Source organism: Neopelma chrysocephalum, unplaced genomic scaffold, assembly GCF_003984885.1.
Source record: "Neopelma chrysocephalum unplaced genomic scaffold, ASM398488v2 Primary Assembly neopelma1_42, whole genome shotgun sequence".
Lineage (NCBI taxonomy): Eukaryota > Metazoa > Chordata > Aves > Passeriformes > Pipridae > Neopelma > Neopelma chrysocephalum.
In genome coordinates this window covers 12,343,641-12,411,736 of record NW_020897700.1, presented here as the reverse complement: position 1 = coordinate 12,411,736, position 68,096 = coordinate 12,343,641, and the positions used below count along the sequence as shown (strand labels likewise).

Here is a 68,096-nt window from a genome sequence, read left to right as displayed (position 1 = left end):
TGCCTCTTTTATGATTTATGGTGTGAGTGGATACTTTGGTACTTTGTCTGCTGTTATAGCACCTCCTCAGAAAGGCTCGTTCCAGCCTTCTTTAGGTCTGCTGTGGTGATTTTTGAGTACTGTAACATTTTAGGATATAAATGGCCTAGTATCATAGATATAAAAGTCACCTTGAATACAATGAAAACGAAGGCAGTGGTGGGGTGTTGGTTGGTTTGTTTGGGGAGATTTTCTTTGGGGTTTGTTTGGGTTGTTTTGGGATTTTTTTAAGGTGTTGCTGGCCAGCCAGAGTTGTATATGTCTATACTTTTCCTGTCTTAAAAAAAAGCCATGGCTGCATAGCTGTGTAAAAATAAAACATTGTATAGTAACTGTAACACTTGATATTGTTCCTAGCTCTATAAAGCACACAAAACATTTTCCTTTGATTAGTGAATTAGTAACATTTGATGACTTTCATTAATCTTTACACATCTTTCAATGCTTTCTATACTATTTCATTTTGTAATGATGTGCGAAAGAAGAAATAAACAGATTGCTAAGGAAAACCAAACACTGGCACAGTAAGAGCCTCACTACTAAAATAGTGATTACATAAAATTAGTTATTTTCAAGCCTCTGAAATACAGCAAAAGGAATTCCAGCCACCCCTTGTTTAGGTGTTTGTGGTATGGTTGAACTGATATATAACAGATGCACACTGTTTAGAGGGCCTAGTTTTTTCCCTACTGTTGACTGCACTCTCCTAAGCCTATTATCACCTCAAGAGAACTGTTCCAGTGTTCCCTCTTTAAAACAAGTGGTTTTGTTCCTGCGGGGGAACCATTACAGCTGAACACCTATGCAGGAATGGCAGGTGTTCCCTGAGAAAAGCAACAGGACCAGGACTTGTTTGTCTGATCAGACAAACCACATCACTGCAGCTTCTCAGTGAACTGTTGTGTCTTCTCATTATCACATACTGTTGCTTGTGTCCTTTATTCCACTCCAACCTTATCTGCTATGTAAGTCTCTTTCTGTATTTTGTTCCAGGTTTTAAAGTGCTACAGGTTATTTAACATATACTGTCCCAGTGTTGTGGTTTAGGAATGGTACTCCCCAACTCAGTGTCCCCACCGACCAAAACCACACTGCTGCTCTCTCTCGCTCTCCGCCCCCATTTTCCCCTTCCCCTTTCTGCTGTGGTGGGATGCAGTTGAGTGGGAGGCACAAAAGGCAAAGATCACAGATCGAGATAAGAACAATTTATTGGAAACAGCAATGAGATAAGAAAACCAACAATAACAGCAGCAATATTAATAACAAGAGTGTGCAACAGACAGTGATTCACACACAAAATGCTCACTGAGCCTGACCTGACCACAGCTGGCACCACCCCACCACTCTCTGGCTTGGTACTGGTGCCGCACTACCCCAACCACTCTCTCCACCACGTTTTCTTGACCATAAGGAACCCCTTCTCCTCAGAAGAAAGAGTTCCTTTCCCCTGCCCCTGACAAGGACACGAGGGGTATAGAATAACTGCTGTGTTCTAATCATGCCCCCTCCCCACTGATGCAAAAAAATTACCCCTGTCCTGGCTGGAACCAGGACAGACAGCAGTATTGCTTCAGCAGATGATTTCATAGACCTTAGTCAAGGTGAAGATGGAATGTGAGAGTATCTTGAATCTTGTACAAATCACAGACCTGTAAATGAGAAAATTTAATTTGACAGTCTATTTAAAATGGCATAGATATCAGACAGGGTTTTCAAGCTTTAGGTAATAAAGCTTTCAGACTTGAACTGACTGACCTCAGCAGCACACTTCAGCACGTAGCTAGCTAGCTTTAAAATATCCACTGAGGTTGTGTTGATTACTCATTTAGCTCTTCATTTGTAGTGTCTAAGTTATCAGTAAATTGAGTAGCTCAGGTCCTGAGTTGTTACCAGGGCTGTAGTGTTGAGGTCAGTACAGGCTGCAGGACCCAGGAAGTATGTGAGTCAGAACACGCCAGTCTCTGTTGCTGTAACTGCTCTTGCTGACAACCCAGCCAGTTTGGTAACTCTAGTCTTAAAGTCTTGGACAGCAGCATATATCTCATTAACTGAATATAGGATCTAAAGTTAAATGGTGTTCTCAGCAGTTCATGTTATGCAGTTGCAACATCCCATCCCACAATGATTGTTGTATGTGTATTTTTTGTGGGAACGAAAGGGAAGAATATGTTTAAAAATATCTATAAAACGTTCAAAACATAATTAGTTCTAGTTTTTAACATAAATGGTAAAATCAAGTAAGGAATATCTGAACTCAAGATTTCTATTTAAAAATGGGCTCAATGCTTTCATGTTAAAAATTGAAGTTGTATTTGGAGTGATTTAAGAAATAACATCCATGTAAAGTAAGGCCATTATTCATGCAAAAATGATGTTTTTAAATCTGAGTGTTAAGTCACACAATTTGCTGAAGGATCATTCTTTTTTTGTTGCTCCAGTATTAGTCACTACGCAAAATAAAAAGTTGGCTCTTACTGACAAATAGACCCCAAATAAAGCATATAAAGTATCATACATGTTTTCTATTTCAGTGTAGTTTATTGGTAAATGTAGACAAACTTGTCTACTATAATAAAAACAGTTTAGTCCTTAAGGTTACGTTTTTTTTCATAAAAGATTGACATTTTCTGCTTTTTCCAGATAACAGTAGCTAGTGTTGTCTTATCAGGGAAAAGGTTAGCTGCAGTTCTCTAAGTTGTGGAGAAGATAAGAACAACTTTGAGTAATGGAGCAATGGTGCAACAAGGCCTTTGTGTTTGAGAAAAGATTAAAGACTAAAGAACTTCCCAATAGCCTGTTACAATCAGCCCTTTTCTTCCCCACATAAAAAATTCTCAATCACTTAGAAACATGAAGATGTTAATCTATACAGGTTTTTTCAGATAAAGATGTTAATCTATGCAGGTTATTATAAAAAGCTTAAGTTCTTAAACTTTAAAATTAAAGCTGTCTGCAATATAGAGAATACTTCAAAATGATGTGGGATTTTTTGTAAGAGAAATTAAATTTAATATTTACTTTTTGTTCTTCATGTGGGCTCTTATTTGTGACTCTGAGCCTTTTTTGCAGATATAATCCCTCTAATTTAATTTTTTCAAATATCTAAGAGAAGGTACCCAAGAATATTGTCTTAAAATCTCTATAAAAATTGTTGAGTTGCATTTCTTGCACCTATAAATGAGTATTTACCCCCTGTCTAAGACAGATTTTCCTGATGTCAATGATGAATACATTATTGCACATAATGGTGGATAGGCCCAGTTAATTCCAGCTCTCTTGCTATTATTATTAGCAGGTATGTCCCATAATCCTTATCATAAGTTCAGTTAGAACTGCTTTTGTAGCTGAAAGAAGTTTTAGTCCCCTTTCATTTCCTTTCCTTATACTTGGCCTGCTAATGTTTTCCTTGTTTACAAATTGAAGCTATGTTTTTCTGCTTCAGAAACCGCTGCTTGAATTTAATGTCTGGACTACATATCTGGAGGAAGAGAAAAGAGCGAGCTCATTACTTCTGCTACCAGTACTAAAGCTGATTCTCCTTTCTAGTTTTATCTTCATATTATTTTTTTTTGTTGAAAATGAAAAGCATCAACTCTGCTCTTATTTTAGGATAAACAGAATTTACTGAGTTTACTCTGCGATTATGTGGGGAAAAAAAAAAAGAATCCAAAAGCAGGAGTTTTCAGAAATGCTAGAAATACTGTTTATGGCCATGTTATTGTAATACGGCTTTTAACATACCTGTTACTTTAAGTTCTTGCATTATCTTTTTTGAATAGCATTGCACTTAAGCTGATCTATTTTTCTCTCCTTCAGTAAAGAAGAAATTGTTAATGGTGTTTATTACTGTATCAGGTGAATATGTGAGTATTTTTCTTGCCAGTATTTTCTTTTATGCCTTGCATTTCAGAAAGAGACAGCTATTATTATGATGGGTTTTGTGTACCAGTGAATCTAGGAGAAATGAAGGGAATAAATAAACAGAATTAGGCAAGTACCATGGCAAAAGTGCTGTTCTTGTTACCTCATTCTATTCTATTGGTAGAGATTCTACATCACTTAGGATAATTTTTTGAAAATGTAGACCACTGGGGACATTGTGCAGGCTCTTGCAGAATGTGAACCATGAGAGAGGTCATGGACTAGAAAAGGTAAATCTGGGAAATATCCCAGGGAAGCTGTTGATAAGTATACTAGTGAAATTGTGACTATATTTATATAATTTGCATGATTGGAGAGAAACAATAGGGACAAAATACATAGACAGTAAACTTCAAGTATGAAAACAATGCTTGCAGAACATAAACAGGTCAGCAGGAAACTAGCACGAGTTTTTCCAATGTTATTTGAAGAGATAAGTGTTAGTTTGAGATTCTGTATAAATCACATTCTCATCTTCTGTTTTCTGTTTGAGACCTGAATTCTTTTTCATAGCAAAATGTAACATCTCTGCAATTTTCCAAAGGGGCTATTTTGCCTCCTAGACACATCTGTACATCCAGTATCTCATTTTTGCATCAACTCAGAATTCATCACTGCAAAGTTAGAGTTGTCATGTATCTTGTTTAATGTTTATCAGCATTGAACTTCTTCAGCAATTCTTTTTTCACTCAGTATTTTCAGTAAATATTTTTTCAGCATTTCTCATCTTAACAGTCTGAATATTGTCAGCCAAAATTGTCATATCACAAGAAAACCACGTCTTCTAGAACATTTATGAACAGATTTGCGTTTGATGCTTCTACATTTCTAGCAGTAGCTGCTCAGCTAAGTCTGTGAAAAGGGTAGCACAAATTAAATTTTTGTCCTAACAGCCTTCTTGCAAGTTTTCTTCAGCTTTTTGTTACCTGACCCTTAACAAAATGTCACTCTAGAAATTTCAGAGGATTGCCTGAAAGAAAAATTGCCAAAATTCAGGAATGTCAGGATCTTCGGAACCTTTTCCAAATTATAGACTTGTATATCCATATGCTTCTCTTTCTTTACTTGTTCCTGATTTATCCAGGGAAACCAATTTTATCTTTTCACATCCTTTTTACCTTTCTTAGGTTAAACATTGGGTTATTTTTGGCATTTTATGTCTGTATGAAATGTGATCTCTAATGGACAATACTGGAAGCATAATATTAAACAAAAGTTCTCACCTAAAAATCCCTTTACAATGAAGACATTGAAGAAAGATTCTGTTTCTTCTTTTGAGTTCTTTGAGTATATCTAATATTTATACTACTTGAAGAAAATTACACATTTGTCACCGAAAAGTGCAGAAAGACAATATAGATAAACTTGATAGATTCTTGGGAATGAGCATACCTATCTAATTGCAGAAGCTGCAAGTTTAAGCTGAGTGCAGCATCTTTCAAAGGGAATTGAATTTCATACTGTCAGCAGTGTAACATAACTGATTATCTGGTACTTAATACCAACTTTAACTTAGAGGTAATAATTTTACATTTAGACTCCTATTAAAAAGATAAACACCTTTAAACTGACCACTCAGCTCACTTAACCATGGTGTCTGTTTTTTATGAAAGACTTTAGGCATTTTTTAACTCTTACTTTTGGGTTTCTGAGGCCCTGTCTGGTACTAAGCCTTAACAACTTGTCTGCCTGAGACCTTAGGGCCACACAGAAGTCTCTGATGAAATTCAGGAACATTCAAAGCTCCTTATATAGCTAAAATTGCATCAGATGACCCGTGAGAAACAGGTACCACTGCAAATTCAAGTTAATGTTAAGATTCCTGTCAGCATAAGCAATCATTTCAGCCCTTTCTTGCAAAGCAACCAAATAAAGTATTACTCAAACATCTGTCAGCAGAGACTTGAGGGTCTAACCCTCAGCTAAGCTAGAAACCTATAATGAAGGACAGCTGGTTCAAACTGCTTCTACTTAGACAAGGCTTCAACACTTCTTTGATATATTAGGAAGTCACATTAGTGACATTTGTCATATAATTTTCTAGAAACAACCTGTCCGACCTAATTTATGCAGTCTAACTCTTCTTCCTTAGACTTTGTTGTTTATCTTCATATTATAAAAATTATCTGCATTCAAATGTATTGTGTCCTCCTTTAAAACTGCTCAAATTTGCTGTGCAAGTTTCCATTTGTAAAGAAATTAAGTTTTTAATAATTCTGAGATAAGCAGAAGCCTTCTGATCTCTTTTCCATATCCCTGTCCTGTGCCAAGCCACCAGAACCCAATTCCTTCCTTTACTAAAATGGTAAATATTCTACTATTTATCCATAATATTCCCTGTGGCTTCTTCCTCTGCTTTAATATGTGTGCTTTCTATTTCAACCTCCTATCAGAGGGATGGGCTTGATTCCCTTAGATTCTCCTTCTTTTTAGGTATTCTGATGCTTTCAGAAGTTTTTCAAAGCTCAGGTTCATCTGAAAGCTGAGAACTAAGAAAAACTAAGATTTCACATTGCATTTTCAAATGGGGTAAAAGAGGGAAGATGAAGGGCTGTTTTTAACAAAATGGTGGATAATCATTGTCACCACAATAGAAAGTTTACCTAATCTTGAAATAATTTACTAGATAGTTCATTTACTTGGAATAAGGGTAAAAAAGGCCACTAACAATTGTTTATGATGCATTCCATCACATAATTGCTACCATTCTACTAGTAATAACCTGAAATTTAGAGTTGTCTTGGGAAACAAAAAGTCTGAATCCACAGGAAACAGGATCTTTGTCTCTTCATTTTTTTTAGTTCTGTTGAATGGTGCTACTGTTAAGAAGCTATAGAATAAGTACCTAATTGTCAAAACTTTTGCTGAACCTGCAGGCTTTTTGTACTACTGTTCATTTTGCTATTCAAGCTTGAATTTTCTGTATTTCTTACATTGCAAAAAACCTGTGTTTTCTCTTGTAGCCTTTCTGATTCTTCCTTTCAAGCACTGTCTAGAAACTGTTGATGACAATTTAAATTGCCAATTGCTTAAGGAGTGAATATCTCTTGTGGTATCACAGGGAAGGATATTTTTTGAAAAGTGAATATATACAACCAGAGTCCTTAATTTCTCAACCTTGTAGATGGAAATCCTGATGAAGCTAGAATTAGGGTTAGCTGTCTTAGACAAAACTGTCACTTTTCTCAAGAAAGTGCAGAAAGATTTTGTAGATGAAAAGAGGTTCGTTGGAGTGAAAAATTTTTATAAAGCCGAGCAATTACTGACCATTTGAAGGATCTTTTTTAATACACACTGTAGGAAATTAATAAGACAGTTTTATTACTAGCAGGGGTTTCCATGGTTGTCTCGTGCCGAGATACCTGGAGGTCATTTTATTTGGGGAGCTGGGGACCCATTTTGTGGCCGAGGACTGGTGGGCTGCTTACTGTTCTGCTTACAGTTACCTATTTCTGCTTCCAGGATTGCTTACAGTTACTTACTGTTACTTACAGGTGTGGTGTATGTAAGGCAGTAAGACCAATCTGGGCTAACTGTCAGGGGACCATGTGGCCGGGTGCAGGGAAACAATTTGATAGGTTGGTTAAAACAACCAATGGACTGCAAGAAGAAGACTATATCACCTTTTGAGGAAGAAAAGAGCAAGGCTTGGCATGGGAGGAGTGAGGGAGTGGTTATGTAGATCAAAGGGTCTTAAAAGGGCTCGTCCCTCCCATTCAGGGTGAGCTTGGACCTGGTCACGAGTCCGGTGCACCCAGCGTGCTGTTAATAAAGTTCTTTGTTTCACTTTATTTGGCTATCTCCGAAATTTTAATAGGAGATATTTCTCACACACACTACAATGTTTCTTCCATGTTTGAAGGTAAGTTGGCTATAGCAGGGCCATGTTCTTGGTTCTGAGGAAAAAGTGACCCTAAGAATTGTTGACCGACTGAATGTAGATAAATGATTTTTTTTTCAAAGTCTCTAACCCTACATTCAGTTTCTCATATCTCCAGGGATAGTTTTATGCTACCTTGACCCATCTTATCATGTGTGAATATGACTTCCCAAAGAAACCTGAGGTAAACTGTAAGATACAGCTGATTTTGAGATGGTTGTTTTTCTTGTTGCTTTGTTTGCTTGTGGGTTTGTTTGTTTGGGTTTTTTTAACAAACTCTAAAAGTGTTTGTGAAACTTCTAAGGATTTTATGCAGACTTTTGGATTGACTGTATTTTAAATTAGAGTTTTTGTATGGTGTATTAGGGAGGGTTTGGACCATACCGAATCTTGAAACCATGACACCGTTAAAAGCTTAACAAAAACCAATATTTGTTAGCAAGAGGTGGCCAACAAAATGAACAAACCCAAAAGGGAGGAAGGAGGAGAGAAATAAGCCCCCAGCACGACCTCCCCAGTTACCCAGCTGTTGCCCATAAAGTTATCTTACCGACCTAGCATGCCTATAATTACCAATAGAAGTAGCTGCATCCTTGGAGAGACAGTAAGTTCACAAACTGGCAGGCGTCCCTGCCAAAGGTAACGTTGTCCTTGGTGTGAAGCTAGCTCCCCTCCAAGAAACAGCTATCTGCTTTTATACAATTAATTGAGTGACCACAACCTCCCAGGTGTGGCCAGCACCGCCCAGCCAGAGGCCCTCAGTCCCATCTCTCGGTTATGTAAGTGCATCTCTTCTGCGCATGCATGTTCTGCTGTTGATGAAATAGCTTGAACAAGGACAGCCCTTACTTTAACAGTGATCTCTTCTTATATTGAGTTGTTCAAAACTTGGTAGCATTTACTGACTTGCTTCCTAGTGGCATAAGAGCTAGTCTCCCTTATATTCAGAAAAGAAAATAGTTCGTCATTGTCATGTGTCTGGCAAACTTTTTTGGAGTGGTTGTTCCTGTAGATAGTTCATTCATATCTTTGCTGATGCAAAATAACTAAGTTAAATAACATATAAGTTTTGTCATCTTCCTCAGACATGTTGATAAAAATATATTTTAAGCAATAGAAAAAGATGTCACTTTTCAACATAAAACACTTTTCTCACTAAAAACTTTCTAACTCTGCTAGTTGCTGAGGGGCGTGTAAATCCATTTCTAAATATAGAACTGATTGAAGACCCATAACTGATTACCATAAACATGTTAATGTAATTTTTTCACTTATTCTAATGTACAATTTAAAAACACCCCCCCCCAAACCAACCAACCAAATCCCAAACAAAAATCCACAAAATCTTTTTTTCTGTTTTTCTCCCATTTTTCTCTTCAGAAAAACAACCAGACTGCCAACAGCCAATCAAACTACTGCTGCACAGTATTTCAATGTGGTTCTTCCTTCTAATGGTTAGTCCATCTAAGAAAGATGGGTTACTTTGTGAAGGAGACATTATCACATTGTGTTATATACCTGTCACTGAATCATAGGAATTACAGATGTCAAGCATACTGCAGGTCTCAGTTTTGCTGACTAGTTTTCAGGACTGAGAAGGAAGACAGAAATCCAGGAATATTGCTGCCTGTTCATATTTGCATATGCACCACATTTTCTAGAGCTAGAAAACCTGAACTGATATAAAAATTTGAAATGCAGTAAGATGATTAAATTATTTGAACTCTAGACTTGGAATTTGATATGTTAAATCAACATAGAACCAATGGTAATTGAGAGAAGTACATGGGCAGATAAAATATAAATAGTATTTCATATAATTTAAAGGGAAAATAGGTCCAAATGAGTGTTTAAGTACTTAAAAAAAAAAAGGAAAATTTGAAGAATCATTGTTTTTGCTAAGGCAAATATCACTGGACACCTATTGAGGCAAAATCACAATGATCAGAAAATAATCACTAAAATTGGGCTATTTTGATTTGATACGTTACCTAATAATGGATTTTTTACTGGTTCCAAATATTAAACTCACAGCCCTTATAATTGAAATCTGCATTACCCATCTGTTGTTCTGAGATAAATACAAAAAGTAATATATGTCTCTAAATACACTAAGTCATGGAATGATTTGGGTTGGAAGGGACCTTAAAGATCATCAAATCCAGCCCACCTGGATAGGCAGGGACACCCTTAACTAGATCAGGTTGCTCAAAGCCCCATCCGGCCTGACCTGGACACTTCCAGGGATGGGGTATCCACTGCTTCTCTGGGAAACCTGTTCCAGAGCTTTACCACATTCACAGCAAAGAATTTCTTCCTAATATCTAAACTAAACCTACTCTCAGTTTAAAGCCATTCCCCCTTGTCATATCATACCACATCCTTGTAAAAAGTCCCTCTCCAGGTCTCTTTCAGCCTCCCTTAGATACTGGAAGGCTGCTGTAAGGTCTCCTTGGAGGCTTCTCTTCTCCAGGCTCAACAAATCCAACTCTCATTAACCTGTCTCTATAGGAGAGGTGCTCCAGCCCTGTAGTCAGCTTTATGGCCTCCCATGGACTTGCCGCAACAGGTCCACATCCTTCTTACATTGAGATCTCAGAGCAGGACTCAGTACTCAAGGGGGGGAGTCACATAGAGGGGCAGAATCACCTCCCTCGACTTGCTGGCCAGGCTGCTTTTGATGCAGCCCAGGGTACACTTGGCTTTCAGGGCTGCCAGTGCACATTGCTGGCTCATGTTGAGCTTCTTGTCAGCCAGAGAAAGCCATCTGTAATCACAGAATATGCCAAGTTGAAAGGGACCTACAAGCATCCCTCTTAGCCAACTTAGTCCAACTCTTAGCCCTGCACAGGACCATCCCCAAGAGTCACACCATGGTCCTGAGAGTATTGTCCAAACACTTCTTGAACTCTGTCAGGCTTGGTGCTGTGACCACTTCTCTGGGGAGCCTGTTCCAGTACTCAATGACCCTCTGGGTGAAGAACCTTTTTTCTAATATCCAAGCTAAAACTCCCCTGACACAACTTCAGGCCATTCCCTTGGGTCCTGTCACTGGTCACCACAGAGAAGAGATCAGTGCCTGCCCCTCTTCTTCCCCTCATGAGGAAATTGTAGACCACGATGAGGTCTTCCCTCAGTTTCTTTTCTCCAGGCTGAACAGACCAAGTGCCCTCAGCCACTCTTCATATGGCTTTCCCTCAAGGCCCTTCACCATCTTCATTGCCCTCCTTTGGATGCTCTCTAGTAGCTTAATGTCTTTCCTGTATTGTGGTGCCCAAAACTGCACACAATATTCAAGGTGAGGTTGCACCAGTGCAGAGCAGAGTGGGACAATCCCCTCCCTTGCCTAGCTGGCGATGCTTTGCCTGATGCCCCCCAGGACATGATTGGCAAGGAAGGCCTTGGCTGGTGCAGTTTATAAGCATTAGTCAGGCAGTCTAATCCAGCACTGTCTCTTTAGAACATTTAAGTTAATTTTCCTCCTAATTAAGTAAACCTGAAGTATATCAGTGAACCTTTACCTTCCTGGAATTGAAACATAAAACATAATGTGAGTTGACTGAATTGCTTGCTAATTGAAGCAATCAGTCAAGATAATGAGGGAGGATTTTCTAGTTAGTGGTGGCGGTTGGGGGATAGAAGAGACATTCAGAAACTCATCAGAAGTAGAAACATGATTAGGGGTACAGACTCAGGAGGATTTGTGTTAGGGTTCCAGTGAAGAAGTTGTGGACTCTTCACTCAGGAATGAAATTTGAAAAGGTCGTTGTTTATGTCTGTTGTACTGAGCTGTTTTATACTCTTACTAAACAAGTTTTTCTGATATATGGCAACCATAGAATTACTATTTACTTAAATTAGAAAAGTAACTGCAAGTTCTAATTTAAATTGAATTGTCACTTCAGGGTGGAATTTTTAGTAGCTTGCTGTAGTTCTTACAAGTATGTGATCTGGATGGTGTTCAGCACTCATTAATCACTTTTGCATACCCATTTACAGCTGGATTTTCAGATCTGGTTTTAAAGTTCATTTAACATGCCTTCCAGAAAGTAAATATGTCAGTAAGTTTTGGTTTGTTTTACATACTCGTTCTTCTGGTGGTTTAACTTAGTACCAGTCTATACTGCATTCAAACTTTATTCAGAGTTGGTCAAGACTAGTTTCATTTCAGATTATGGAAAGTAATTCAGGAACACCTGGAGCTGAGATTTATATCCTTACCTAAATTTTGAAAGCACTGTGTTTTTATAGCTCTTCAGAGGAAAGACAGGAACTGCATTAACACTTGTTAGAGCAACAGTTAATGCAATGCTGACTAGAACTTAAAACTCTCAAATATTAATATTAAAATGTCAAAAAAATAAGGGGAGGGAGAATAAGTTTAAATATTTGTTCTTTAATGAAGGAAATTGCTTTTTCTCCTTTAAGAAAAAAACAGTCAGGTTATTTGAGAGACATTATAGTAATGTGAACAAGGCTTGCTTCTTTATGTTCTGCTGATCTGGTATTGAAAGTAAAGACTCAAGTCCTCCTGGAAGTTATTTCACTAGAATAAGTATGTGCAGATTTTAAATCCTCACAGTTTGTGTACACCAGTCATGAACTTGGAAACTGGTTTATTTCTCAATTGAAATATCACATTGAAAGTTACCTTGTGCTTAGCTTTTTCTTGTGGCAGATTCAGACCCAGTATGTTGGAAACCTAGATTTCAAGTTGCAAGGATTTGAAAACACCTAATTTTGAGTGGTTTTGTGTAGTAATGTTTTATAATTTAGAAAATTTGTCTGCATAAAGCTGTACTCATATTTAAATCCTCCGCCAGATATGGTGAAAATTACACTCTGTGTGGCCTCGGATCCCATAATCTACATGGTACAATTCCCTTGCTTAAAGTAGATAGTAGAAGGCCACTAATTATAGAAATTCTGGCAGGTTTCAGCACTCCAGGCTGCTTTTCCAAATTGTAAAATAGTGAAATGATTCCATCTTTTACTTTCTTTAGAAAAGTTCAATCGGCTGGAATTGTCGTTCGTCGCTGACAGCACTCCATTCAGTATCATTTTACTGGAGTTAGGGTGATAAATCATATTCTGCAATTTCTCTGAAGAGTATATAACCATTCCAGCACTACATCTGTTAAGGATATAGTGCTAGTCTTTCCATGCAGCAGAAAGTTGAAGATTTAATCATAACAGCACCATTTAGAGGTGTCCATTCATGTATTTGAATCTTTTGACTAAGAAAGATTGGTTACTTCATGAATAAGAAAGAAATATGTCTTGGGATAATCTCTTCTATCCAAGCTCTTTTCTCTATAAAATGGGATTTTGAGATATACTTGTTTAAAATACCTTCAGGAACTTGAAAGCAACAAGCGTTTCCAGTATTTCTGCAGCTGTGTGAAATGTTTTGCACATAACAATGAAGGTGATCAATTATGATTACACAAAAGGGGCAAGCAAATTCTATTAAGACTGTCAGCAAAAGTAAGTTTTGTAACTTTCTTGAGAAGGATAAAGCTTTTTCTATTAAAAGCACCACAAAATAAATGACAGTTACATATTTGATTTTTTAATTTTTTTTTTCTATGACACTGTGATGCATTATTTTTGTTTGCCTCCCTAAATATGTTCTGGAGAAAACCAAATTTTTTCAAGTAATAGAGTGAACTAATGAAAGTTGACTAATCTGTCTCTAAACAGACTGTACTATCTTCTTCTCTACTGCCTAAATCCCCATGACTCATTTATGCATTGTCTTGTCTCCTCTCCCTGTATCCTTTTCTGCCCTTAGCCTAGTTTGTGCTATTAGTAGGTCTTACTCCTTTGCCACCAATGTGGCCCTACTTGGCACGCTTTGATTTGGGTTAGACCCAATCTGGCCATGTAGGCTGAATACCTGTGAGTAGTTTGAATGTTTTAGTTCCCCGAACTCAGCAGTTGGCAAACTGTTGTTTTTGTTAAATTTGATGAATTAACGTCCGAAGGTATCTGTAAATGTGCCAAATATGTGACAAAAAATGAAATCTAATTCCTCTTGTGAGGCTACCATGCTGTTAGTGGGAAATTAGTTTGATAGTATACTTTATCATCTTATCATGGTTTGTAATTTCACGCTGTGACTGTAGTTTGGAAAAAATGACAAGCATTGATGTAATTTGCAACATTGCAGACTGTTGGAAAATGTTTTCAGAGAGAAATATTTTCTGCTATTTCTCAAAATTCTATGCTTATAGATGCCTTGCTCTTCTTGACATGTGTTTATTATTCATATATTTTTCAAGAACTAAAATGTTTTCACTGATTAAATCATCATATGTTCTCTTCCTTATGATGATTATTTCTAAGAAAACATACATCTACATTTTTTTAGTAACATTAGCTGTGGTTTATCTGATATATTTTATCTGAATATGAACAAATATGTTGCCTTATAAATTAGAGTAACAGGAGTGTTCAAAGGAGTTATTAAACTAAGTTTGAAAAAAGTTGGCATCAACTTAAGTTAGGATGCCTAAGCACAAAACTGTCTCTTAAAAGCCACCAGAATTCAAAAGAAACATTAAAATTCATATAGTCTAGAGCTCCACAAACTTGAACATATCTTTGTGTCCAGTCCTAAATAGTACTGAGAAACATTTCAAATAGTCAGCATCCAAACCCAACCAGCTTATTTACGCATATTTCCTTGAGACTTGGTCTGTTAGACATCCTTGGAGTCCACTTACTGCAGTGATCTGCTTGTAAGATAGGTGGCAGGATTGGATGAGCGGAAGGCTGTGGATGTAGTCTACCTGGACTTCGGCAAAGTCTGTCTCCCATGGTATTCTTCTGGAAAACCTGTCAGCCGAGAGCTTGGACAGGTGCACTCATCGCTGGGTTAAAAACTGGATGGATGACTAGGCTCAGAGAGTGGTGGTGCATGGAACTAAATCCAGTTGTTGGATGGTCACTAGTGATGTTCCCCAGGGCTCAGTATTGGGCCCAGTCCTGTCTAATATCTATCGATGATCTGGACGAGGGGATCAAGTACACCCTCAGGAAGTTCACAGATGACACTAGAGGGTGGAAGTGTTGATCTTCTGGAAGGTAGGAAGACTCTACAGAAGGATCTGGGCAGGCTGAATCGATGGGCCAAGGCCAGTTGTCTATGGTTCAACAAGGCCAAGTGCTGGGTCCTGCCTTTGGGTCACAACAACCCCCTGCAGCGATACAGGCTGCAGGAAGAGTAGCTGGAAGGGCGGAAAAGGACCCGGGAGTACTGGTTGACAGTGGCTGAAGATGAGCCAGCAGTGCCCAGGTGGCCAAGAAGCCAATGGCATCCTGGCCTGTATCAGCAACAGTGTGGCCAGTAGGTCTAGTAAAGTGATTGTCCCCCTGTACTCGGCACTGATGCTGCTGCACCTTGAGTTCTGTGTTTTGGGCCCCTCACTATAAGAAAGACACTGATGTCCAGAGAAGGGCAACAAAGCTGGTGAAGGATCTAGAGAGTAAATCATATGAGGAGCATCTGAGGAAGCTGGGGTTGTTTCACCTGGAGAAAAGGAGTCTCAGGGGAGACCTTATTGCTCTCTACAACTACCTGAAAGGAGGTTGTAACAAGGTGTGAGTTGGCTTCTTCTCCCAGACAACTAGCAACAGGATGAAAGAAAATGGCCTCAAGTTGCGCTAGGGGAGGCTCAGTTTGGACATCAGAAGGAATTTCTTAAAGGAAGGGGTTGTTAAACACTGGAATGGACTGCCCAGGGATGTGGTGGAGTCACCTTCCCTGGAAGTGTTCAAGAAACAATTGGATGTGGCACTTAGTGTTAAGGTCTAATTGACAAGGTGGTGATCGGTCAATGGTTGGACTCAATGATCTTCGAGGTCTTTTCCAATCTACATGATTCTGTGATTCTGTGACTTGCCTTTTGCGTTATGGCTTAGGACATGTAGTATTTTCCTCAGCAGTAGGAATGCAAATATATGCCTCCCTTTCAGGGACTGTCTTAACCACCAATCTGTAGTTCACATAAGGAGTGAAGGTTTTGTTTTGTTTTGTTTGTTTTTTTCCCGCTTCACAACTTTATGGTTCTTATTGCATCATATGTACAGCTACAAGATAAGCAGTCTTGGCAAAAGCAAATGGAATGTAAACTGTGTCTCTGTGAGCTCCCTGATACCTAGACCAGAATTTCATGGATTTTTTGTCATTGATCCAGACAATTTCCTCTGGATTACTTTATAAACATCATCACCATGGGTGTTTTAAAAGAGGAAAGTGTCTTCCTTCCAATAATATGTAGGTACTTGTAATTTGGAGGGTGTTTTCATCTGTGATCAAAAATAGAGAGAGGTATTTTACTGCAGGTAAAACATCTAAACCACAAAGAAGGTTTTATATAATTGGCTTTTTCCAGGGAGCAGCTTAAAGGAAGGAAGGAATAGCTGGGGTCAGGGAGGAAATGCATGGAAACATCTTAAACTGGCTTTGCTGTCTGAAGACAAGACAATGTATCATGTAACTGCACTTTAATACAGATGTTTGGATTCCTTTGTATTCCTTTGAGGGAGGAGCTGGTCAAGTGCTTAAATAGTTCTGCAGCACCTCTAAACTTTTTAGATGTGAAATTACAATCTATTGGATTGTTGAGTCCTTCACAGTCCCTGTCAAAATTATGTAGACTCAGCAGTACAAAGAAAATTAATTGTTATAATGTATTTTAATACTTTTCCATATAGTCCCAAATATATAGCTGCATATTGTCCTACCCAGCAATTAAGGCATATAAGGTTATATATGGAAAAAAACCCCAAAACCTAACAAAAACCTATTTACGTATGAATCAAAAGATATTAAGTACTTTGGAGACAAGTCTGTGGGTTACTTTTTTCTTTTTTCCTTTTCCCTCCAAGAACAGCATGAAAACAAAAGCATAAATTCATCACCCTTGGCCAAAGAGTTCATATTCAGAAAGGCATTTTGCGGGGAATTAACCCTTCTCCCTGCCACTATGCACTTGGATCTCAAGCGCATACCACATGCTTTCCTGACCTGGGACTTCTGTCAGCACATAAATACAGAAGAAAACAGGTAAGATTATAAAGTGAGTTTTAAATAATTACTTAATGTAGAAGGGTGGGAAGGTGGGGGAAAGCTGCTTAAGGAAGATCATTGTATGATAGACACTTGCAGGTGGTACGTGTGTGTATTTGCTGTTATCCTTCTTGAGAAGTCCTTGCCAAGAGAGATTATATGCACCAAATTTCGTTCCCCTGATTTCATTTAAAATGAAACTGTTTTATTCATTTGTCTACATTCAAATGGCATAAACTCAATTAAAATGAGTTTAATGCCTTTATTTGCAAAGAGCTCCCTTTATCCTTCTACTTTTCTCTGAACTATTTAATGTTTTCTTTTTAATGTCTTATTTTCTTTTTAGTTGTCTTTTGAATACATACTCACCTGCTTCAATGGATCCAAAGCTACTAATAAAAACACCCCTAAATATGTAACAGATGCAGAGGTGAATATAAGTGGAAACAGTTGAATAAGGGAAGCAGACCCAGAGCTGTCATCAAGCTCTTCACAGTCACTAGATTTTTTTTCACCTGCTCATGCAGTACTTGCTCAAGACCTGTTGGCAGTGACTATATATTTCATCCCTCACCATTTTTTCCCCCTCTACCTCACAGGCTTTTTTCTGAAAGTTTGTGACTGTATTAGATTCATCCTTAAATCCTGCTAAATGTGCTAAACAATGTAAAGTGGTTGCCATTAAAAAGACAGGTTTATGTGCTGCCGATCTTTTAACTCAAGCCTCCTTCTAAAGTTTGTCCTTGGAGATTCTGTGGAATCCTTCCAACTTATGAGAAACTGGTGTGGAATGGTGAATGTCAGCTTGATGAGAGACCACTGAAGGGCTAGGAGTTCGTTGGTTTGTTTTTCTATACAAACAAAATGAATTTTGTGAAGAAGTGGCAAACATTTTATACAGTGTCTTGAGTCTGTGGCATGGTAATCACAGACATACCATGATCATATGTGTAAACTTAAGAGCAAAAGGAATGGCATTTATATTTTTTCAAAAATGTTTTTGAAAGCAATTGATGCTTGCTGTTCTCTTGTTGTTCCACATGAGAAGTGAGTTTACAGATATTTTTCTAGATGTGTGAAGAAATTTCTGAGCAAGATGGGTTTAAGCAAGGTGCAGAGAAGTTTTGATTTGATTACAAAAATAAGTGCTCTAGAAATCATAATTTCATGTGCATTCCTTTTCTTCCAAGAGTATTCCTAGATTCCTTTAAATGCATCAGGCTTTGTTGCCTTATGTACTTTGTGGATACAAAAAAGGAAAGTAGAGGCTTTCGAAACAAGCTTAGAATCTAAGTGATGTGAAATAATAGTCAGTTGCATTCTTCATTGTGAATTCCATTTGTTGGTTGTAATAATGTAACTTATGGAGGGAGGACCTTCTTGGTGGCACACCAGCATGATTCTATTAAGTTAAAACAGAACACTTATAAGGGATTTGTCAGTTCAGTTTCACTTAAGTTCTGCTACGTGTCCTACAGTGCTTGGCAGTACAATGCTGGAGAGTGAAATAAGCTATAAAAACAGTTATCTTTTTAGGGGCTTTTTCAAGGACATATGATATGAATGCCTCTGTTGGCAGCATAGAGAGCATATCCCCAATTCCCCACTAGAGACTACAGGCAGAAAAACAGTTTTGATCTCCTTCACTTTCTCTGTCCTCTTTTCTCTATCCCACATGAAGTGAAATGCAATAGTCCAACAGTCACAGCATTTTTTTCCCAGCTAAATTAAACAATAGCATTTCTGCAATTGATGGTGCATGTTCAAAGGTGTTTTGTAGTTTGTGGTGCTTATTGAATTGATCTATCTGTGTTCAGTATGACTTTGATTTTCTTTCCAGAACTGAGCTACTGGGTCCTCTACTTTTTATTCAACAGACCACTTGAAACCACACATATTTCTTTTTTATGAAATCTAGTGGTCACTTGCCTGTACAAAGACAGAACAGGATAGTAGTGAAAGTTAGTTGGTTGGTTCATGTTATATTGTGCATGTTATATTATTCCTTTCCCTCTGCTCAATATAAGCCTCTAAATATGAAGTTCACCTAGCTCTGCTGTTGAGAGACCGGTTTCTCTGTGCGTGGGTGCTGTGTGTTGGGCATATAGACAAATTATAAGTAGAACTTTATTCTCCTTTGTTTGCAGCCTCATTAATTCTATATGGTTCAGAGTTTTAAGTGTGCATAGAAATAACCATTCACTGAAACACATGCATCCAAGCACTGACCTCAGTTACATCACTGTAAATCTAGATGGTGATTGTTATTTGTTTTTATGCCAGTGCTATTAAAATAAAAGGAGTGATTTATTAGGGATGAACAGAGTTTTTATGGCCATGTCAGTCTTGCACAAGTTTATAAGGTTGTTTAAGTATCAATACTCACAAGTTTAATTCTTTGTTTTATATGTGTAAAGAAGTCTGGAGCAGGTCATTCCTTGCACAGTAAATGAATGGTATTTAAGAGAATATTAAAGTCCCGTTATTTGAGGAAATGGCTTGTTGGATTTTCTTTAAAGTCTCTGACCTCCTGTACAGCCCTTAATTCAAATAATTTATTATTTTTTATGAAATAATTTTGTCTGATATGTATCACTATTGCGTGAGAATATCCTTGTCTCAAAGGAAGTTTAGCAAAGTGTTAGCAAAACAGTGAGCATGTTTGTAATTTCTCTCAGGGATATAGACTTGTAATTGTTTGGTGTGATACATTTTCTGGACACCTGCAGAAATTATAACAAGAAGGGAGGGAGGCAGAAAGAAAACTTGTTTTGGGGTATTGATCGTGATACAGAATTAATGCTACTGCTTGGTCTATTCTTGTCTTTTCATTCATAATTTTCTGTTGTTTCAAGCTGTACTGAAAAGGAGAGAGATAAATCGATAAAGATATTTGCGTATGTAGAAAGAATAAAGAATAATATATGTGAAGAAAAACACTTCAGTCTATGAAAACTTTTGTCTTGGTTAGACAGTTTAAATATTTAATGAGCAATTAGACAGTTTAAATATTTAAACTGTGATCTTATGTCTTTTGAATAGTGTCTAAATAAATTAACATTGTGGGGTATAGTTAATTACTGTATTAATTAATGCTTTGAACATTGTAAACATTCTCTAATGTGTAAAAATGCAACTCTTCTGAGAGAACTGCCAGTAAAATAATTTGAATTTAGAAGTCACAGAAAAGGCAGAAATGACTGCTCTTATAAGGCCTGATACTGCACCACTGAAGTCTGTGGCAATATTGCCTTGTGCACCAATCACTTAACTTTGAAAAACTGTACAATTTCTCTTTAAAAGAGCACCACAGTCATTTCATATTTAGGAGAATTTGAAGGCTCAAACTATATTTGGGAATCTCAGCAGAACAAAATTGTAACTTTTAGGAGGAATGCTTTAAAAATAAATCCTTTAAAGCAGGTTACTGGTTTCTGCATCCTGAAAAACTGTTCAGTGTCTGAGTATGGCACTGAAGGTATTGTGTGTGCCACTAATACAAGCAACATGTAGAAAGTAGGAATTTTCCTGAGATACACGTATGAATAAATGCAAAGTCAAAGCCCTAAAGCAACTCAGAATTACTTAGCTCTTTTGATTTCTACAGCTTTTCCTAATAGACACTACTTTTACTTACCTGAAAATGGTTATTCTTACCTTGACACACATATATAAAACTTTTATGAGTTTCCAAGAATCTGTGAGAAATTATGCAAGTATACTGTGGAGAAAAAGGACACGAAATCCCCTAAAGGTGGATGTTTAAATAATACAGAGAAATCAAATCCTTATTGAACAGAGCATGGAGCCATGGTCCTTTCAGACACACTGAGTTGAGAGCTCTAAAATATTGAAGTGATTTCTGATGTCCAGCTCTAAGGCAATAAAAATGGATCTTCATATTTTTATGTGTGAATACTGGGTTTATATGATAATAATGACCATCAGGAGGATGTTGCACATTTGCAGACCTGCCATTTTCAGTGCTGATATGCTACCCATATTAGCAGTTTCCTTCTGCAGTTTCGAGACCACTGAGGTTGTATAACAGCAGCTCTTGTTCATCAAACCCTTGAGTTATCTCCTTCAACTGAGTACAAGCATGGCAGTCAGGACTTGTCTTGAAGGATTGCTTTGAAATCAACTGTCGCAGTTTGCTCTTTGTGGCACAGCAACTTAATTCTGTTCTGTTCTGAATCAAAGGAAAGCATTAAGTGTCTTGAAGTAGTTTTAAAAGTAGGGAAAAAAAAGACCTTTCATAACAGGTGGCATTATGCTTGATTCCTGGCTTGGATATATTTGGAAGAAGGGCAATGTAGTAACAGAGATGCTAGTTTTTAAAATTAATTATTTTAGAGTAGATTTTTTCCATGACAAACCTGCCCTGTTATCTCTGCACGAATGAATGATGAATTAAAAAAAAAAAAGGGTAGCATGAGGATTGAGAAGAATTCTTTGAATTGAAAGTGATTTTGTCAAAATCTTGAAGGGTAGTATTTTTTTTTACTTATAGCTTGCAGTTTTTTATTATTAATTTTAAGGACGCCTAGTTCTCAGCTTGCACTTATTACATAATATCAGCTTTCCATTTTATACAGCCTGACAAAAAATATTAGAAAATATATCTAGGAACATGAAACTTTGCACCTGCTTTTTAACATCAGATAAATTTTTGTAGGCAACCCCAGAGGAGTGCAATCCCTGAATTTGTTATTCTCTAAAACCAAGGAAGCTATTTGATAGATTTGAGAGAGTCTTGCAGAGCAGAGCCCTTAGACATGCCCTACAAATTATTCATTATTTAGGGCCTAAACCTATTTTCTCTGTAAATTCCAATTCAGACAGTTATTCTGATAACTATGTTAACTGAGTGAGTAGAAAGTATTATTGCAAAAATAGAGTTAAACTATCATCTCAAAATATTTCTTTGGTTTGTTCTAATTCTCTACAGTTGAGTAGACAGAGTCTACAAATCTAAGCTGAAGCTGGAAAACATAGTTTCTGCTACTTAATACATCACCACTAATTTGATATTTAAACACTGGAAAACTATTAAGAATAGTCAATATTAAGAATTGACAATAGAGTCAATTTTGGTGAATTTGGCCTGTAGCTCTAGTTTTTCAGGATACCAGTTTCCTTTTAGTTCCTGGGAGCTTCAAACCAAAACATCTAGGATATTTGGCATTAGCATGTATGGAACAATTTTACCCATATATTCTATAAAGTGAGAGACTGGTCTCCTCATATGAGTAGATGAGTACTGGATTGCACAAAACAGAGTGGAGTACTTCCATCTACAGTTAAATAGATAAAATAATTTAACTCTTAAGAAAGGCAGATAGTCATAGTTATGTGTAATATATGGTCATCTATAGATCAGATTATCTGTTTCCTCATAATTGCTAATTTATGTTAAATTAGTTTGCCCCCTGTGTGGCACCTATATAATGGTTTCTGCAGTATTCTAAGGAATTATACATACTACCTGATAAAGGGAAAACTAACAATAAACCCAGCTATTCCACTGGAAAAGACAGAAAAATAATTAATTTCATTATATGTAATGAAAATTCTGTCTTTTTTGAGAATCAGTTTAAGTGCAGTTATCAGGGACTTCATGTAATTAGATATGTAAAAATGTATTCTGGTATTCTGCTGTATTGTGACTTTAACTGCAGGATCTGAAGAATTTGCCTAACAAATAGCCAAGAACTATGCTTTGTGGGTTTTGTTTGTTTGCTGGCTGTTTTTTTCTTTATTTGTTCTGTTAGGCATGTTATGTTATGTTATGATATGTTATGTGTAGATTTAAGTTTATGCCTATCCCCAGGGTTTGAAACATTCCAGTCATATGTTTCCTATCAAATATGTTAAGAAGCACTGTATGTATTTATACATACAGCATGTGGTGAATTCTGAAAGTCTTCAAATTTGTCTGAGCTAAATTCAAGGTGGTATTTCTTTGGGTTTAACTGAATTCTGAGAACAGGTTTTATTTTTCTTTGAGTTGTTTTCATTGAGACACCTTTCACAGTAGCATTATATGTTTCTAGTTTACTTTCAGCTCAGTTGGTGAGATACAACTGACACTGGTCTACTGTCAGGATATGCCAGGTGATTATTACCTTGCAGCATATTTACCATCAACACACTGAATTATTCCAAAACATTTCTGCATTTTCAACAACACTGGAAGAAATGACTGAATGGCCTTAAGTTTGTGAAAGTGATTAATAGCTTTCCAGAAAATTAGACATCCATTACTCCAATTAGATATCTGTCAGTTGGTACTGAGAATTAATACAAAACGCTTGGCAAGAATATTAATTCTGTGCATATATTTTGTATCTATATGTTTATCTATCACTGCAGTAATACAGACACACATGTTCACAACATATCGAGCTCTACTAAAATAATCACGTCTTTTAAAGAGTAGGAATTCAAAGAATAAGTTGTCACCAGGTACAAATAGTTAAATGTAAACCTCTCTGTTACCATTCTAATTTCGTTGAGAATTAAATTAGTTCCCTTCTTAATGCATTTTGGTTATTTGCAATCAAATTTCACATGAGAGGAACTTTGTTTTTTGAGCACTGTAATCCAGTCATTCCTCCCATGACAGATACTTATTTCTCCAAAAACTAGAACAATGACAAAAATATTAGCACGTTATTTTATAATTTCATCCTATATCTTTAGAACAGCCTTAAAATAGCATTTATTTTGTGATAACACAACGAGAAAATATACATATGACAACATATATTTGTTTAATTTATATCATAGAAATAAGATTAGTTTGTGACAGCATTTTGCAAATGACTGAAGTACCGCAGTGTAGTGGAAATTATTTGACAAAGACTTTTTTTATGTACACTATTAAAGTATGCTATACGTTGTTCAAGACAGTATATTTGGTCTTAGACCAAATGTACGCATATACATTTTTGTGTAAACATGTTTGAAAAGATTGAATGTTTCTATTAAGTAATTATTTTCATGCTTGTTATAGTTTATTGAAATTTAATAAACAGGCAGGTTCAGAATTTCTCACACTTGTACCTGGATTTATCCTATCTTCATTTGAAACTTCCCTGGAACCTAGTTCCCCTTCACTTTCCTCTCTTGTGCCAAAAATCCCAGGCCCTTGTAAGTAGTGACGTAACTTGGACAATGGTACCTTCCCCAAAATATCTCTGAGAAAATAACTTCACGGTCTTGAGATGCAGAAGACTATCATACATATTATTAATTGATTAGTATTTTTTTTTAAATAAACCTATTAAATATACATTTCTTATAATTTTGTTATTGTTTCTCACAACTGGATCTGAATCAGGGGGAGATGAAGATTTCTGAATGTGGTAGTTCATCATAACTGAGGAGGGTCTTATTGGTTGTTGCAATTTTCACTCAACTAAAAAATGTTCCACATCTCCCACCCCACTTCGCCCAGTAATCTTCTCTGCCCCATACCTGATGGACAAAGGTTGGCTTGTTTGTGTTTTGAGGGCAAACAGGACTGGAATGGACTCTTTTTTTTTGCATTCGGGATCTTAGAATTCAGTAGTCTTCCTGCTGGGGACAATATAGTAACACTGCTAAGAAAATGCTGTATAATCTTCCTGAGCTCAAGAATGCCAAAGTATTTTTCTGGACTTGTTTGGGAAATGTGATGTGCATAAAGATGTATTCATACCCATAGTGGCCTGTGGAAGTATGGTAGAGACGGATAAGGGAGATTAACTTGAAGATAGAGTAGGTCCAGGTAAAAACGTGAAAGACTTGAATACATGTTTTTTAAATATATCAGACTGACAGCCCATAAAAGAGGCATCAGAGCACATTTGCAAAACTCCAGACTTGTATCCCAACTGTAGTTTTGCTGCAGTTATTGTTCATGCTGAAGAGTTTTGTACCCTATGTTATGGTATTTTGCTTTTTAACTTTTATGGGTGGTTCCTTCAAAATTATCTATCTCAATGTAAAGCATTTAATGAAAATAGAAAACTAGCCAAGTTCTTATCCTTTTTCTGAGTCTATCTTGTATAACACTACTTGTAACTGATTAATGGTTATTTACCAGCCCTGTGTGAAAAATACATACCTTGTGGTTCTTACAGGCTACACTGGGAAGGAAGTGTGTTTTAACCTGGAAAGGATGAAGGAAGTGCTTCCTTCATATTCACAGCAGAGCTAGTCCCACTCTGGTCATGAATTCTGCTCCATTACAGCTCCTCTGAGGGTGAGAAATGTACAGGTGTTATTGGTGGCCTTGTTGGAAGTGCTGAGCAGGTGATGGATAAGTTGTAGGTAAGAGGATGTGTTCGAAAGGGGGATTTTTCAAATCTGGTTCTGGAAAATGAGAATATTCCAATTGGTCTCCGAGATGCATTCAGTGTAATATGATTTTTCTCTCCAAGTTGCTGGTTTTATCTGAGTTGCACTTTGAACTACAAGTTCGGTGCAGAATCTATCACATCTTTTTTATGTTATAAAGTAGGAAAATGAGTTGAAGTTAAATTAATACTGTCCTATTTTAAAAAAATAAAAGTTTACGTGTCTGATAGGTAAGAGCAGCATACTAAAGAAATGGAAATTTCCTTTTGAAATGGTGTTTGATCCAGCAAAATCCAATAAATGGAAAAGGGATACTTTCCACAAGATGGCGGTGTAGGTGCGTTTTTTTAACTTTTCTGAGCTAAATAAATTGTTCTGCAAAACTCAAGAGAATGTTAGAGGTAACCTAACAATTTATATCTGCAAGTAATTGCTATGTGTTTTATTATTGTAGTTAGTCAGATCCTGGATGACACAGAATTTCAGTAACTGCCATTACTCCTGTGTTTTAGTATGATTTATTTAAAATACATATAACTATTTTTTTGCCCTTTGTTTTGTGGTTAGAAGTCATAAGCACTCTGAGCAATGAGGTGTCTGTTTAGATAATGCACGGTGAAAGAACACAAAAGATGATGAAAAACTTTTGCATCTTTTAGCCCAAAGGTAAAATCAAGGGTAAGGTTTAGCATCAAAACATACAGAGTAAAAACTTCTATGAGGAAAAAATATTTTGTTTTGATGTTAAGAAACAAAATCCTCCCCCATAAATATTATTGGCTTTTAATTGTCCTACATTTTTTCAAGATAAGGCTGATAGGTTTTTTTGGGGGGGTGGGTTCCCCCTGTGGGTTCCCCTCCCCACTCCCTCCACTTATAAGTTAGTTGAGGGTTTTACCTAATTCCTCTGCTCAACGTAGAAAGGTGTCTTTCATAAGTGTTTATATCTGTGTGAATTTTGCTGCGGTTTATTTCATTCAACCAGATAGATCTCTCTCTGGCCTATCAGTGGAATTTCATGTGCACCCACAATACATATTCTGATCTTTAAAACTCCTTAATAATGGAGATATAATGCAAACTTCACAAGAAAATACTAGTCTATACTTCATGTAGCAGTGTGTCTTGGAGAATGTCAACCTCACAAAACTATTTTACCAAAACCCCACCTTTTCATCCATGCCATTTTAGAGAGTCTCCAGCATAATGGCTTGTTGTGCCCATGAGCAGCTGGTGCGTCTGCAAAGGACTGGGAAACACAATTGGGAGGCACTGAAGATGGCTGGGAGCACTGCTCTCCAGAAAGAGCTACACAGAATATCTGCTAGGTCCTCTAATCTAAGAACTCCCAAAAAGGGCTTAGCTAGGTATTGTTTTGAACAGAGCTGGGAGGCAACCAAAGAGCCATGAGCCTTTTTTTTGACATTATAAGATGTTAATATATGTTCTGCCATACTGCTTTACAGCTGATTTTAGATTGTTCAGTTGAAAAAATCAAGAATAATTGTATTTTCTTCTGGCCAGAAAAGGGAGTTTTGTCTCTTGTTTGTTTGTTTGTGAGATCTGACTGTTTTCATTTGTACAAAACTAGTGCACACATTCAAAAGAAAATGAAGGACTCTTAAAGTCCTAGTATTTAGGATATTACAGAATATGGAATACTTTGAAGTCTTGGAAATAAGCTATTAAAATTTAGATGAAATAACATCTTTAGGCACTCAAAAGAAATTTTCTAGGCCACTGTCTACATCACAGAAAAACAAATTATTGTAATACATTTTGTATTTGATACTTATGACATGATAAAGAGCAGAAAAAAGCAATTAATCTTTCAGTCAAAACAACAAGTCATGAGAATATAAGGCTGAAAATTAAACATAGCTGTATTATCTCAGTTTTTTTGAAAATGAAAGGGAACTCCTGCTATTCATAAGCAGTCAGCAACTGAGTTTTCATGTCTTACAAAGCAGGAAAATGAGCATATTATATTTTGAAAACATAACTTCTGGACTGAAAAAGTAGAATCTTGCAAACTGGAGAGTTCATACTGTTTTTTGGTTGAATTTGATTCACCAAATGTTTGAGAATGGACTTCTGTGAATTATTGTACAGTCAGAATTTCTATGTATAGAACCTGTGGTCCTTGACTTTGATACCCATTTACCTGTGTGTATTCTTAAAGGCCTCATAGTGCATTCAGTCCTCTAGTTGTTATTAACTACTATCTATGTTACGAGCTTAGAGGCAAGGCAGGATTATGCTCTTAAATAATAAAACTTGAGATTTACAAGTATTCCATGCATGTTTTTCGAGTTTTTTTACTAGATGTGTGGAATCAACTTAGTTCTGCCTATACTTATGTTATCATTGTATGAGAAATAATGAAAACACTTCAAAACAAGGTAGGTGGAGAGGCAGAGAGGCTGGAGGTTAAACATTTATCAAGCAATGTATGTAACTGTAACATGGTTTTGGAAGTTGAACTATAAATGCTTTGTTATATATGTCAGGAATCAGTAAATGGCAGGAAAGGTTTCCAAAGTTAAACTGAATTTGCTGACTTTTCTCTTTCTCCCAAAAAAGGAGAAAAATAGCATTACCTTACAGCAATGAAGTCTTCTGGCATCTAAGAATTTCTGCATACTGCATCAGTGATATCTTGCTCTAATCAGTATAATAAAAATTATCTGTCCACTGATAAGTGCTCCAGATGGCTTTTGCACAGTATTTGAGAGCTTTCAGTTAAGGTAAATGATCTTATTTGTAAAATAATTGAGTTATTTAATTTTCTAGAATTTGATTAAAATATGCAAATGTGCTCCCCCCACTTCTGTTCCCAAGTACCTTAAAAGGCAAATATATATGTGAAAAAAATAAAGGTCAAACCACGTCAGTGTTCCTTGCCCAAATAGGGAATTAGGAGCAAATCAAATCTCTAGTGTATAATTTCTGTTGATTTCAATTTGTAGAATTGTAATTGAAGTAGAAGTGATAGAAAGTTTTTTGATTGGTTGTTATTTTTTTCTTGAGGAATGTATGGGTACCATATGATTGCTACAGAATGCAATCTGTAACAAACTCAACTGTGTCTTAAAATGCCATTAACTCATTATTAAGCTGCTTTGCTCCAAATTAAGTTTAGCTATAATGAAAAGCCAGAATGTGAAGACTTAGGCTTCCTACAACTTTATTTCACTGCAGCTATAGGGAAGTGTCAAAAATTGAGAGGAGCTTCAGTAAGAAGGAACCATCTTTCATCACCATGTCAAATGTAATAGTGTATCTGTATTGAATACCTTGCTGTGTTGTAGCAGTGCACAAAAACTATACTACAGTCTTGGAGGCCTAACAAGTTTATCTTTGTCCTTTTGGCCTATTTCTTATCTGGCTGGCACAAACACATCCTTGTGGGCTTCAGGGAAGTGTTGAGGTTTTTAGTGCTTTACACTAACATACACAGGTATGTTACTGATTAGCAATACAGCTGTTCTGTGTGTTGTATGTCTCCACAAGTGTATTGAGATAAGATGGAAAGAACATCTTGCCAGTGTATGGAAGATTGCCTACAAAGAATTTGTTTGGTTAATCCCAACAACCAAACATATTTGGTGCAAATATGTTTACTATTTTGGTGCCCACTAGGATTTGTGTTATATTACCTAGGTTATCGTACAACTTCGATATGCTTCTTAAATTTATATCAGCTTCTGAAGCTGGTATGATGTTCGTGAACTTTGCTAGTTGACTGGCAATTATTGTAGTGAAAACTGTTTGACAATATGTTTGTCAGTGAAGTCATGGAAATTTACTGTACAGTTCAACTACTGTTGTTTGCTTAACATATTTCAGAGGTTGTTGAGGTCTCAGTCACTGCCCTGAGGAATTTACAACCAAAGATAAGTAGAGATAACAAACCCACATTGAGTTTACTTGGCTGAAAATTGTTAGACAATCCAAACATGACACATCAGGCATGACGGATAACATATACCTTGCATTCCAGAATTATTAAGAGAGTGAAAAATAATTCAAATTTATAAATTAAATACAGGAAGAATTAAACTGGAATTAGGACTGGAGGAATACTGTGGAAAATAAGGTAGCTTGCATTGCCCAGTGAAGCTTTAAAAGGAGTGGAATTTTATGTTAAAAAAAATAATATAAAAGTTGCAGAAAGGATTATTTTATTCTTCGGAGGAAACTGTTTACATAGATAAGTGGCCCGGAAAGGGTTGAGTTTCAGTATTGTACATAAAAGTCAGGGTGAGAGAATCAAGGCTTAATACTAGGAGATTTTCAATTATTCTTCAGTATTTTGAGCACAAAAGAACAGATATGAACTTTGTCTAGGAAATTACTTTTCTGACTGCCTTCAGAATATATTTTTTTTCTTGAAAGCAATTTCTCTCATTTAGTTTATTGGGTCAGTGGGGCTGAGTCACAAAGTGTGTCAATTTCTTGGCAGTCTCAGTGCCAGCCTGCTCGATTCTCAGTTTTCTCTATTTCAGAACACACTTCTTCATCACATCAGTGTCAGTACTTCATGGAGCATGCAGGTGCAAGTCCTGCACAGTTGTGTGTGCTAAAGTAGGCCACCGAATTTTAATCAGTCTTAAAGTTGTCCTTTTGCAGCTCATCCAACACTGATAGTGATATGTTTTATCACTTACAAGAGAATTGCTGCACATGTCTTGTCAGTAAAACCATAGTTATCTATGTAACACGATTGTTACAGATTCATGGTAAAGGTTACCTCAATTCTTGCTCAGTTTTACTAAATAGATTTATATTGACTTTTTGCAGATAGGTGGAAAAGATAAACAAACTAAAGAAATAATTTGTTTCTTTAATTTAAAATTTGAAGATGAATAAGATAGTTGGATTCACTAAATCCAGATTTACATTATTTATCTTCAAATGTTCTCATTTGTTCAGGTGGCAAAAGCTTCATCAGAGAAGAGAAAAATTTTAAGAGGAAAGCTATGTACTGTAAGGAAAGAAGCAATAATCTTCCCAGTCTCAAGACCTTGTAAAAAGAATTTTGTATTAAAAACCTGGAAGACTAGCTTTGTCCGGAGCTTTGATGACACGAACTTAAAAGGGCAAAAGGAACCCACTTAAAAACTGGTAAGTAGGAGGAAGAGCCATCAGAATAGTTAATAAAAGTAGGAACTAGAGAAAAATGATGAGAAGGAAGTCTTAGGCAACCTTTTCATAAAAACAACATGATGTATGGGGTAGGAGAAAGTGGAGACAAGAGGAATATTAGAAGTGTCACAAATGATACATCACCGTCTGCAACTACCTGAAGGGAGGTTGTAGACATATAGGGGTCAATCTCTTCTCCCAGGTGACAATCTATAGGACAAAAGGAAATAGCCTCAATTTGTGCCACAGGAGGTTTAGATTGGATATGAGGAAAAATGTCCTCATCGAAAGGATTTTCAAGCATTGGAACAGTCTGCCCAGGGAACTGGTTGAGTCATCATCCCCAGAGGTATTTAAAAGATGTGTAGATGTGGCACTTGGAGACATCGTTTAGTGGTGGACCTGGCAGTGATGTGTTAAATGTTGGACTGGATAATCTTAAAGGTCTTTTCCAGCTTAAAGGATTCTATGATTACTGAGTGGTCCAGAGCACGAGAGAATATGCATATGGTCCTTGCACAGAAGAGGACATCAGACTTAATGAAGGTCATTTCCTGGAATAAAATAAAGTCTGGTTTAGACTGTGAGAGGAAAGAGGGATGATTATTAGTAATTAGGTTTATCCTCCACAACAACTATATTTGTGAATATTGAATATAATAATGCAGGTGAACCATCCTGTCTGGTAATCACACTCTGTGTTAAATTCAGTAGCAAAACTCTTGACTTTTCATTTACTAAAGGAAGTATGAGAAGTAGTGAAAAGTATCTTCTTTTTTTAATTAAGTATAAGAAGTTATTTCTTCACTTTATCTTATCCTTACCAGCTCCATGCCCAATAAAATAGAATTATGTTGTCTTAATTTGTTTTGGATCACTTCAATTAGAATAACAGTTCCAAGGGGTTTATGCATTACAGTCTAAGCAAGCTCAGGAGTATGTTTTAGTTCAGATGACTTCCCCAGCTTGCAGTTTGATAAACCCATGTATTATTCTCCCATTCAGATTCCTAGTCACAAAACCTAGTGGGAGGAACAGAAAAGGGAAATGTCACTTGAATTAAAAAAAAAAAGGAAAGAGAAGGAAAAAACCCAACAAGACAAGAGTCAACAAACCCAAGAAACCAACTCTACAGGATTGGGAGGCTGCTTTAGAGTACAGGCAGTAGACCACGTAATCATTTTTCTGGGTAGCAGTTGTAGCTGTATTATCTGTGACCTGGATACTAACTTTGTACTGATAGGAGTCACAGCAGGATATTTGTAACCTGAAGGTAAACAGTCCATTAAGGGATTATGCTACCGAATTGTTGCTTCTACTGTTTCTGAAATCCTTAGCAAACAGGTGTTTAACTAATAGTTCTAAGGAATAGTACCTTTTATTTTACACATTTCTAGTAAGGTGGTTCTGTAAAGACTTACATGTGGAGCCCTGACAATCCTTACTTGCTCTGGATCTTGTTATAAGCATCTGTCATATGGGATAGTGGTAGGCTCATAGCATCATCCTAAATCAGATGTGTTATGGCACTAGTAATATGAACTGGAGTATCTCACTGGAGTCCCCACAATAATAATAATAGTGAGTATGAGTCACTTCAGGAGTGGCTAAGATTAACTCAGAGTTTCGGGGAGCCAAGAGGTGATTCATCCTTTCAAATAAAGAGAAGCTGCTAATAAACATTAATAGACATTTTCAGTTTTGTTTGCAGTGTAGCACTCGCTGTAGATACTGAAGAAGCAATATGAGGAACTGAGAGTGTCATAGTAGCAGCTGTTTTATAATCAATGACTTATGGGTGTTGATTTGTCACTGCTGAGATATCAGCACTCTGTAGTGTCAAGACACAGTAACAAACTTTACTGGTTTTGCTACTGTAGCAGCTTTGTTTTTCACAGCCCTCAGTGCTGTTGTTTCACACTTTAGATTTTCTGGATTTTTCCATGAATTTCTGTATGTAAGTGCATATTAACAACAACTATGCTTAATTTATAGTATTTAAAGTGACAAATGAGTCAGATACAGGAAAGGCATTCTAATGTACATTCACTGGAAATGAGAATGAATTTGTTCTCCACAGAGTAAATGTGTTTGTTGTTACAACTAACAGTAGTCTTTGCATATCTGCCAAATCATTTTAATTGGGACCTCATGCTACTCTGCCTGCTGTGACATTAAGTCACTGAACCCCCTACTGCCTTGAAACCATCTTCACAATTCAGTGCTGAGCTGTACCCAGCTGCTGTCCCACATGCTTCCAGCTCATGGAGAACTCCCTTGCTTCAGGCAAAAAACAGTGTGATGCTTACTTTACTCAGCTGTCAGGCAATGTCTTTGACTTCCTTGCTGATGTGTCCACTTGTAAGAGATCTTTTATGCTTTCTAATCATTGCATGTGTTTGGGCTGCTTTTATCTAGTCAAAGGAAAGATACAGGTCAGAGCCAGACTCCAGAGTATCATGATAAACTCCAACTGGTATCCAGTGTGGTAGAGAGTTTTCTGTCCTCAGGAATTTTGTTCCTCCCTACACATTGTTCAAAACCTGGTGCATCAGAAACTGTCATCTTTTCCTGGCGTATTTAAAGCACATAAAACTGCTGCTTTTGCTGCCTGTGCAGTGCCTCAGACAGTAATGGCCACTGCTTTTCCTTTGTCCAACCAAAATAGGTTCATTGTGTAAACTAATAACTTGTCTTTCTTTTAGAAGCAGAGACAGGAGAGAGAGCACAAACAATACTTTCACTGGCCCTACTTGTGTATGCCCTTGATTTTTTAAAACTTATTTATGATTTTTTTTCCAGTATCAGGTGTTTAAGTGGGCCAAGACCTATTTCACAAAAAAAGATATGACAGGCATTTTTCTTAACAAACATGCAGTCTTTTTATCTGGGTCACTTAATACACTTAATATTTTCAATACATGGTCTTTGGCTATGTTATTTGTTCTTTTTTTTTTTTCCCCCAAGAAGAACAAAGCTCTGTAATTTTCATTGCAATTGATTCTTCTGCATTATTGGTTTCTCACTGACTGTGTACCTGTTCTGAGGCTACCATTACGCAGAAAAAGTCCAATGTTTTTCTCAGCCTTCCTGTTTTTCTTTTTGAACACAATTCGCCTGTACCAAGGGGAAAACACTCAGAAATATTTTTGCAATTTGTCTTCTCTTTCAATGCTCAGTTATCTCAAATTCAATATGTGCTCTGTTAAATGTTCATTAAATTCCTTCTCTCAAAAAAATGATTGGCTTAAAACCTTGAGACAACTGTTTGGCTTGTGTCTGCATATGCCTGCATTCACAGGAAAAAATAATTTTAAAAAATACTATAATGTACACTCCTGCTTTTAGCATTTGATGATGTTTTACTTCCCTTAAGTGAAAAATATTGAGTAGATAGTGATTTCAGAGAGACTGCATCTACCCCTCCTTTTTTATTCTTTTCTCTTTTCATGGCTTATAACAACCTGGTTTATAAATGGAGTTGAGCTGACTCTGCTTGGATATTTGACCTATACCTTGTTAAAAATTTTTATTTGTTCTAATTACATTTTTTTTGTTGTTGTTGTGTGTGAATGTACTGATTTTGGCCAGGATAGGGTTAATCCTCACAGTAGCTTGTATGGTGCTATGTTTTGTGGTTTTGGCCAAAACAGTGTTGATAACACAGGAATGTTCGTATTGTTGCTGAGCAGCACTTACACGGTGTCAAGGTGTTTTCTGTTTCTCACACTGTCTGGCCAGTGAGTAGGCTGGGGGTGCACAAAGAGTTGGGAGAGGACAGAGCCAGGACAGATGACCCCCAGTGACCAAAGGGATAATCCATACCATAAGGTGCTGTGCTCAGTATATAAAGCTGGCGGAAGAGAAGGAAAGGGGCATACCTGGGGTAATGGCATTTGTCTTCCCAAGTAACCACCATGTGTGATGGAACTCAGCTTTCCTGGGGATGGCTGAACACCTGTCTGCCCATGGGAAGTGGTGAATTAATACCTTGTTTTGCTTTGCACAGCTTCTGCTTTACTTATTAAACTGTCTTTGTCTCAAATCATGAGTTTCACACTTTTACCCTTTGATTCTCTCCCCCATCCTGCTGTCGAGGGAGTGAGCAATTGGTTGGGTGGAGCTTGACTGCCTACAGCAGGTAACCCATGACAGTAAGTTGTCTTGCTCCGAAGTTTTCTTATCCACTCTGTCCTAATGAATTTCGGAGTATTGTGCTGCATGTGAAGAGTCTTATATAAGAGAATAAGTCTGTCCTTATTTTCTATTCAAAAGTGGGTACTCCTTGGTTTCAAGTGAATAATCTTTCACATGGAAAACATTCAGATGACTGTGTATAGCTACCACACAAAATAGCACAATGGACTTATCTAAAAGACAGATGGAATTAAGAGTATATAAACATTATTTTGTTTAAAATAAATGGAAAACATTACTTTTCTGATCAGTGAAGTGATTAATATATTTTTGTGCATTATTATTATGCATTTGTGTCGCCGAATTTATGAAATCAATAGTTTTGTCCCATCTAGCAACACTTCAGAAAATAGAGTTGTATTATTGCAATAACATGCATAACATTAGTGAATTTCTATCCCTCATAGGCATCAGGAATCCTTCTACCTTGTAAGCTGAATCACTTTGTACCAATACTTTATTTTTCTTTCTCACACTTTCCACTTATTGCATGTTACTTCAATGGCATTCAGGCAGATTAACTTTTTTTCCCATTCTGATTTGAGTACACATATGTAATACTTTTTCCCAGGTAGAACTGCTAAGTGTTATATAAATCAGATACTACCTAAAACTGTAAGTTACTCAAGAAAACTATGCAAGTTTTACCAGGTTGAGGCATCTTTCTCCACACCTTCTTACAAAAGTTGTGTCAACTATATTTAATTAGCATTGACGTGCTACCAACTGATGATTGTACAGGCTGTTCAGAGACCTTTGTGTTGCAATGTGGTGTTTCTTTTCATTGTGGGATGACTCTGCAACACTGGCCTCCATCATAGCACATTAAAATTTAACCCATCCATGTTCTGGAAATAACGGGGTTTGCCAGGTACCACTACATTTCTATGTAGGGGTAGAAATCTTCATTTGTGGAAAGGTTTACTACTGAGCTCTCAGGCATATGGAGTCAATTGTGTTTTTCTTCTACTCTAAACAGTTGATTAATTCCTTCCAATTAAATGTACATTTCAGAGTGGGAACATTCCTGTGGCCTTGTGAAATTCAGCCAGACTTGAGGTGATTCATAGTAAGACTTTCCTTTGTGGGAATCCTGAATTAATTAACATACTTATGAAGAAAATAATGCAGATATCCAACATCCTGAAAGACTGAAGAATTTTGCTCAAATTCTTTTTATGTGGTCTATTTTTATTTATCTAGTTTGCATAAAATGATACTGCTATGTGAAAAGAATGTAAACATTATACTTCCCCTCTTTCTCTTGTATAATAAGTCCTCACATTACTCTAGTTTGGAAATTTAAAGTAGATTAGTCAGTTACTAATTATTTATTAAATAGCATAGTTGGCAGCATAAGTTATTTTGGAAGTTTGCAGCTCTGTGTTGGCTCCCAGAATATCTTATACTAACTCTGAGCAATTTACCTTCACTTTAAGAGCACTCGGTGGCCTCTTTCTTTGCTGTCTCTCTTTTTCACACTCAGCTTTGACATGGCCTGCATCTCTGTCCTGATACTATTAGTTCAGATGCAAACAACTAGGAAGTATTTAGAATAATCCACTGAGCTGGAAGCCCATAAAACAAGATGAAATCTGTAAAATAAAATTCAGATTTGAATATATGAAAGCTTCTTGAGAGTGAAACCTGTGAAGAAAGGGACATTGGATAGAAGTTGTGGAAATCCCAACATTGTGGATATTTTTAGAACAAGCAATCTTGTCTGTAAAGAACAGTCTGTATTGAGATATGCTAGATGATCTAATCCAACAGCTTCCATTTTTTTGGAATGGCATAGAAGGACTGGATGCAAGAGATAAAGAAAAAATTAACTTTGAAATTTTATGCTATTGTTCTAATTATCTGATAATACCCAGCAACAAGGGGAACATAGAATGGTATTAAGGCGAACTGCTAAATTAAAACTCTCTCCAAAGTTTCACCTAAATCCTTCTACTAGGATTTACTAGTCACTAGGTCATTTATATCCCTCTCAATACAAGAACACTTGTAACTTTGTTAAGTAACAATATTACTCATTGTAACTTTTGCTTACCTTTTTTTGAAAACTATGACTTCTTCACAAGAAATTTTATTTGTGTAATATCAGATATTTGTGAATAACATTTTTGAAGTTTTTGATAGAGAAAGTTAAACGAGTTTGCAAAGGACAATATTATTATAAAGCATATTTAAACTTGTTTTATGCTGAATTTTCTTTGCAGTTTTCTCAGTGGAAATTTTCAACACTCACATTGGAAAAGCTCCTTTTTGGTTTTTCATTTCATTTTTTTCAATTCACATTTGAGATTACTTTAAAGAAGACTTGACTTCTTACAGGTAAACAGAGTACCAAAGCTGTGGAAAAAAAGTTAAATTGTTCTTTTCCTTAGTTTCACTTCATGCCTGAAGAATTAGATGCATTTTAGGAAAGTGTCAATGACTTTTCCAAATTATGTTGTCTGATGCTGGGAAGGAGCACAAGGTTCACAGAAGTCCTGTAGTTAGACACTGATAAAGTAGAGAGAGTAAGGGAATCTACTTTGATATTGCTACTACATTTCCATAGAAAGCTGTGTAATAATATTTGAACAAGTTCTAAATTCTTATGATGCCCAAATGCATTGCATAATTTGAACATCATTGATATATCTTGAGGGTGGTTGTAGAGTAGAAACCTGGTACAGTTTGTTTTTGTATGCTGCCACTGGCAATCCTGCGCTAGAAGTGTGTGTGTTTCAGCTGGGAAAAAGACCGGTCATCTATCATTAGGCAACAGAACTGAGCATGAGATGGGATCTTGTGCTGTTATGGAGAAATGACATGTTCTCTTGGAAATACACTAGAAGGTCAAGCATTTTTATGTAACATCAAAGCCAGATGACTAAAGGACAGACTGCCACTTTGTAGAGGTAGCAAGATTATACATATTTTTTTTTACAGTTGTTTTGAGGCTAGTTATCTTCTGTACATGAATCAGTTTCAGAGGGTGGGAACAGCTTTCCATGTTGATAAGGATATCTTGTTACCGTTGCTTACTTTCTTCTTACAGTGATAGTGACTGCTATCAGAGACAGGATATGGAAGTTTGACAATTCCTGTGTGCTCTCTGATACATTCACTGTTTACGTAAATCAGGGGGAAATACTTTCATTCTACATTGCTTGTAGTTTTAATGGAGAAAACATCCAAAAAGACTAAATGAAAAGCCTGTGTGCCAGAAAAGTGCAGGAGAAGCTGCATGCATTTCAGATATGTAATTTTTTTACTACTTTTTTTCACTAACTTTTTTCTTTCTTGACCATGTAGGAGGAAGGAACACAAAAGACTTTGCTGTCTCACTTTCAGGGATTTCATAACAATTTTGATCCCTCTTTTTCTATTTAAAAAAATCCAAACACTATGAAACAGTTGCTGAATATTCCCATTTGTGTCTTCTGCTCGACTGTAGTCAGTTTTGGTGCTCAGGATCTGCCCTGTTTACAGTGACTGAAATTGATAGATTTTCCCAGTTTATTGGATTTCTTTCTAACAGTATAAATTAATTATCCTACATTACATTCCATTTTTTTTTTTAATGTGGAAATGTTTTAGGAAAGAGAACAAGATTAGAGTAATTACTATACAAAGTGTTCCCAAAAAGCCCAGCAAACAAAAGGAAGCCAAGATTGTGACAGATAAGGAATGTTATTAGGAGTGTGGCTCAGGGCTATTCTGACTTGTGGCCATAAACGCAGGAAGTAATTTTCCTCCTGGATCCTTTTTAAATATAGGAACAAAATAAAAGTCTGACGAATGTAGGTATGGTGCTTGGGAGATACCGAAAGGTCATATAGATGTCTGGGCAATAGGATGGAGGTGCATGTATACGAATTCATAACTCCTAACTGTTATATTTTTTAGGATGTTACCACTAATACACCCACATCTGTGATGATATTAACAGCACTTCCTTTCTTAACAGTCAAATAATGTGGTAGGATGTCCCTATTCTTATGCTCTGAACAGTATGTTCATAGAATTGCTTAGAAACTCCTCAATTCTGTTTCCATTATGTCAGCTACAAGAAGTTCTAAAGTTTCTAAAGCAGAAGCTTTAGCCATTTTAATAATTAACTGGAGAACTGTCAGGGTTGATTACAAATCCCAAACACCACGTATATGAAACAAATTAACCCCACTGAGATAATAAATAAATTAAAAAAATGTCCAGAACACTATCTTTTCTTTAGTACAGATCAAATAGCATATATATTTATCTCTGCATTCACATTTTATATGTTTATCTCTGTGAGTGGTTTTTTTCTATGATTAGTAGTTTTAACCAGCTTTTATTTACAGTTAAACCAACAGTACTCTCACTGTTTTCTCATGAGATTTTGTTAACATTTATGTTTATATATTATACACATGCTCTTTACTCTCTCTATAGATACATTACTTAGAAGTACTCTTTTGGTGCTAAATTTTAGCTATGTATCTTGCTGTTGGATTTTTGACTCAACTATATTTTCTGGTTATATTTCACAGTTAATTCTTGCAAATTTGAATTGGCATCATGTTAAGCAAAAAAATATAGTTTGTTGCTTATCTGGCCACCTCATTTCCCAGTTGCATATTTCCTGCAGTTCACTGATTTTTTCTGAAATTTTTAAAAAAAGATATTTACATATAAATACTCTTCCCTTACTACTTCTTCTGCATTCAAATTAATTATTTCCCAAATCTTTGTTTGTACTAAGCCCTGAGGGCAAACCAAGTGCTTTCATTTTAAATTCAGACAAGCAGCTTCCAGAACAAACAGAAATGAAGTTTTGGTGAGATAAACAGAGTTTGCACATTACAAGAACTCTTCCTTTAAAATTCAATCTGCAAATCAAAGTTCTTAGAATATGAAATTTCAACACAGAGTTAAATAGTCTTTGTGTGGTAGCTGAGAAGGGGGTTGGTCTTCTTGGTGGTAATCTTGCAGGTTGTTTCATTTCTTAGTGTTTCCCAGAGAAAGTATTTTGTTTCTCTCCACTAAATGCTCACTAGGTGCAAAGCGCAGCTCTGATTTGTATAAAAAGAACACATAAAGTGGTTAAAGAGTCAGAAATTAACCCAAAAGTTTGTTTCAATGGTCCATAGCCATCAAGTGCCCATATGAATCCTACCATACAAAATACTATCTCCATTAAGGAAAATTGTAAAAGACTTCTTGAAGGTAGGACTTAATCTTTAATGTTTCCCTGTTTCAGGTGCTCCACTGTAAATTTTAGTCACTCATTTCTGCACAATCAAACATAGAAAATAAAGAATATGCTTCATTCATGTGAGAACGGGAACTGTAGTAAAACATAACATAGCAGTGGAGAATGCAATTGCAAAACTGGGCTTTCTACAATCTATTTAATTTTGCCTAAATTTCTCTCTGTCTGGATCCCCAGCAGGATTATGGATAGTGTAGAGAAAAATTATGAAGTAATTAGCATTCCAGAAGTCATAGAGTGGACTCTGGAAAAAAGCACGCAAGCAAATTAAGTAATGCATATTTCATTTTATTTGCGGTTAGAAATCATATTGAGCAGTATGCGAACAAAAGCTTGCAATTGACAATTTTTATCTCGAGGGAAGTAAAATATTTAAGTTGAAGCACTTAATTTTAAAAATTAAACTTAGTTAACTCTAGGTTGCTTTTCCTAGTAGAGGCTCACCTGCATAACCCGTGTTCAGGAAAAACTGTGTTTCCAAAAAGGAGGTTCTTGGTGTTTTCTCGGGAAGAGAAAGACTTTTGGTTTTGCTGTGGTATTAGCCATATGAATGTTTAGAGACTATGTCAAAACAAGAGCTGAATAAGAGATGAAACTACAAAACAGTGTGAAATGTTTCTATTGTAACTTTTGGTGTTATTTGGAATTTCAGTTTAATTTATTATGACCTCCATTTTTCACTCTTTGTTTTCTAGTTTGATTTTTAAATCCCTTTACCAGAAGCTGCTGGGTACTGTTAACTTCTGAAAGTTCCTCTTCTTCAGTAAGGGCATGTTGAGAGAGAGGTTTATATCAATGTCAGTAGTTTGATAGACCCAAGACAGAGTAGGAGGTTCCAACAAGTTCCTGGATGAAAGAGGCACTTAAGTGTGCTCTAGCAAAAAACTAGGAGAAGGAAAGAGGTTCAGAATTACCTGCTCCTTGTAAATATAAACCATTTTTCTTGTTCTAGTTCTGACTTTGTCTGAGAAGAACTTGTACAAGGTAGTACTTTGTAATTTTTCCCTGGTTTTCCATGCACACTCTATAAAGGTCGTGTCTGCAAACCTTATAACAGAAAGTCAGGACTTATGATTAATATAATTTTTCTGAAACACTTTTTAGCTTAAATTAGGGCTACTGATTTTACACTCCACTATTTCTTCTGAGAATAAAGTTCACATAGAAATGTCTTAGAAAGTAGGAATTTCACAAGGCATTTTTCTTGCAATGTGTTTCTCCATCTTCTCTTTATATTTGATTCATACACCTTTCATATTCTTCTGTAGCATTGGCTGGTGCAAGGTTTCCAGTGAGAGGGAGGACATTCATATTTATTAAAAATGGTTTTATAGAGTACCAGACATAGCAAATTGTTTGGAAACTAGTGATATATGTAATCCTATGATTAAAAACATATAAGTGCAGAGAAATGAAAGTTTTTTTTTAATAACAAATTAGCAGCAGACAGCTAAAAGGAGGAGAAAAAAACTGGAGCTGAAAGAGAGAAAATTATAAATGTTCAATTTAATTCCTTCAAAATTTAGGCAGCTCTAAATTGACAAGTATACTGTATAGTTTGGAAATGAAGTATTTAATTATTCCAACAGGATTTTCTCCTCAGGCCAAGTCTATGAAAGAAAAGCAAACATGCAAACCTGATCATGTACTTATAAACATCTTCCTGCATGATCAGGATGTGGGTTTGCTAGTCATCCTTGCACCTCTGTGATCTCACACCAGTGTTGATGTTGGTGCTCTCTAGTGATATGAACTGGCTTAATCTTCTGAAAGTTGTCACACATGTTGTGAGGTACAAAGATTGTTGGATTACTGTGGCACCTTGTCAGCAGCTAACTTGTTTACAGGAAAAACTCATTGAGAAAGCCTGTAACAGGACCAAATGGGATGAACGTCTGGCAGAGAAGGAACAGAGGCAGCATGAGTATAGGCAGGTTCTTGATTGCACTTTCTGTTCCCTTTTCACCTGTCATCCTAAATTTCAGTACTATCTTTGTATTTAAGCATGTCCTCCAAAGCTGTTGCTTTTCAATAAGCTTACTTTTGTCACTTTTTTTTGATGCAAGAAACAGAAGGTGGTATACTTTGTTCCATTTTTTATCATGGGCCTTGTGTAGTAAAAGTGATTATATGTAAGTTGGAAAAAGACCGAAACCAACAAGCACACACATGGACCTATTATAAAATATGTTTCTTTTTGAAAAAACTTACAAATTACAGCATCTATGGTACAGGTCACATGTTTATTTCTACATATTGTCACAAATGATAGCAGAAACATTGTAATTCAGCCTTTTTATGGAACTTCATCCATAATAATGCAATGTGACCTTCAAAAACCTGTCTGGCTACTTCAGGTGTTTACAACAGAGTAGGGAAGGTGTGGTGTGCTGTTATGTAGAGGTTTTTAAATATTAATAGAAAGAAATTATCTTTCAACTCTTTACCCAATCAGTTTCTTTCCTTCTAAAATATATTGTATATTGAAGGCTTATCCATTTGCAATGTAGTATGATAAATGTATGACAACTAGTGTTCATGAGAAAATAGAAATCATATTTGAGTATCAGTTACTCAAAAATAAAATTGCTACCCCTGCACAATAGGGTAGTCACAGCACTTAGTTATGCAGGGTCAAAGTGAGTTTCAGTTCCAGGGAGGATTCTTGAGAACAAACAATAAGAGTTAAGGCCAATAATACTGGAAATGCTTTCTGTGGTGAAACAGCACACGTTAGCTTTGAAACAGAATATTTTGCTCTGAGGTACCCAGCTTTCCTGCGAAGGAAATAATATTAGTAACTGCATCTAATATTCCTAGTCTAACACAGACCAAACAAATTCAGGATTGCATTTATCACTGACACTAAAATTTTCATAGGAAGCATTTTTTGGATAAAATTAAACTTCTGTTTTTCCTCTTAGTGCTAAGAAAGTATTAAAAGCATTTTCAACATGAGGATAGCACAGACAAAAATATTTTCTTACAAATAGGGGATTACAGGGAAATCAGAGGTATGAGAATATTTTACTAATATAGAATTTGATGTTTTTATGTGAGGAATCCTGCCTTACTAAAGTAATCCCATTTAATTTCTTCACCGAAATGCTTGTTAAGCACTGGAACAGGCTGCCTAGGAAAGTGGTGAAGTCACAACCCCTGGAAGTGTTCAAATAACGTGTGGATGTGTCACCTGAGGACATAGTTTAATGGTGAACATGGTGGTGGTGCTGGGTTGACATTGGACTTGATGATCTTGATGGTCTTTCCAGCCTTAATGATTCTATCATTCTATAATTTGCCTTCCATCTTGAAAACTGTCTGCTTTTGCAAAGCCAAATATTACTACATATCAGTAAACACTGCAGCAGGGACCTATGAGTTTAAGTTCCCTCCTTAGCCTTTCAATCCATTTTGCCAACTTGCTTTCCAAGCTTGGAAATGTGGGGGGTTTTGCCATGATTTGCTATATAATTAGGAGCAGCAAGGGATGCACTTGCTGCATACTCCATACAGCCATCCTGCTGGCACATAATCCAAGAAAGGGTGGGAGGAAAGCAGGTGGAATAAACACCCCAGACCTCCTCCTTGGCAGAGTTGATGTTGGAATGATGTACAAGCATTCATATAACTCTTTTCCATCCCATTCTGTCATGTCTGGGGTTTCCTTGAAGTAGCATCATACCACGGCCCAGGAAGCCCTTTGATGTGTTAGATAGCTCCTCTTCACAGCCAGTTCCAGGCCAGTTTAAGAAAAAAACCCTCTTTTTCTCAGATTAAATTAGATGTTTTATTTTTGTCCATCAAGGGTAACTTAGAAACAATGAAGACATTTTGTGAGGTGCCCTCGTGTTGCTAGCAGCACTGGTTTTTTTTTTTCTGCTATAAACAGATATTTCCCTTCCTTCATCAGATTGTGCACATGGAAGCAGACCTTTGCTGTTTCAGGCAGTGGCCAGCCTCCCAACTGGTTTCAGGTTTCTATGTATTTTTTTTCTTCCTCTTACACTACAATTAACACTGCTGTTATCAATTACTTGTTACAAGATAAAGTCCTGCAGCCCATTCTTCTGTGTATAATTTTTAAACCTCTGGATCTGGCATGGGAAGTAGAACTTTACCACCACACCCAGTGATTTCAAGAGAAACCAAAAACTCTGCATCCAAAAAGTAATTTTGACCTTCTTTTACATCTGACCTAAAGCCTAGAACGATTTCTTTTTAGGAAGGAAGTTCCTAGCAGTACACTGTGCAATGGCCATTTTGCCACCATCTGATATAAACTATTTGTCAACAAATTACAGTTCAGCCTAGTTGTGGGGTTTTATGGTGGTCTGAAAATGACTAGTTCCAGGAGCATCATAATATGGCCCATATAGAGGGTGTTAAAAAAGTAATGTGCATAACCACAGAACAGGCAAGGTTGGAAATGACATTGAAAAATCATGTGGTCCAAATTTTAATGGGAAATGGATCATAGATGAGAGTATTTAGATGACCTGAAACATCATAGATGACCTAAAGCAGAGTGGCAGGTCTCTGTCCCAGAGGAGATGCCTCTGACAAGGCTTTCCTGCAGCTTGCGTGGATTCTTGTCTGCCTCCTTACCTTTCATTCTCTTAACTGGTTCATGTTCTTTCCTCATAGGAATTTTGACACTTCTCCTCTCAGGCTGCGTACTGATCTCCAGCCAGTGGGTGACAAATTCCTCTTCAAGTTCTTCTCTGTTTAGTCATCTGATGAATGTGTTTCACCAGAATTCAAGCAAAACTTACGCAATACCAGTCTGATTCTAGATAGTGGGTAAACGCTCTGATTCTGTATCCTCTAAGGTGACCTCAGGCTCCACAGATTCGCTTCCTTAATGTCTACTTTTATTTCTTCTTCTTATCCTTGACCATCAGACACCCTACCTCGAAGTGTAAAGAGGTAAAGTTGTAGGTGTGGAAAGGTCAAATATGAAAAATAATGCAATTTCGTTTCAGCCTAGCACTAACAGAACATGAAATTAAAAACAATACTTTACTAGATAAGGAAGAACTGATTGCATGTAGAGAGGCCCCAGTCCTCAACTATCAAATGTTCTATCTGAACTCACATCATTTAGAACAGGAAACTCAGAAAAATCTGTTTCCTCCAGATCATGTTGATGTAATGGTATATAAAGTAATTAATATTCTGGATTTCAAACTGGCCTACTGGAATCCTTCAAGGGAAAACGAGACAAAAAAGCAAACAAAACATTTCCTTTCTTTTCCAGAGAAAGGTAAATAGGAACTGCTAAGCAAGCTCTGACTAGCTTTGAAATCTCTTATGAAATTGGATTGTATTATACCACCTAAAGAGGATGCCAGAGTCATCAAATTGTTAAGAATTGGTTGTTCCACTAAATAAACCTCTGTTTAGGAGGAAAAAGTAAATGTTGATGACCAGAGACTCTTTTAATCCAGAATTGAAATGCGGTTATTGAGCTAAAAGCTGATGGTTTAAAAAGCCTAAACATTTTCTAGACATTAAAGGAAGCAAAGCAAATCATCTCCCAAAATGTTTATTGCTTGAGCCATTTGGTTAGGAAACAACTCTCAGTGGCATAGAATTTGCAGAAAAATAGTGGAAGAGATTTCAGAATGACGGAGACCCATTATTTCTTTATTGAATCCAATTTTAGCTTAAAAAGCTAACAAATGTGCTTGAAATTTTTTACCTGTCCTTTTCCTAGTTCAATTAAGTAGATGGAGAGAAAGAGCGAGAGAGAATGTGCTTTCTCTCTCCACACAGAGGTGGCTATCGATATGCAGCAGGATGAAGTCGATGTTGCTTGTGACAAATTCATTAAATTTGTTCTTTTTGTATATCTACCAACCTCTTCTATCAGAGAAGATATAGTATCCTGGTGGATTTTAAAGCTTTCTTTTAATCAAAATTGTGATGTAAGGCAAAAGGTTTGCCATTTACCAGCTTCAAGTTTTTGCCCTTTCTTTGGCCACCAAATAAGAGGGTGGTGCAGGATGTAAAAAATTACACTGATCTCCGCTCAATTTAATGAGTACACTTTTAAAACTAATTTTATACAAATTTATCACTCCATTTCATTTTTTGATATGTGTGTAGAGTTATGTATCCAACAAGAGATATGCAAACCCCTCAAATGCTGCCAAAGAATACAAGTTATACAAGCAGGCATGTCACAGGCTGACTTAGTGACTCAAGTCTTGGCAGCTGCCCTATAAACAAAGCTACTGAATTGGTTTGAAACTGTCTAATCGTAGAAGTTTTTATGCAACTGACTTTCAAAGATATGCTTTAATGAATTACTAGAGAGTGAAAATTTGATCAAAATGCATGAATTACTAATGAGTTGAAAAATTAGGTTTTAGAAGTCCTATTATAATAGTTTTATTTCAGTCTCCGGGTTTTAATCAGACATGAATAGCTGCTAAATCTGAAACAAAGATTTGCAAATCAAAATGCATTTGCTTTCTGTATTACTGTAATTTGCATTTCTGCTTTGGGAGTCAGACTGCAGCTCCTGTGCCAAATACCACTGTCAAAGCTTCTGATCATCTACAAACCTAATTTTGAATATCAGGTAAATATTGAGGATCCAGTAGTCTAAGTTGCTTTACAGGTGATTAGAGGCCTGTTCGTACATTCTGAGTGCTTTAAATAAACAAAACCTACCAGAATCCACGGAATAAAAAAAGTAAAGTAAATAGAAACAAATAACAATGATTTTGCAGGTCAGATCTTTCCTCAAAGTTGTAATATTATAGAGGTAGCCGAGTTCCAAGACAGGATAGTCATGCTGCTTATTAGCAGTTATTTACCTGTTTACAGAGAGGTAAAATGTATTTGTACTCCAGAGTTCAGTAGCAATGACTGTTAAGCATTAATATTTCTTGAGGATACTTTTGCTAGCATAAAATTATCTGATTAATTGATAGCAAGCCCCCTTAAGAAAATCCCATTAAATATTAAAAATTTCAAATTATTGCTATACTGTAATGTTACAGGCTTTACAGGTGGTTTTGTCCTAATCTATACCTGTGACTGTAAAGTCTCATCTGGTGACAGCTCTTTCTCTCTCTTTTCATTTCTTCTGGAATGTTGTTTGACTTTCAGAACTGAGGACTTGATCACCTCTGCCTGCAGAGGAGTGAAAGAGTATTTTTTGTCAATTTGATTTGACATTAGCATTTCATTTAGAAATTAAACAAGAACTCAGTTAATGCATATTTTCAAATACTGTTATCAAATCTTCACAGTTTGTCATATGCTCGGGAGCAGCATTTACCATTAGTACCCAAGTCCATGTAAGTTAACAATTTCTTCTGCATTTTCTCCAGAATTACACAGCTCGGAAGCTGTGATCCAATACATTTGGATATGAACTTTAGTTTTCTACGTTAGGCCAAAAATGACTTTTAACTGAATGTTTCTCAGAATATCCAGAAATTAAGGGAAGTTGGAGGCAAAGAGCTAACAAAGTAATACAGCTAATGCAGCTCACAGAAGGTGTCTTCACAGGAAGATTAGACAAAGAAAAAATACTTCATGCTTTCAGGACCTATATGCAGGCAGTGCAGTTAATGCTTCACTGCTATACGCTTTGTCTTTATTTTTTGTCTATAGCACAGAGACTTGAACACAGATTCAGCTGACTTGTAGGCTGATTTAGTTTCACTAAAGCTGATGACATCTAAGCTTTTCCCTGAAGCTTAGCATGCATTTTCAAATACTGCTTTGCATGCAGATGTTTCCTCAAAATCATGAACGTTTCAGTGCTAAAGTTTCATTTAATTTGAGAACAAAAATTCTTTGTTGTAATTGCAGCACCAAGGCTTGAAATTTACAGAAGTGAAGCACATTTAGTTTATTTAAATGACTATGATTGCTTTTCAAGCTATTGCTAATTGAAAACGCTATTAACAAAGTCTAAGATGGTTTTAGTCCCTATGTCTGTTAAACAGATCTGCCCCACAGATCTTTGTTGGTACCCTGTGGTATTTTAAATTATGCTATCAATGTGTTTTCATGGTCAAATGTTTTAAGAAACTCTCATTTTGAATTTCATTTCAGTGCATAGAGTGATTACTGGACCATTTTTCGTCCTTAAGCTGTATAAATAATTATTTTTCCAACAGTATGGTACAATGAAAAATTGAGGGAAAATTAATGGCCAATAGCAACCTTACTATTCATACCATTATTTATACAGACTCTGTCATTCATAGAAATGAACCTTACTGTTTCAACCACAGAGTTTGCACCATGTATATGTTGTAGACAAATATCTGTACTGCAAGATATGGCTACTTGTCTTCAGTTCAGTCGAGTAGCATAAGCTTTGTACTTTATGGAAATATTTTGTTTTATGTTTGGGATTTTTTTTGTGGGGGTGGTTTGGTTTTGTTGTTTGTTTTGATTTTTTTTTTTTTTTGAATGGTTGACATATTAAACAAAATGGGGAATGACAAATAATAATGAGGCTGCCCAGATGATATATTTTATAGTTTTCCAAGGAACACAGTCACAGAGGTGATCATGTTTTTTGTTTTGGCCACATTGTAGCACAGTCGTTCTTTTTAAGTAGAACCCACTGCTATATTCAGTGGACAGTTCCGTTCAATAATAGCAATGTATGTTCTTTAATGCTTTTTCTTGTCATTATTATTTGGATGGGTAACTTTCAAAGAAAAGTTGAGTTTTCTTTGAGTTTTGGGGTTATTGTTTAATTTTGTTTTCCCCTTCTACAAGTAAAAATTAATAATGCTAGCAGTTTAAACAAGAGGAGGAAAACGTATATGAAAAAAAGTAAATTTGTCCTGCCACAGAGATGGACTAAATGATCTTAAATGTCTTTTCAAACCTAAGTGATTCTGTGATTCTAAAGGCTCTGTCATGAAATATCTGGGAAGTGTCCAATGTATAGCATCACAAACATTTCAGTGATTGTGATTATCTATGATAATATATAAAATAACATATAAGAAATTATAACAGATAAGACAATAGATTTATCTCAGCAGGTGGAATTTTAGGAATACATAATATGTCAAAGATTATACATCAACTCATGTATGAGTGTTTAAATTAAAGAGTAAATCTAATTTTGGTATATTTCAGAAACTGAGAAGAAAAATGAAATTGCAAATTAGACTTAGACTAGGTAAAACCTGCTAGTTTATACAGATTTAAGCATATTCCATGAACTTCAGATACCAGATTTGGGAGTTAAACTGAGAAATAATGCTTTACAACTTTTGTAAAAGTTACTATCTTCAGGCACATGCATAAATAGTGAATGTTGCTCTAGAACAAATGATAATTTTTATTGTGTGTGTGGTCTGTGAGTGTGTGGATATATAGATACATATATGTGAAGATATGTGTGTATATGTGTATATATATAGATAGATAGGTAAAAGAATGCAATCTGCATTTTCCCTAGCCTTACATTAATACATGCCAAGTATAGTAACTCACTTAAATCAAGACTACAGCAATGGTTTTGATAAGTGTCAGCTAATTTGTAAGCATTGCTGAGGGTAGTGTATTTACAAATGCACAGAAAGATAAAAGCTCCATAAAAGAACACTATATCTTTTTGAAGTGAAATTGCCAGAAGGATTTTGTATAAGGAAGCTTATTCATTTTTGTAAGAACTGTTCCAGAATAAGTAGCAGAGGATTCAGTATTCTCTGCCCATCTCTAGGTCTTTCTTGAGAACTGCACTGTTCATGTGTATTTGAAGTTAACTGCTTGTAGTGTTAATTGCAGAAAGAAGTCTTCAAGGTCAAATGCTGTACAAAATTCTGAAGTGTTAGTCATTTATGTAAATAGAAATGGCTAGATGAGCTAAAATAAAACTATTTTTTCTGAGAAGTTTCACATTCCTGTGTTCCAGAAATATCTGTATTTCCTCTTTTCTTCTTTGGGTTTTGTTTGCAGCTGTGAGAAAGTGCACTGAAAGTTGTCTTTATGTTTTCTTTTTTTTTTTTTTTTTCTGAAAGCAAGCAGAAGTGTGCTTTTTCTCTTGTCCTATAGTAAAGAGTTCAAAGCTGTGTAACTGGGAGCCTGATTTCCTATTCTTTTTTCTTGACTTTCTCAAGATTGTGGCTGCTGAGGAAAGGTCTCATTGCCGAGACAGAAATGCTACTGAGACACCTTGAGCCATTTCTGCGGCATGGAGCATCATGGGAACTAATAAACTGGCCTTACGGTTTGTCTGAAATCAGTGATGTCTTATGTGAATGTGTCCTCAGTGACTGATGAAGAGGCACAGCTGTGTTTTGGTGTAGCTGGAGTGTAGTTCACTGCTGAAATGTTTGTGTTTAAGGTAGTCCACGGGAAAGATGCAGAGGAGTGGCCAGGGTGGAAGATAAGGGAATAGGAAGGTCTTTTGCATTCTTCTTGGATGTCATTACAATAAATCTCTGCTTCATGACGCTAGATCTAGAGCCTTCAACCATCCAGAATTCTTGGACCAGATGTCGGATCTGTCACCAGATGATCATCAAGTCCTGTGTAGCTTCTTTTCCTTGTGAAAGCAGGAGGGTTAGGAACCCTCTGATGAAAGTGAAAGTTGAAAAAGCACAACTCTTGTAGCAAGAAATGAATTCCACCTCTGCAGTAGTAATAAGCTCTGTAAGATTTGCCCAGCAAGTGCCAGCAGTGAGTTAGCACAGAGCTTGTGAAAAATAAAAGAAGCTGTATATATAACTGTTGCAAATGCATCACTGCTGAATGATTGCTTGAAATAAATTGATTTTTTTTCATTAAGGTTAATTTTTATTGTGAAGAACCTGATTTTATCCTCTGAGTCCCTGAGAATACCATGTTAGACTGTCTCTATACAAGTCAAAAAACATTCAGGCTTAAATTTGGGCCACAGTTCATAGTAGTGTTTTTCCACTCAAAGAATGGGGTTAAGTTACTTATTTTAAATATGTTTCAGGTTTAGCCTCTTTTCATCTTATATATTTTTACCTGACATGTTCTCTTCCTGTTTACTGTCCCCTTCAGAGTAAGAACACGCTGTTATTTTTTACTGTCTCTCTCAGCTAGAATTTAAAATTTGACCTGACATTAACCTATTCCTTTCTGTACTGGAGGGGAAAAAAAAAAATCCAAGTCATATGGTACTGTCCTTCACTTTCATTGAACCATCTGGATTGAACTGCATTCTGGAGCTGAAAACTGTCAACGTCTCCTGATGCAAAGCCAATAGACTTAGCTAAAAGGGAAGTTCAAGCTGGAGCATCATCGTGTAGAAAGTTTAGAGCAGTTCAACACTGGAGGAAGGAAATCATTATCTGTCAGAAGAGTCCCATCCTGCCCAAAAGCCATAGCATTAAGCATCTAATGCTGTTCCTTTAAAGATTAGTCTCATATTCAAGATTTCAGAGTAAATCAGATTTTGGGTTTATTAAAGTTTACTTTTTGTTTACTGTTTGCAAAGCTTATGTCCCAAAGAAGAGGAAAGGGTCTAGTCTCTCATATCAGGACTTCCTTAATTTAAAGAAACTACAAGAAGGACTTGTTACTGCGTGGCTCACCCCCTCAATAATAAAATTAATACCCATATGATTTTATGATACTCATAATACAAATTAGTTCCATGTCCTTCTGAAGTCTACATAATGTAATTTATTATCCAGATAATTATGTTGATGATTGTAGTTATTTACCTTCTAAATGCCTTGAATCAAGGTATTAAACAAACAAAGTAAAACAGTCATGTAACAAAGCATTTGAAATGCCTTATGATTTGGACTTCTGTGTAGGATCATAAGCACTGAAAAGATGGAGTTCACTTGTCATATTTATCCTTTACCCTTAAAAAAATCTTAGTTGAAACTGTAAGGACCCACTGAAAAGTAAACTCCTGTCACATGGGATTGAGTATTCATTCCAAATAATGGTCATTATTTGAGTCTAGAATATTACTTGTTATTTTATGTTCTTGGCAATTATTGTATCTCATTTAAAATATTTATTTTTCCTTTTGGCTGTGTTTTCCCTACAAAACTGGAACAGTTGTTCTAAAAATTATGGTCTCCTAGGCAAAATAAATTAAGTCTTGGAATTATGTCAAGACTTTTAACTTAAGATGAAGTTTAAAAACAATTTTTGTGCAAAAATGAAACTCACTTTCTCCCTTTAACTCAACTTTCTTCGTACTGCTGCTCTGGGTGTTTCTCTCCATAAATCAAACATATGCTCTTTTTCTTTCTTACTGGAAGACTTCCAAAGGTTGGGGGGAAGTCTTACAGGAAACCCTTCCAAAACATATGTAGGACTTGTTCTTCCTGTGCAGATAAAACCCTCAGATGTGTTTAAATGCAGACAAACTGGAAAGCTGTAATATTTGGTTTGGGGCACTTTTTAATTAAAAGGTAGAAATTTGATGGCTAGTTTTCCGCATTATAATTTGCACCAAGGGTTTTCTTCATTGTATGTGTTTCTTTCAGTGAGTTCCAGATGTGCTAAAAATTTGAGATTTATTTTAGTTTAAATGTTTATTTGATCAAATAAGCATGTATTGCATTCTGAGACTTCCTTATCAGATTATCAGATGGAAATCAGTGCAGTATGTGCCTTTCATGAAGTTTTCTGTATGGCTTTGATTTGAAAACATCTGTCTTTTGAGTTACAAAATTAGACCAGAAGAAAAGACCCATACATACAAAAAAGTTGTGACTTAAATTGTTTCCCAGATACAGGCTTAGATTTTCCAGGTGTCCTGGAGTCAAATTGTATATTTTATGAATCTAATATTTTCCTGTGTGACTATTGATATACCACACAAATGGAATCCACTCTTAGAATACTGATGATTCATAGAATTAGAATTTTCTACAAGTGCATTATCACAAGTTAATTGTGCAATGTCTAAAGTGATTAGCTCTAATTAACTTTACATTTCTTTCTGGTTTTGATTCTCCTAGGGAGCACACATTGGACTTCCAGCCTCTTATTATTAACATTCTTAAATTACGTGTGCTTTCACGGATCCCTTGGGAAAGTCAACCCACCCTATTTAACAGATATTTCTTTTGGGGCAGCAAGGAGCAGAGATGAACAAAAGCAGTCAAGACAGCAATATATCATCAACAGTATTCCCATCATTATTTGAGATGTGTTACTAAGAGAAGCTGCTGAGTTACTCTCCTAGCCTGGTGTTTGCTCATTACATGTTTTGCATTTAGTATCATTATTATTAAGCCTTCACTTGTTTATAAACTATCTCGAAATACTGCTTAACAAGGAGACATACAGAGGTAGATAATTATCAGCATTAGGACCTAACTAACACATGCTGAGTTCAAGTTTACATCACATCTTTTACGCTAGTCTGCCCTGTATTAGAAATGCTCTCATTTTATTGAGACAAAAGTAGAAATTAATACTATCAAATCAGATAGTATTTTCCAGATGGATATGCAGATGCTGCCAGGAATGTTAAAGATGTGGCTAGCATCATGTGTGCAATCAAAATGGGCTTTAAAAATAGTGCTAACATAGCCAAAAAAATGGGAGAATGAGTAATTCAAAGTATGAGTGTCTGTTTCTTTTCTTCTCCCCCCCAACTTCACAGAAGGTAAGTGCTAGATTTCCACTCTTTCAGATACAATGCTGAAAAAAAGATCTGTGAAACTAAAGTCTGTACTCCTAAGAGAGGTAAATTTTAACTTTTCCTAGCTTTCTCAGGAGCTATTAAATCTTTTTAGGTCATCACCTAATTAAATGACCATGTAAAAAATTATTTTTGTCAGGCATGTAACCCATAGAGTACCTAGGTTTGTTGGATAAATGTAGCTGGGGATTGACCTGGATTCAGGAGGTCCAGTAGTGCTCAGGAGGTAGGAAGCTCAATTTTTATTTTCATTGCCACTCTATGACATGCTGCATCTCAGAATATGTATTGTGAAACCAAAATAGACATGTATAAAACATGAAAAAGACCCAGATTATTCAGGATTGAATTAATATTTTAATCAATCAGGGAAGAAATTAGATTTAAAGATTTGGAAAATAAGATCTAATGAATAAGCAGACATTTCAAACAATGCCAAATATATATATATACAGAGAGAGAAAATTCACATATATATATATAAAAGAAAACAAAATATTTCTGGATTATTTTATAAATACCTAAAATGTAAGATGATAAAAATCTGTACTTTCTTATATGATATGGAACATACTAATATATATGTGCATATATACACCAGGAATTTGAATTTTGAACATACTTATATATATGTATATATATATAAGGAATTTGAATTTTGCCTCTCATTCTATTTAATTTTCATAAGAAAAAGTGAATTCTTAACTCCTTACAGAGCTTATGGACTAGATTCCTGAATTGAATTCCTGGTCTGAAGAATTGAAGATGTAAGTAGGCACAACAGTGAAAAGAATTTTAAGAAAGTAAGTCAGGTCCACCAAAATACACTTGGAGTCTGTAGATCAGAACTACCAGAATGAAAAAAGTGACCCCTCTTACTAAACAACAAAAAACGTCTTCAGAGCAGTGTGTTTATTATACTAAATAAATAATCTTCTTAGTGTTTTTATAATCAGAATAGGGTGGTAACATCTTCCCACACCAGATTTTCTTGCCCATTTCTTTGTTATTAGGATGCAAACGTTTGAACACTGTCACTGCTCTAGATAAAACATTAACCCTTTTCCCCAAAATTACTCTTTTCAAAACTTTTTATATTTAAGATAAGCCAGGAGGAATTAGCACAAAACAATTCTTTATCTCTTTGATGATGTAAAAGGTGTTTGGCCGTATTGCTGAAAATGAATCCCTTGGGATGCTGTAATCTTCATTACTTCTCCATTTAGAGTATCGTCTTCAATTATTGTTATCAGTCCCTCAGCAATTGTTGATGGGCTGAAAAAAAGTTATTTCAGATTCATGATATAATAAAACGTGAAAAGGACAAGTAAAGAAACTCAATGTAAATCTATATAACCTGAAAATTAAACAAATTTTTGTTTGAGCAAATTTACTTTGAAGAAAAGCAGAGGTGGTATGCATGTTTCAGGAGAGATATTTAGTCTCCTCAATCAGGACATACATGTAAAGTGGCTGTTTTACAAATCATCATTTTTTTGCTCTAGTTTCTGATAAACACCTGTGGACATCCAAATGCTACTGGACTTCCTATCAAAGTTTTCTCTGCCAGGAAAATGGACAGAAGTAATCCTTACACAATCATCTGCAGCTCTGCTATTGATTTATTCTGTTTCTGTAGCAGGACTGACATACAAATTAACATAAGGATAATTTCACATGCAGTTTGCTGTGGTCAATTGGTGCAATGTATTTTACATATGGAAATGGGTGAAACAACACAGTCATAGCATTTCCTTTGTGCAGAAGTGTCTGAGCAGCCAATTGTTAGAAACTAAGAAAGTGTTAAAAAACCCCACTTTATACTTGTCTTGTTCTCACAGGCTGTCCAAGATGTCTGCTTTTGACCTTTGTTGGCAATACTGTAATGTGTCAGGTAACTCTTTGATCTGATGCACAATGGCTGCTACTGTGCTTTTATGAACTTAGTCCAGTTTTTTCAGTTCTTGTTCTTCTATCTTGTTTCACTGGCAAATTTTGTGAAAATTCAATGCAAATTATATACCTTGTGTCTCACAAGAACTTTGATTAAAGAAATTTATGAGGGAACACCTAGGTATATTAATAACTAAACACAATGTATTTAACTTAGGAGTTTGATTTGCATTTTGCTGAGAATTGGGAATGCATATGGGGATATATTACTGTGAGGGTGGTGCTGTTAAAATAGCCTTAGATATCTTCCTTTTTTCCCTTGTTTATAGGATAACACATTTGATAGTCTTTTATCTGAGGCAGCATTTCCCTTTTATTTTAATTTTACTAAAAGTGCTATTGTGTGTTTGTTCCCCATGAACAAAAGGAAAAAGCCCACTCTATCTGACTTGACTTACTCCATTACGCCATAGAACTGCATCATATTTTTTATCTCATCCTTATATGAATAATATTGTCCCATATTCTCTTCTTTATCTATTGACTGAAGAATTGGTGTGTTGACAAATCCTGGACAAATTGTGTTGAGTCTTACACCGTGGTTGTCCATATTAGCAGCTAACTAGAAAAGAGAAAGGGTTAGACATTTGTCGTCAACATTTTGAGACAGTATTGTGTAAGCTTTCAGATAATGGGATTTAACACTAAGTACTTTTCAGCCTCGCTTAGTAAGCAGATTTTGTTACTACTGATTGTTTTGTTTCAAAGCAAGTTTGAAGCACATTTCCTGTAGTAATCATACTAGATTACTAGGAAAAAACCTGTTTGTTTTGTTAGGAGAACAATTTTACAAGAAATCAACACTCTCATTTCCATGAAGCTGGTTTTTTCTGATATTTTTTATTATTAGTGCTCTTAGCATGTCACTAAAAGTATTCTAGGGTGATGATATAACTCTTCTAAGCAAAACCAAGAAAAAAATCTCCCAAATATATGCTTCTAATCTTATATGAACTTTTTTATTAAAATAGAACTCTGAAATAAAGAAACAGTATCTCTAAGACTGTATTTACCTTCCTACATCAACAGAAATAGGATCTAGTCTCTATGCCTAGACCTGTAATGCTAAACCTTTCTAGTTGCTCTGTTATCCCTGCCAATGCATGAAGCTATCACTGAGCATCTCCACAGGAAAGTCCCTGTGAACTCCAGGAAAGAGGCACTAGTTTTTTCAGGAAGTAGTTCAGGAACATGATGAAAGCAAGACGCACAAGTTGTTCTGTGCCCTCATTTGTGGTTCTACCAAAGTGTGTATGTAGCAGAGAAGTCTGATCAGCATTCAGGCATGTGTTGAATGCTGGATGAACTTTCTTAGCACAGAACTTAGGAACTATACGTGACATATTCAAGAATAACCATATATGTTAATGCTACGTTCTATTTATTTTAATATTTAACAGGAATTCTTTCAGGTATTATGCAAGTCTCATGTCATTTTCATGGTATAGTAGTCTGCCCTTTTGGTCTGGGGGAGAAAAGAAAGTCAAGTCCTAGATGTTAGGTATCAGACCAGCCCAACATTAGGCTGTACTGCCTTCCCTGGTAAATACTGTAGTTCACTATGTTAATTATTCTTTTTCTTCTTGACATTCTTATGTTACTTAAAGACAGTGTATCCTCTAATTTACTTTTGCACTTAGATCTACATTTATAATGAGAAAAACAAAATGCAAGCCTAGGTGTCAGGTTCTTGATGTGTTTAATGTGGTATATGAAACACTTATCCATACTATTCTCTTAAGGTTAATCTGAAAAAGAAGTTAAATTTGTGTGGGCATGGGGGCATAAAATATGGATAAAATATTCAAAGTATTATTTTAGGTGAATAATTCTGGAAATCAGGTTGGAAATCTTATATGAGTAGATTCTATTGAAAGAGAATATATGTATCTGCTCCCTCCAAGTTATTTTATTACACTGCTCATTCAATTTAACTAGGAAGTTTTGGAGTCAGAGCCTGAGACTTACTATATGGTCATCTTACATGTCGCATCCTGAATGTGCCATTTTGCCTTTTTGGAGTATTAAGACTCAGTAAGAATAAATAATGGTGAATCCAAGTCACTTTTGTACACTTTTGTGCCTATTTATCATTTAAAAAAGTAACCAACCTGATTGGCAAATAAGGAAATCAAAATGTTAAGTGACTGGGATGGGGTTCTGAAAAAATTTTTAAAGCTTGGATTAGAATTTGGCCTTTGGGCTCCTCCCACTCTCCTTAAATTACTTTCCAACATCTTTCTTCCATGCTCCCAAAACCTCAAATCGGTCATAAACACACAGATGCCATACTTATTCCATCTTCAGATTCCCTTTGTGAAAGGAGGGAACCTCCACTGCTGCAGACACTTTGTTTCCTTTCAGAAAATTAATTCCAGTTGTGTGGCTATAGAGAAGGAACGTGAAAAACTTCAGCATGTTCCGAAGGAGCTGCTGATACTCTTTTCCAAAACACATACTTACTGCTATTGATCGTGTGAATCCAATTACACCATGCTTTGTAGCACAGTACACTGGTTGAAATGCAGCAGGCATGAGTCCTTTAAAATAAAAAGGTAGCTGAATAAAGATGTTGAGAACTCCTATTTATGATTACCTTAAACACAGATATAGGTATATAATGTAAAAAAATTATGATATATTTATAAAGATACAACAAAATAGAGTAGTAAAAATGTGCAGATTATATTTTGTATTCTGAGACAGGTTGGGAGAAGATATTAGACGGATAAAAACACAAAGAGTCAAAAGAAGAGTAATAAAAGAAAGTGTAACTTTTAAGAGGAGAAGTTTTATCTATGAAGTATATGAAGAGAGGACAGGATCTGGAGGAAAACACTCAAGAATGAGATTTTTAAGTCATATTCTATGAATTAGTAAAGTATTTAAGTATATAAAGGATGTGAAGTATTTTAGATAACCTTTGATTTCTAACACCCTAGCTGACATGAACTGGACACCTGCATTAATTTACAGTGACTTCAGAGAGGAAGTGTGGAAAAAGGAGAAGCAAAAAAAAAATGACTGCTAACATTGTGAACCTTGATAGTGAGAGGGGGAGAGCAGAAATTTTTATTTATAGTAGAAAAAAAAGAGAGAACAGAGGTTCTGAAGGAAAATTAGGAACTTAGTTCTAGTAAGACTGAGTTTGATGGCCAAAGAAGCTAATCAAGAAGAAATGACAGACCATGAGTGCATATTCATTCCTGCCCATTATGCCAACAATTTCCACTATACAATGAAAACTGAACTGGACCATATGGATGCTGTAGTTTCACCTATGAGCTATGTCCTTATGAATAGCAAACCTCAGCCTGTCCTAAAGTTAAAGGATAAAATTAGTCTGTGTTTGTTAGTGTGGTATTGTAAAACTGGATAGTGATTTTGATGCCTTAACGTTTGATTCTATTGGAAGTCATCTCAATTAATAACTCACATCTAGTATGGTTACTTTCATTTTTCATATTTCATATCTTTAAGTGACACATTCAAAAAGGGGTGGGACTTATCTCAGTAGAGATGAGGAATTCACTACTCAGCTTTAAATATGGATTTGCCAGAAAAAATATGTTTGCCAGAGACTTGCATGGGCTCTTTGTTCTGGAATCTGTTTTGTCTAAAGGAAAAAACTTTCTAAGACAGCACGAAGTTCTGATTACGAACCTAAAAGTTTCAAGGTTTTATCTTGGTTTATATGCTACCTTGGCGATCCAGTGAAACCAAGACTATTATTAGCACTATTCAATAGTGGAAAGTGAAGAACTAAACCTAGTGGCTGGTTGTTCTCTTTAACTTGTATTTATTTGCTTAGTTTGGATTAATGTTTTAAACTTCTGCTTGAGAACTCACTTTATGAAAATGGTTTTTGTGTTGTCTCCTGTGGGTTGCGATCACAACACAGGCTTAATATTCCTCTTTTCATTGAATTTTGATGATCATCACCATTCTTCAAATTATTGGAAACATTGGAATAGTAGCACATCGAAATATTATGACACTATTTTTAAAAAAACTCTTAAATACTTTTACATGCTTTAGATAAAAAAAATTCCAATTAGGCTGCAGCAAACAGAAATAAAACTGACACTAGTCAGAGACACAGAGGAGGAATTTAGAGGTAATTTTATTTTTATTTTTTTAAGCGCAGTGAGACAAATTACTTTTTACTTGAGAGGGAAGAGAAACAAAGTCAAGAAATAAAAAAAAGGAAGGGCACAGCTCACAACAATTAAGTGGAATAAGGTTCAAAGACTTACTTAAATGGCAAAGACAGCAAGAATTACTAAGCAGAAAGGGAGGAACAAATAGTTTTTTTTAAAAAGCCAGTTCTTTTCTAGTTGAAATTATTATTTTTGCTAAAATGGAGAACCAAGAAATAATCAATTGACTCATTTTCAGCCCAAGCAGCTAAGACTAATCCTAGCATCCCTCACACAAAACAATGACAGCCCTGTCTTACTTTTCTTCCTGAGCTTGGTGCTGAGAACCACAGTGTGGGCTTTCCAGTTCTGAGCCACTTCCCTGCACTGGGAAGGGCTGAACCTGTTAGTAATGTGTCCTAAGGTCTTTCCTAGCAAGTATTTTGTGATGAACCACTGTGTGATATTGAGCCTGCTCAATTCAAGCAGTGAGCAAAGATGAGTTCATAACATATTACTTAGGGCATCCCTTTGTTAGAAAATCTGGATTCTATTTGCTCCTTCCATGAATATTTAATTATCTTATGCAATGCAGAACGGCTGTGAAACAGACTGGAGAACATTATGCACAAAATAATGGGGGGAAGAAGGGGAGGGTGTTCAAATGGATGGGTCAGCGTACTTCTGGAAAGTGATATATGTGTGTTCTAATCTCTCTTAACAAGGGGGGGCAGCTGTGGCTACATTTTTCTTTCTCTGGATGTTGCTGCACAGTGAATTGCAAATGATTTCATGTTGACTCAAGATGCTCTTTGGTTTACCAAAACCAGTGTTAACCGCTCTTTTTTTTATTTTTCTCAGTTCCTGGCAGGTTGACAGAGACAGCTCTTGGCCTTGCTTATACTCTAGTCCCCTTGTTGTTAGAGTGGCAAGATCATTCTACCATTGGAGACATGGTGTCAGGCTTCTCACTCCAACGCCTTATTTATCATGGTCAGTAGTTTCAATATCCACATCTTGAGAAGTTAGTACTGGAGGTGGAAAATTGTATCAATAAACTTGTATTGTTATCCGTAAGCTTTGTTGAAACCGGAATTTCCCTTCAGTCCACTGAAGAACTTTGATGAAAACAGAATTAAGCATTTTTCCCCAGTTATGCTTTCCCACTGAACACATATTGCCTTCAGAGGTTTGAACAAGTCTCTTTGAATAAGATTTATTAACCTTTTTAGTTTTTAGTTGGACTTTGGCCCTTCTGATTTTTACCCTGTGTACCCTCATGACATCCCAGCAGTCCTCCTGAGTGCCAAAACAAAAGACACTCAGAAATCCTAGCAGAAATTCTAAGCTGTGCCATTTCTATGATTCCTTCAATAGTGAACTGAAGTCCCAAGGGAATAGTTTCTAAATTTTTTAACCTCATTCCTTTGGATTCTGCTCAGTATCCTTCTTTTAATAAAGCAGAGGGACCAGAAGCTCTTTCATGATCGTGAAATTAAGGCCCCAGTTGTACAGCCATTGGCACTCTGCTCCCCTGTATCACTGTGATACAGTCCTTACCCAGTGATGTTACCCATATTCTTAGTTTTGTTCTTGTGATATATATAGAATCAGGTCTTATAAAAGCCTGTTTGCTATGATGGGTACTTTAAGTATTTCTTTGGGCTGAAGCTTTCCATATAAAAGGAGGACAAACAAGCTGCTTGTGGAATCTGAGTGCTCAAAGTTGAGTGCAATCGAAGCACTTATATGACTGTACAACAGAAAGGTGACCAGATTCATTGCATATTGAACAACCTCTCAACCTTGGTGATGTGCTAAAAATTTTACCATTTTTAAGCCCTCTATGAAAACTCTGAAGACTTTTTGTCTGCTAGAATCCGGACAGATACAAATTCAGTTTTATAAAATACCTTCTTGAAAATATGAAAGCTACCAAGACAAAAGTGTATGCATGACTGTCTTTCTCCCTTTACTTGCAAAAAGTGTAAGGTACCAGCTGCCACAAGGTAGAAGGCAATGTTAAATTTAATCAGGTAAATAATCTCTTGAGTTTAATTTAATTTTGTATGGTTTCTCTGTTGCTTGTAACTATTCAATTAAACAAAATAAAGGAAATGTGTAGCTTCTTACAGAAGAAATTTTAGAACATTTTTCTCCTTGAATTTGAAATCAAATTTTTTTCAATACAAAAACCTGCAGTCATTAGAATTATTTTTTATGGGGCCACGTTAGAAATAAAATACATTTCTCATTATTTCAGTTTAGTGGCATTACTTCTTCTTGATATGAAAACACAAATCCAATAGCAATCAGATTTATAGATTTGAGGCACAGCTGAGTGCTTGCTGCATGTGCTTACCTATTTGTCTCCCTCTCTTACCTAGTCCTGTCCTGTGAAGACACTAAAGAAAGGAAGACCCAATACTGGAAAGACAGGGTGGACACTCTGGCTTTAATCCAGCTGAATGAACACTTTAAGCATCGACTTCATAGGAAGCATTTAAGTAGTTCCATGGGTGTTTGAAAATGTAAAACTGTAAGGCTTAATTCTGTCCCTAGTCCAAATCATTGGGAAAATTCCCATAGCAGAGAACTGGAAACTAATTAATGTGTAAAGCAAATATTATTGAATGTTATGTAAGCACTAAATACAATTCTTAAATTTAATGATCAACAGAAGCTAGTTCTAAGAAAACACTCAAAAAGATATTAAGCAAGCCAATGGCAGTTTGCCTTTCATATATGGAATAAACTACAGGACTTAGACCTTCAAACTGGAAAGGAGAATTAGAGTCATAAAGCACAAGTAGTAGTAAATAAATAAGCAATAGAAATTAGTATATGTTAGCTTTTAAAGTGTGTTTTTTCTTATGCCCTTGGAAACAATTCCTAAATACAAGCCATGTAAAAGAAAACAAAACAAAGAACACTTTGTTTTGTCAGATACCCACAATCATAATGGCACAATGTTAATATTAAAAAATTAATTAAATAAATGCAAATTTTAATCAAATAATTAAAACAGCTCTTACAAGCTCTTAACAAACAGAACAGCCAAGCTTTTAGGTTTTGAAAACAAAGTCATTTTGTGTTTATGTGAGACTATTTAGAAAAGGAATCAAACTACTTGCTACCTCTGCCCTTTTTTAAGCACTGCCTGGGCACCAATGTTCCTGTGAAATTGTTTAATCTTTTACTTGTGCTGATGAACTCTGGTACTGTAACAGCAGTTCCTTCAGGTTAATTTGATCCCAATACAATGTCCATTCGAGCCAATAGGGATAAACTTAGAGGCGTCAGTGGGCAATGTGTTAGGCAGTATTACAAATGTTGACTTAAAAGTACACGGAGGCTTTTAATAAAGAACCTCTCACCCATGTGAGATATGTGCATGTATTAAGTCAGATCCTCAAGATTCATATGCATTATCTTAATAGGTGAACTAGACTTTTTATCACAAAAGCTAAGGTTTACAGGAGAACTTAATACTCAGAACATCCACACCTATCCACAGTCAGTAACTATGGCCAGTGCTCTTAAATGGCTTTTCATTGTTAAGACAGATAGGAATATCCTGGAATAAAATTGCTCTAATTTGGTAATCTGCATGGATACCAAAGAAAGCTCTGACAATCCAAGTGTAAGATAGCATATATATTATTTTTACCAGACAGTATAACAGTAGAAAGAGAGAACAAACTCTTCAAACAAAAAAGAGAGAATGCAAGTACTTCCCCACACATTTTTTGAGGAAGGTTGTCAGATGACATCATTGTCCATATATAGTTTCCCCTTCAGCTGCGCTTTTTGCTGTGAGCCCAGTGATTGCAACATTGAGTGTACCACAGGAAATGGTGCAGAATTCTGCCTCACAACTGAGCAGCAATAACCCTGACCCATATAATGTTATTTTTATGCCGATAAATTGAAATACAATTATAGCATAGACAAAGAGTGAGCAAAGAAAACACTTGCTTAAGCTCGGTGAAATATGTTAATTTTATGGCTTCTCAAACACAAGTAGATCACATCTAAGAGGACTTGGAACAGAGTGGGTGTATGACAATCTTTGTTAGTAAATTAGATACAGCCTGGTCTTAGATATTCCTACAACTATGTTCCTATGGAATTGAATGGAGGAATTGACATCATGCACAAGATTTTAAATATGAGACTGATAGGTTAGGAAAATTACTGATTTTTTTATTGAACCGTGCTTAAAAAAGCAAATGAAAGTTGTAGTTATTTGATATGCTTCTGTTGCTATGATGAAAACCAGGTCAAAATAAATATGAACATGGAAAAATAAACAGGGAAGAGCCATAAGAAAGAAGAAAAAATATGACTGATAAGTATAATTTGTTTACTTTAGAAAAAAAAGTAGTAGAAAGCATTTTGCAGAAAATATTCTCACCTGCCAAGGATGAGATATTAATGATTACTCCTCCATTGCCTCCATTTCCTTTTCTCATGTATTCTAGGCCAAGGTAGGTTCCTCTAATCACAGATGTCTGGTATAAGGGGAAGGAATTATCAAAGATATTCAAAGATTATTTGAAACTATTAAAATATCTTACTGAATTATTTATGGTATACAAAATATCTTTCTGTTGTGCTCCTACAAACTGAAACTTGCTTTTATTGTGGTGCTTAGAACCTGTATTGCTTTACCAGTGATCCTATTTATAGTTTGAAGATTATAAACACAAAAGACACTCCACAGTATTGCAACTCCATAACTTCAGAAGCGGGACTGCAATAAATAGAAGTAATAACAGTTTACTTATTTTTCTTAGGAAGATATCAATAATCAAACTGAAATATTGCAGAGTGAAATAAGAGCCATGAAAGAAATTAAATAAGTAAATTATAGACCAAACAGACGCCTTATCTAAAAATGTAAGTGGCAGATGAACTGATCTTAATCCCATCATTTTTGTTGAGACACACTGTTATACACAATAAAAATTGTACAGACTGTATCTGCATTTGGCTCAAGTCACTAGAAATTTACAGTTTTTAGGATTAAAAATATATTTCTGATCTCAGGATATTAAAGATTTGTATTATTTTCTGGCTAAAGTTATGGGAGCTTTACTAGTCCTCTCAAATGAAAGTTAGCCCAAACAGGCAAATATAGATAAGGTAAAAAAAGCATTCTAAGAGATGTGAAAGGTTGTTAGCTTAATATTAGTTGCAGTATATGATTTTTACAATTTTTTTTAAGAAAGTACTTTGAGGAAAATTTCTGAAACCTGTATAATCCTGATTCCTTAAAATCTGGTTTTGACCCCTAATGCAGTTAGAAATTCTGCTGGGATTCCTCTCACTGAACTTCAGACATTTAAACTGAGATGTCCAAATGTATAACAAGCCTGGGGTTATCAGCCTCCTGGATGAATCATGAGAGAGAGTTTCTCCCAGAGAGTGAGTCACTTTACCTGAGATTTAAACAAACAGTAAGAGAAAGGCAGCAGACAAGGCTCCTGGTGGAAGACAGTAACTTTAGTGAAACATTGCAGTGTTACTGCATAGAGAAGCTTTTTTTGTTTCTCTCCTGGGAAGTTTTGTTTCAGCTAACATGTTTTTTAAAAATATTTTGATTATTATCAAAAGGATGCTATAACAGATACTTTAACAGAAACTTTCTGTTTTTCAAAATTCTCTTCAGTGTCATTCAGTCTTGAAACAGACCAAAGTAAATCTGATTTCTCTCACATGTTCTGGAAAGTAGCAGATCCCCTTGTAAAGGTAATCTAGTGCTGTTTAATGTTGATTGCCACATATAAATTTGATTTATTAAACCAAAGATTGTTAATGCCCAGTAGTGTTGCCGTAAGGTATACTTATTCTGATCATAAACTAACTGGCACCTCAATTGAAATTAGATTTGGACTTAAGACTGGGTGGTATTTTTTAATATATACTTATGATAGGCTGTACAGAAGATATTTGGAAAGAAAGGGGTTGTACAAAAGATATTTTAGAAAGAAAGGGGTTAATGTTGTCTATGGAGAGCAGGTGCAGGTCCTGTCATGCCCTGGAGCAGTGGCTCAGCCTGTTGAGCAGAAAAAGAGAATTCCACTAAGGATGATTAGAGAACATAAATCAATTGAAGAAGGAAGCAGCTTGGGACTCCTTAAGGATTTTTCTATTCCTCCAGCCTTCTAAGAGATAATAGAGCTAGATTAGTCCTTGTACAAATTACAATTATAAAACAAGAAAAAAGTGGGTTGCTTGACTCTCCTATGAAAATTACTGTATTGTTCTTTTTTTCTCTCTAGAATCCATTAACTTAGTATTTATTCAAGTGGCTGGGAACATGTTCTCCTTTACATAAAGGTATTGTGAGAGGTAGTCTTCAGAATAAAGGCAGACTTCCATTTGTATATTGCCCCTTACACCCGCTATATCCTTGTAATCCTTACCTGTAATCCTTGCAAATACCTCATTGAGTGTGGCTGATTTTGGGTGAAATGGCTATTTATGATGTTTAGGCTGATAAAGTAAAGATATTAGGCTGATAAAGTAAAAATATTCTGCAGATAGATAAACTCTGAACCCCATATCCAGGGTGAGAAGAACCTATCTGTTTGCACACTCAGCAGGTGATACTTCAGATGAAAAGTATTACGTGATAGATTTCCCATTCTCTTGCCAGAATCCACCTCTCTCCAGGAGAGAAAATCCTCTCAATAGTTCCCCAAGGAAGACAGCGGTGGCAGAACTTACTATAGCATGGAAGTCAACAATGTGTGCTTAGCAGTCTTAGTGCCACTTTCCATTTGAACCTGTTGATTCAGCTGCGTTTGTGAAGGGAAGCTGGCTCCTCATATCTGTGTGTCAAACACTCAAATGGGAAAGAGGTTTCCCAAAGAAAAACAGTATTTGGATTACTGTTTTCCAAAGAATAATAGCACATTTGATTTTGATTTTGTTATGAAATCCATCTTCGCAAGTGCACAAATTGCAGCCTCAGGCCTCCTCTCATATTTGACTTTGGATTCCTAATTATTGACGTCAGAATGATTAGTCTGCACTCTAAAAGAAAGATCATCATCTGTTACTTCCTTATACCATGAAATACACAATAGAAAGTGAGATGGACAAAGAATTATGTGTTTTCTGCACAGTTTTCTGGTTTTGGGATATGATTAAAAATGTCTGACATTTCCTTTCCATAAATTGAAAGAAACTAAAGGTCTCTTCAGATTGTGTAGTTCTCTAATTGAACTTCTAAAATAATTTAAAATCATGCTCTTAACCAACAATAATTCATAGCTTGTCTGTTGCAAATAGAAATTCTGGGAAAGTTAATTTTAAAATTACCTAATTAAAAAAATTGTCTGACTTGGTTTAAGATAAAAATATGCTGAGAGACTGTACAGGAAAGCAATTCAGAGCTGAAATTTTTGCAGTTCCTTTGTTTAAAACTGCATTTAGTGGAATGGAGTGTTCATAAACATGTCAAGAACAAAGAGTATGAAAGTAGTCAGATTTGTAATTAAATGTAGGTTAATCAAGAATTAGGACAGATGACTCTCACACAGTTTTTTTGACCCTGGCTATGGAAAACTAGTATCATTAAAATCAGAAAATAATCTAAATTACTGTCCTTCTAGCTGTTGAAAACCATGTGATTTAGCAACACTGCTGTTTATTTTCTTACAAGTATACAGTGTTTTACTATAGCACATAATGAAGATGGGCCATCAAGGTGCACTGGAAGTGTGAGTGTGCTCCCAAGAGGGCAATTTTACTCTTCAAGCGCCAGTGGAAAATTTAGGATTCTTTCCAATAGAGTTATAATATGAGCATTAGTTTTCATAAATTACAGATTTAAATTAGAGATCAGACCTTCTGAAGTGGTATCTGACAGCATGATAAACATTGTAAAATAAATATGCAAATACTCTGAGCATTTGCAATTGCTTTTGAGAGTATCATATCAATAATCACTAATATATTTAATGATTTCTTAAATGGCAATTTAAGTATCAGTGTCAAAATCAGAAATAAAACTTACAAAATCCTTGATTCTTGACATTTCTATGTATCCCATGGCTGTATAGCTTTAATTGTATAATTTTAAAGGAAATCATATATTGAAACTGTGATTCTAACTAGACTCCAAGTCTTCAATAGAGCACTAATTCATTTTTTTTTGCTTTTAGGAACCAAAGCCAGCCAATGTGTACAAATTCTTGCATTCCAACATTATACCTCTAACTCGGTTTTCATACTTTGTGTTCCATTCTAGCTTTATCCATTAAAAAAAAAAAAAAAGAAGAAAAAAAAAGGTTCTTCAGTGATGGTGCTCAGAACATCATTAATCATCATCCATTGCAGGAGACAATTTCTTTGAAGGTAACTTAGTACGTAGTGCTTTCTTCTAATGTTTCAAGGCAGGTGTTCCAACTGACATAGTTTCTCCTATTTAATAGGAGTTTTACCTATCTAATAAGGTTTCCCTTCTACCTCTGTCTGTTACTTCTGCTGTCTCC

At 35.9% G+C, this 68,096-nt stretch overlaps 1 protein-coding gene and 2 long non-coding RNA genes across 6 annotated transcripts in view; 2 read left to right on the top strand and 1 right to left on the bottom strand.

Moving 5' to 3' along the window:
• Positions 1–7,964: 7,964 nt before the first annotated feature.
• LOC113964427 lies at positions 7,965–25,144 on the top strand. Its single transcript, XR_003533189.1, has 3 exons — positions 7,965–8,024; positions 16,741–16,913; positions 25,046–25,144. It is a non-coding gene; the product is annotated as an uncharacterized LOC113964427 (long non-coding RNA).
• A 2,733-nt stretch (positions 25,145–27,877) lies between these two features.
• Positions 27,878–50,577, top strand: LOC113964426. Its single transcript, XR_003533188.1, has 3 exons — positions 27,878–28,009; positions 30,198–30,389; positions 49,971–50,577. It is a non-coding gene; the product is annotated as an uncharacterized LOC113964426 (long non-coding RNA).
• Positions 50,578–54,394: 3,817 nt separating this feature from the next.
• The window catches only part of HPGD (15-hydroxyprostaglandin dehydrogenase), a 24,234-nt gene continuing 10,532 nt past the window's right edge, over positions 54,395–68,096 (bottom strand). For 2 of the 4 annotated variants that reach the window (XM_027676698.1, XM_027676701.1), the window contains 4 exons: positions 64,007–64,103; positions 57,914–57,990; positions 55,849–56,012; positions 54,395–54,772 (listed from right to left, as the gene is read on the bottom strand). In XM_027676698.1, the coding sequence (XP_027532499.1) occupies positions 54,634–54,772; positions 55,849–56,012; positions 57,914–57,990; positions 64,007–64,103 (477 nt within the window). In that variant the 3' untranslated portion in view covers positions 54,395–54,633. The remainder of the gene's footprint in view (positions 54,773–55,848; positions 56,013–57,913; positions 57,991–64,006; positions 64,104–68,096) is intronic. The other 2 variants (XM_027676699.1, XM_027676700.1) reach the window with 2 other exon arrangements.